Source organism: Xenopus tropicalis, chromosome 10 (assembly GCF_000004195.4).
Source record: "Xenopus tropicalis strain Nigerian chromosome 10, UCB_Xtro_10.0, whole genome shotgun sequence".
NCBI lineage: Eukaryota > Metazoa > Chordata > Amphibia > Anura > Pipidae > Xenopus > Xenopus tropicalis.
In genome coordinates this window covers 1,758,079-1,830,167 of record NC_030686.2, presented here as the reverse complement: position 1 = coordinate 1,830,167, position 72,089 = coordinate 1,758,079, and the positions used below count along the sequence as shown (strand labels likewise).

Sequence of the window (72,089 nt, the reverse complement as noted above, 5' to 3'; positions counted from 1 at the left end):
ACAGTACTGTTTCTATTTTTGCTGATGACACTAAATTGTGCAAAACTATAAGTTCCATGCAGGATGTGCCGCTTTGCAGAGAGATTTGGCTGGGAAACTGGGCAGCAAACTGGGAAATGAGGTTCAATAAGGACAAGTGCAAAGTTAGGGTATAAATGGTTAAGCGAAAAAAGAGTAGGAAAAAACAAATAAAAAACTGGCCAGGGGGGACTCATGGGATTTGTATGCAGCTCCTCTATATGGTGGGCGGATCACAATCATATGGGTTTAGGGCACTACTCCCTCCTCCTTTCCCCATTGGTTTATGCTCAATGTGCACCTATGCTCTTTGGCTCAGCTGTTTCTCATCTTAATCACCATTTAATGCATGGGATGTGCCAGTATTAGATGATGTTTTCAGATCACAGTTTTATTTCTCCTGATGAAGCGTCGGACACGTGAAACGCGTAGAGCTGTTTGTGATACGTTTTGTTCTTATCCAGATCCTGTAAGTAGCCGGTACTGCTGCAGGACTATTTGTAATAAAGGGGTTGTTTTCCCAAATTGAATGGAGATCTTGAACCTACCTCTATCAACAGTGGATTTCATTTACCTCTGCATATCTTAACTACCATCTGGTGAGTGTGCAACTACACCACTCTGCAATTTGTGGATTTTATGTGCACTTTGTTATTATTTGGAGTTATAGGCACAACTCTTTCACTTTAGTTTCATTAACTTTTGAAACATATAGCACTATTTTGTATTTCTATTTTTATTTTTCATGCACTTCCAACACATTGGTTCTGCAAGTGCAAAGTTATGCCCTTTGGTGGAAATAATATAAACAACTTATACACCAAATGGGAGTGAGTTGAGGGGGGTCCTTAATGGAGAATGATCTGGGGGGTTTTGTAGATAACAATAGATAGGTCAGTATGGGTCTGTATGTGAGTGGATAGGTCAGTGTGGGTCTGTATGTGAGTGGATAGGTCAGTGTGGGTCTGTATGTGAGTGGATAGGTCAGTGTGGGTCTGTATGTGAGTGGATAGGTCAGTGTGGGTCTGTATGTGAGTGGATAGGTCAGTGTGGGTCTGTATGTGAGTGGATAGGTCAGTGTGGGTCTGTATGTGAGTGGATAGGTCAGTGTAGGTCTGTATGTGAGTGGATAGATAGGTCAGTATGGGTCTGTATGTGAGTGGATAGGTCAGTGTGGGTCTGTATGTGAGTGGATAGGTCAGTATGGGTCTGTATGTGAGTGGATAGGTCAGTGTGGGTCTGTATGTGAGTGGATAGGTCAGTGTGGGTCTGTATGTGAGTGGATAGGTCAGTGTGGGTCTGTATGTGAGTGTATAGGTCAGTGTGGGTCTGTATGTGAGTGGATAGGTCAGTGTGGGTCTGTATGTGAGTGGATAGGTCAGTGTGGGTCTGTATGTGAGTGTATAGGTCAGTGTGGGTCTGTATGTGAGTGGATAGGTCAGTGTGGGTCTGTATGTGAGTGGATAGGTCAGTGTGGGTCTGTATGTGAGTGGATAGATAGGTCAGTGTGGGTCTGTATGTGAGTGGATAGATAGGTCAGTGTGGGTCTGTATGTGAGTGGATAGGTCAGTGTGGGTCTGTATGTGAGTGGATAGATAGGTCAGTGTGGGTCTGTATGTGAGTGGATAGATAGGTCAGTGTGGGTCTGTATGTGAGTGGATAGGTCAGTGTGGGTCTGTATGTGAGTGGATAGATAGGTCAGTGTGGGTCTGTATGTGAGTGGATAGATAGGTCAGTGTGGGTCTGTATGTGAGTGGATAGATGGGTCAGTGTGGGTCTGTATGTGAGTGGATAGGTCAGTGTGGGTCTGTATGTGAGTGTATAGATAGGTCAGTATGGGTCTGTATGTGAGTGGATAGGTCAGTGTGGGTCTGTATGTGAGTGGATAGGTCAGTGTGGGTCTGTATGTGAGTGGATAGGTCAGTGTGGGTCTGTATGTGAGTGGATAGGTCAGTGTGGGTCTGTATGTGAGTGGATAGGTCAGTATGGGTCTGTATGTGAGTGGATAGATAGGTCAGTGTGGGTCTGTATGTGAGTGGATAGGTCAGTGTGGGTCTGTATGTGAGTGGATAGATAGGTCAGTGTGGGTCTGTATGTGAGTGGAAAGATAGGTCAGTGTGGGTCTGTATGTGAGTGGAAAGATAGGTCAGTATGGGTCTGTATGTGAGTGGATAGATAGGTCAGTATGGGTCTGTATGTGAGTGGATAGATAGGTCAGTGTGGGTCTGTATGTGAGTGGATAGATAGGTCAGTGTGGGTCTGTATGTGAGTGGATAGATGGGTCAGTGTGGGTCTGTATGTGAGTGGATAGATAGGTCAGTGTGGGTCTGTATGTGAGTGGAAAGATAGGTCAGTGTGGGTCTGTATGTGAGTGGATAGATAGGTCAGTGTGGGTCTGTATGTGAGTGGAAAGATAGGTCAGTGTGGGTCTGTATGTGAGTGGATAGATAGGTCAGTGTGGGTCTGTATGTGAGTGGATAGATAGGTCAGTGTGGGTCTGTATGTGAGTGGATAGATAGGTCAGTGTGGGTCTGTATGTGAGTGGATAGATAGGTCAGTATGGGTCTGTATGTGAGTGGATAGGTCAGTGTGGGTCTGTATGTGAGTGGATAGGTCAGTATGGGTCTGTATGTGAGTGGATAGGTCAGTATGGGTCTGTATGTGAGTGGAAAGATAGGTCAGTGTGGGTCTGTATGTGAGCGGATAGATAGGTCAGTGTGGGTCTGTATGTGAGTGGATAGGTCAGTGTGGGTCTGTATGTGAGTGGATAGATAGGTCAGTGTGGGTCTGTATGTGAGTGGATAGATAGGTCAGTATGGGTCTGTATGTGAGTGGATAGGTCAGTGTGGGTCTGTATGTGAGTGGATAGGTCAGTGTGGGTCTGTATGTGAGTGGATAGATGGGTCAGTGTGGGTCTGTATGTGAGTGGATAGATAGGTCAGTATGGGTCTGTATGTGAGTGGATAGGTCAGTGTGGGTCTGTATGTGAGTGGATAGGTCAGTATGGGTCTGTATGTGAGTGGATAGGTCAGTATGGGTCTGTATGTGAGTGGAAAGATAGGTCAGTGTGGGTCTGTATGTGAGTGGATAGGTCAGTATGGGTCTGTATGTGAGTGGATAGGTCCAGTGTGGGTCTGTATGTGAGTGGATAGATAGGTCAGTGTGGGTCTGTATGTGAGTGGATAGATAGGTCAGTGTGGGTCTGTATGTGAGTGGATAGGTCAGTGTGGGTCTGTATGTGAGTGGATAGATAGGTCAGTGTGGGTCTGTATGTGAGTGGATAGGTCAGTATGGGTCTGTATGTGAGTGGATAGGTCAGTGTGGGTCTGTATGTGAGTGGATAGGTCAGTGTGGGTCTGTATGTGAGTGGATAGGTCAGTGTGGGTCTGTATGTGAGTGGATAGATAGGTCAGTGTGGGTCTGTATGTGAGTGGAAAGATAGGTCAGTGTGGGTCTGTATGTGAGTGGAAAGATAGGTCAGTGTGGGTCTGTATGTGAGTGGATAGATAGGTCAGTGTGGAAATCCAAAAAATAGGAAAAAAGCTTCATTTATTATGGGTAGAGGTGACACCACATGTTTCGGGTCAATTCCCTTTATCAAGTGTACAAGGACCATAAACATGTGTCTCATTTAAAGTCAAATTGACCTATGACCCACCAAGCACACAGCATTTCGGGAAACTCCTAAAAGTGATAGTACAATAGTTAAACATAAGTGATGGGTCATTATATAATATACATTATGTCAATTAAGCAAGGTAATTTTTCCTTATACATTAAAGTGATAGTGCAGCAATTAAGCATAGATAATACCACATTGTACATAGATTTGTTAAACCAATAATATATAAGATGATCAAAAACAAGTGCAAAGTGAATAAAGCATACAGTCCAAATAGTAAATCCATAAGCGTTGATCCAATGTCCATTAAAAACAGTTCTGTAAAAGAGAAGGGAGGTCCAGTTGAACCGAATCCGCTCTTGGGAGCCACTGCATGCTTACACGTGTCTAACCGCCCCAGTGATAGGAAACTGCCCATACAGGGCCTTTATATATTGGAATTGCCTATACATGTTTAAATGCAATATTTTTAAGTCATTTCCATATAATTGAAATTACTGTTACAAAATGGATAAAATAAACTGCAAGATGTGCAACAGTTACTAATAAAATATTACCTTTACCAGCCGGCCTTATTATCTATCTCTATCTCCTGTAATAGGGGGCTCACCCATTGTTACGGCAGGAGATCCGTGTTTCCCAACGACTGGCTGGCTAACTATATTCACCTGAAGAATAGAGCAGACAATATATAATTGAACCTACAGGAAACAGAGTAACTGTATTGTTCATGTTATGTCCCTTAATAATGGAACTGCAACAGCTGCATGTGGATGTGATGTGTTTATTTGCACTAATTATAGCATTATTATTATTATTATTATTATGCCAGGACGGAATGGGTTTTCCCCAGGGTGAATGTAGTGTTAAACTGCCCCTATGGCTTTAAATCCCTACCTCTTCCTGATTGTACTGTTACTGGGCAAAGACCCATGTATCTAGTTTATAGTTATACCTTATTGGTTTAATTGGTTGACCACACCCCTTGCAGTCTGATATAGTCTCTAGCAAGGAGGTGGGTCTTCCTCTTTGGCTGCCTCTGAGTCTCAAGGAACAGCTCCACTGAGCCTGGGGTCAGAATAGGCCCCAGTAAAGCCTTATTGCCCTAGAGATTAATATCCCCTCTGGTAAAGTCAGGGACAGGGACACTGTGAATGAGGACTAGATAGAATAGCAGAATACTGTAATAGCACTCTCTAGGGGGGTGAGGTAGATAAATCTAGTTAGTAAGAGCAGTTCTGGCTCCAACCAGGAAGTTAGCTGGAAGTACCTTCCATACAGGCAATGTTGCCTCAGCCTAGGGCCACAGTTAAGATGTAGGATACAGGTCAGTGTAAATCCCTGGTCCATAGTCGGCTGTAGGACCCATACCAGCTAAAGGTATTGAACCTGAGGATTGGGGTAACTATCCAGACTGCCCCATAGTGGTGTCATGCTGACAGGTGCTTTACCCTGCCCAGTCTCCCAAAGAGGTGGGATAAACCGGTGGCACCCTCTCTTACTATCTCAAACTGTATCTGCATTTATGAGTGTTGATTTATCCCTGCATATTACATCTTGTCTTGGACAATAAAGAGTTACAGTTTAATTGCAAGAGCTCCTGGCGTCCATCTTATCTTTAATATAAACAATTACACTACACAGTGGCAGTCGGAATTGTAGTTTAACAACATCTTCCAGAGTTCTCTTCCATATAGCGAAGGCCCATTCCAGACAAAGAGAGTCGCAATGTCCCCCATGCTCTACCAATAGCTAGTGTTTACCTGGTTTACAGCCAAATAGGGGTTACAAACATAACAAGGGGGCGGGGCTGCGGGTATAACTGGGAGTGTAACTCAGGTACATAACAAGGGGGCGGGGCTGTGGGTATAACTGGGAGTATAACTCAGGTACATAACAAGGGGGCGGGGCTGTGGGTATAACTGGGAGTGTAACTCAGGTACATAACAAGGGGGCGGGGCTGCGGGTATAACTGGGAGTGTAACTCAGGTACATAACAAGGGGGCGGGGCTGTGGGTATAACTGGGAGTGTAACTCAGGTACATAACAAGGGGGCGGGGCTGCGGGTATAACTGGGAGTGTAACTCAGGTACATAACAAGGGGGCGGGGCTGCGGGTATAACTGGGAGTGTAACTCAGGTACATAACAAGGGGGCGGGGCTGCGGGTATAACTGGGAGTATAACTCAGGTACATAACAAGGGGGCGGGGCTGTGGGTATAACTGGGAGTATAACTCAGGTACATAACAAGGGGGCGGGGCTGTGGGTATAACTGGGAGTATAACTCAGGTACATAACAAGGGGGCGGGGCTGTGGGTATAACTGGGAGTGTAACTCAGGTACATAACAAGGGGGCGGGGCTGTGGGTATAACTGGGAGTGTAACTCAGGTACATAACAAGGGGGCGGGGCTGCGGGTATAACTGGGAGTGTAACTCAGGTACATAACAAGGGGGCGGGGCTGCGGGTATAACTGGGAGTATAACTCAGGTACATAACAAGGGGGCGGGGCTGCGGGTATAACTGGGAGTGTAACTCAGGTACATAACAAGGGGGCGGGGCTGCGGGTATAACTGGGAGTATAACTCAGGTACATAACAAGGGGGCGGGGCTGCGGGTATAACTGGGAGTGTAACTCAGGTACATAACAAGGGGGCGGGGCTGTGGGTATAACTGGGAGTATAACTCAGGTACATAACAAGGGGGCGGGGCTGTGGGTATAACTGGGAGTATAACTCAGGTACATAACAAGGGGGCGGGGCTGTTGGTATAACTGGGAGTATAACTCAGGTACATAACAAGGGGGCGGGGCTGCGGGTATAACTGGGAGTATAACTCAGGTACATAACAAGGGGGCGGGGCTGTGGGTATAACTGGGAGTATAACTCAGGTACATAACAAGGGGGCGGGGCTGTTGGTATAACTGGGAGTGTAACTCAGGTACATAACAAGGGGGCGGGGCTGCGGGTATAACTGGGAGTGTAACTCAGGTACATAACAAGGGGGCGGGGCTGTAGGTATAACTGGGAGTATAACTCAGGTACATAACAAGGGGGCGGGGCTGCGGGTATAACTGGGAGTGTAACTCAGGTACATAACAAGGGGGCGGGGCTGCGGGTATAACTGGGAGTATAACTCAGGTACATAACAAGGGGGCGGGGCTGCGGGTATAACTGGGAGTGTAACTCAGGTACATTACAAGGGGGCGGGGCTGTGGGTATAACTGGGAGTGTAACTCAGGTACATAACAAGGGGGCGGGGCTGGGGAAATGCAATACAAGAGGAGGGGAGGCCGCAGCTTATCCCACTCACCAGTCCCCCCTGCAGCCTTTCCAGCAGCTTCTGTGTCAGCAGCCACTTCCTCTCCCCTCTGACCTCTCTGAGCCAACTGCTTCCTGTCCCTGGGCCTCCCGGCCCCTCCCTCCTGAGCCAGCAGCTTCCTGTCCCTGGACCTCCCGGCCCCTCCCTCCTGAGCCAGCAGCTTCCTGTCCCTGGGACCTCCCGGCCTCTCCCCCCTGAGCCAACTGCTTCCTGTCCCTGGGCCCTCCCGGCCCCTCCCTCCTGAGCCAACAGCTTCCTGTCCCTGGGCCTCCCGGCCCCTCCCTCCTGAGCCAGCAGCTTCCTGTCCCTGGGCCTCCCGGCCCCTCCCTCCTGAGCCAGCAGCTTCCTGTCCCTGGGCCTCCCGGCCCCTCCCTCCTGAGCCAGCAGCTTCCTGTCCCTGGGACCTCCCGGCCCCTCCCTCCTGAGCCAGCAGCTTCCTGTCCCTGGGACCTCCCGGCCTCTCCCCCCTGAGCCAACTGCTTCCTGTCCCTGGGCCTCCCGGCCCCTCCCTCCTGAGCCAGCAGCTTCCTGTCCCTGGGCCTCCCGGCCCCTCCCCCCTGAGCCAGCAGCTTCCTGTCCCTGGGCCTCCCGGCCCCTCCCCCCTGAGCCAGCAGCTTCCTGTCCCTGGGCCTCCTGGCCCCTCCCCCCTGAGCCAGCAGCTTCCTGTCCCTGGGCCTCCCGGCCCCTCCCCCCTGAGCCAGCAGCTTCCTGTCCCTGGGACCTCCCGGCCCCTCCCTCCTGAGCCAACTGCTTCCTGTCCCTGGGCCTCACGGCCCCTCCCTCCTGAGCCAACTGCTTCCTGTCCCTGGGCCTCCCGGCCCCTCCCCCCTGAGCCAGCAGCTTCCTGTCCCTGGGACCTCCCGGCCCCTCCCCCCTGAGCCAGCCGCTTCCTGTCCCTGGGCCTCCCGGCCCCTCCCCCCTGAGCCAGCAGCTTCCTGTCCCTGGGACCTCCCGGCTCCTCCCCCCTGAGCCAGCCGCTTCCTGTCCCTGGGCCTCCCGGCCCCTCCCCCCTGAGCCAGCCGCTTCCTGTCCCTGGGCCTCCCGGCCCCTCCCCCCTGAGCCAGCAGCTTCCTGTCCCTGGGCCTCCCGGCCTCTCCCCCCTGAGCCAGCAGCTTCCTGTCCCTGGGCCTCCCGGCCCCTCCCCCCTGAGCCAGCCGCTTCCTGTCCCTGGGCCCTCCCGGCCCCTCCCCCTGAGCCAGCAGCTTCCTGTCCCTGGGCCCTCCCGGCCCCTCCCCCCTGAGCCAGCAGCTTCCTGTCCCTGGGCCCTCCCGGCCCCTCCCCCCTGAGCCAGCAGCTTCCTGTCCCTGGGCCTCCCGGCCCCTCCCCCCTGAGCAAGCAGCTTCCTGTCCCTGGGCCTCCCGGCCCCTCCCCCCTGAGCCAGCAGCTTCCTGTCCCTGGGCCCTCCCGGCCCCTCCCCCCTGAGCCAGCAGCTTCCTGTCCCTGGGCCTCCCGGCCCCTCCCTCCTGAGCCAGCAGCTTCCTGTCCCTGGGCCCTCCCGGCCCCTCCCCCCTGAGCCAGCAGCTTCCTGTCCCTGGGCCTCCCGGCCCCTCCCCCCTGAGCCAGCAGCTTCCTGTCCCTGGGCCCTCCCGGCCCCTCCCCCCTGAGCCAGCCGCTTCCAGAGCTATTAGGAGTCCTTTCCATCCCTCTTTTTTCTGTCAAGAAACTCAACTTACACAAATATATCCCTAGTAAGTGTTTTTGCCATGGGATGAAATTTTATAAACTCTGTGAAAGCATCACAGGGTAACAATAGTTATTTTATGCTTTATGAGGGAAAGGTCTGTAATTTGGACCCTCCTTGTTGTCCTCCTGCTTTAACTAATTGTTTGGGAGCTCATTACTTCACACACTACAAACATCCCTTTATTTCGAGCCCTATGTACTTTGCAAACCCCAGCCTGCGGCACAGTCGCCTATAAACCCTGCCCAGGGAATTACTAAGTAGGAGCTGACGCATGTTGGAGTACAGGCTGTAAGAAGTGTTGGGCTCCTGACCCTAAAATGTTTTTATGCTTAGTACAACCCACAGTGAGAGTGTAAGTGCCCAACACAGAAGTGACGGTAGGACCTCAAAAATAAAGCCCCTGTGTAGCAAAGAATATAGTAAGCATATGGGTGGCATATATAACCAAAAATAAAATTATTACAACACTACAGGTATGGGACCCCTTATCCGGAAACCCGTTATCCAGAAAGTTCCGAATTATGGAAAGCCCATCGCCCATAGACTCCATTTTAATTAAATAATTCAGAATTTTAAAACTCATTTCCTTTTTCTCTGTAATAATAAAACAGTACCTGTACTTGATCCCAACTAAGATATAATTACCCCTTATTGGGGCAGAACAGCCCTATTGGGTTTATTTAATGGTTAAATGATTCCCTTTTCTCTGTAATAATAAAACAGTACCTGTACTTGATCCCAACTAAGATATAATTACCCCTTATTGGGGCAGAACAGCCCTATTGGGTTTATTTGATGGTTAAATGATTCCCTTTTCTCTGTAATAATAAAACAGTACCTGTACTTGATCCCAACTAAGATATAATTACCCCTTATTGGGGCAGAACAGCCCTATTGGGTTTATTTAATGGTTAAATGATTCCCTTTTCTCTGTAATAATAAAACAGTACCTTGTAATTGATCCCAACTAAGATATAATTAATCCTTATTGGATGCAAAACAATCGTATTGGGGTAAATTAATGTTTTATTGATTTTTTAGCAGACTTAAGGTATGGAGATCCAAATTACGGAAAGACCCCTTATCCGGAATACCCTTGTTCCCGAGCATTCTGGATAACAGGTCCCATACCTGTACTAGAAAAACCAGGGCCTGGTACAAAAAAGCAGCAAATTATATGATTCAAATGGCCCTTTATAATTCTTATATGGTTTACAAGGTGGCAGTACCAGGCCCCACATTTTCTTCCTATAATTATCTTCTGCAGCTGCTTTATTTGGTGATGTAGAGGAGGTTTTAGACATGGCGGGTAATGACGGTGTTGCCCAAATTGTGAGTAAGCATTTCATTGCACAAATCCCACCAACACCTAATAAAAGATTTGCCCAGAGAGCTTGTATAGTTTGCTGTTTCAAGGGTGTTAGGTGAGATGTTTGGTATAAAGTGTCCAAGCAAATCTGCTTTGTGTTTCCAATCACGTTTTGTGTACTAGAGAGGAGTGCAATTCTGCCTTGTGTTGGTAGGTTAGGCTCTCAGTGTTTGTTAGTGGTATAAGGATTTAGTATATCTGTAAAGTGGACTTGGCCTGCTCTAGGTTAAGTGTTCTGGAAATGTGAGTTTGAGATTGGGCGATGGTTTTCAGATTCAAGCCCCCACTGAGATCTAATTTTCTGGCAGGTCCCCACTTTGCTTATAACTAGGTTATAGATATATGTGCTACAAAGGTGTGTTGTATAATTGGCAGAAGGTTTTTTGGGTTTTTTTTTGTAAAGTAGGGATTTCTGGTGTATGGTGTAGGTACCCTAAAGTTTATAGCATGGGGTGCCACAAAAAATAATCGTGAGCTGGTAGACTGTGGCTGTTTAGATTTGGTTAAATCTAAGTCTAGGGCAGTGACCCCCAAACAGTGGCTCCAGGGTAACATGTTGCTCCCCAACCCCTTGGATGTTGCTCTCAGTGCCCCCAAACCAGGGAGTTATTTTTGAATTCCTGACTTGGGGGCAAGTTTTGGTTGAATAAAAATTATTTCCTACCAAATAAAGCCCCCTGTAAGCTGATAGGCTGCATAGAGGCCCCTAATAGCCAATCACAGCCCTTATTTGGCTCCTCCATGAACTTTTATGGTGCTTGTGTTGCTCCCCAAGTCTTTTTTACATTTGACTGTGGCTCCCGAGTAAGAAAGGTTGGGGACCCCTGGTCTAGGTGTTCAGCTTTTTGTCTCGGAGCTATGGTGCGTTAGGCCTGTTGCAGTGGATAGTGCTTCTATTGTGCTGGTAGTATAGTGAACTGAGGTGCTGGTTGACCTACAGGGCACATGATAGAACTTGTGACGTGTGGAGAATCCAAGAGATGATAATGTATCTAATGGTGACGCCACAAGTTTTTTTACTGGCAAATCAAAAGCTTGTCTTACAGTTATCTGTTTTCCATAGTTTTTATCTGTATTTCAGGGCAATGTTTACCTTAGTTGTATTTGAAGATTTCAGTATCTCTGGATTAGTGTAGAGTTAGGTTGGGCCACAGATGAGTAGGTGGCAGGTAGGCAACTATGTGTTTGTGTAATGCTGGTAATACACAAACAGGGCTTGATGAAACAAAGAGAGAAAGGGATGGGAGTGCACATAAGTAACTCCACTCACCGGACTTCTATTCCAATCCCGATACCCAAAAGACCAAAGTGTCATTAAAATTCCTTATAATTAATGTACCCACGGTGTGTGAAATCAATGAATTTCCCCATATGGGTGGTAACTCACAAGATCCCTCCAAAAAGTATTTGTATCAACAATCCACTGGATTCTTCTTGCTTGTAAATACAATAAAACAAAGGGTTTGATGAAAGGCAGAAGGCATGTAGAATGGAGAAGATTATTTATTATTAATGACAAATTAGAAGGCACCGAAATTCTGAGCAAACATAAGAAATGCACCAGTCCTTTTGTGGCCAGTTTTAGTTTTGTGCTGTAGAAACAAAACAGCAACAGAAAAAGGGCATGACTTCACAACCACAAGTGGTGGATATAGACCTGGCATCCAGGATATATCCCCTCTGACTTGTACAACCATTAAAATCATTAAATCTTTATCCAGTGCAGTTTGGAATAATACAGTGGCACCTCAATTTCACATAACCTGATTTTAAGTTTTCCTGCATTTTACACTATTTTTTTGAGGTCCCACCAGTATATAATAAATAATGCATTTCCCTGATTTTACATGTTTGGATTAAAGTCATCTTATGGCGAATGTTTGGATATTGATTGTACATTTTAATGCAATGATCTTAACAGTTAACATTCAGATTTAAATTTCAGGATTAAAGCCATTAATAATTACCTTGATTACATCAGTGATTCATTAATAAGCAAAATATAAACTGATTGGGGTACTAACTCATTTACAGCTTACCCTAGGCTGGTGCTTCCTTTCTTTAGCAAGGACACAGGCCCAGTCTGTTCAGAGCCGGCTACTGGCATTTATCCCCAGGCTCCCCGGTACCTCTTGCACAAGTTCTGACTACACACATGCTTGTACATAAATCTTCTGTGCTGCACATCCCAGGTCTGAATTCAAGCAGTAGATACCTGGGAACCTGGGGCAAAATAGAAGCAATGTGCTTTGGATGAACATAGTCTGCACTCTTTAAAGAAAAGAAGCACCTTCCTGGGGTAGGACACAAGCACTTATGTTAACATAGTAAAAAAGCCGTACTTCCATCAAGTTCAACCATAATGCCTATATATAACCTGCCTAACTGCTAGTTGATCAAGAGGAAGGCAAAAAAAACTTAATTAAAAAATTATTTTATATTAATGGAACATCAAAAGAGAAACTATCTGGCAGACCCCACAAAGTTTATCAGAGTTTGGCTTGGTCCCCAATAGAGAGCTCAGTAGTGACGTGCCATTGATAAGAGCCCCCTTCACAAAGACAGATATTTTAAGGCAAATAAAAGAATTCAATTAATAATTTCTAAGAGCCATTTTCCCATTCATATGAGATTTTAACCTGTCAGTCTTATTAGTCATAAAGTTATGTCTAAAAGTATATTTCATAATAGTTAACCTGCTGGTGCCATTTCTTAATCATACCTGCCCATTTTTTGGGGGAATAAACTAAATATATTCCCCTCATGTGGGGCAGAGCAGGGTATTTGGCCCGGGGAATTGGGGAAGGTTTTACCAGAACAGGACAAGGGCAAAATTCAGTTTTGTCTTCACACATAGTTCTCGTCTGTTATTATTCTCACCCAAGTATGAGCCATGTGCACCCAGAATGCAGCATGAAGGGGCTCAGTGAAGGAGGCAGTGAAGGTGTGTAAGTGCCTGATTGGCTCACTCAGCTCATAGAAGGACAGGCGTCCGGCCTCATAGTCCAATGAGATCCTGATTCTCCTGCAGGAAGGGACGTGGGGTAACGGGGTTACGTTTGTGCCATGCATTACTGAATATTTATTATTCCTCCGTCTGAACAAACACCAGGAATTGTTATTGTTCTGAATAAAGGAATAAAACCCTCTGCTCCGTATCCTGGGATAGGCCGCCCCGACCCCCCAGTCCCCTGACTCACTGCCCTCCACTTCCCAGTAATGTCGCCCTGAGGGGAAACTCCTGGTGCTTAAAATCCGAGAAACCCTAAATCTTATTGGGTGTAGTAGACGCTGGTTTTTCATTGAGGCAGATTTCCTGTACCCTGATACAGATACATTATACCCAGCCATGTTTGTATCCAGTACCAGCTCTGTAGCCTCCTGCCCATACACAGGGTCAGATCTACTGTCTGGGGCAGAACCAGTTGGGGAAATGTTTCGCTCACCTGCCGGCTGTGAGATACTGGGGGCAACTTTCCCAAATGTATTATTGCCAGCTGGGTCACAAGACATTAACTTCTCCGGGGTTAGACATGCCAAGACAGATATATATTCTGGATAAACAGTGAATATTCTTTCTTTATGAGCCAACGTTTGCAGGGCAAATGGGGCAAGTGTTTTTGGCCAGAGAATCTGAGGACATTCTTTAATTGGGGAATTTTTTTCAAAATGGTCACTGATAAAATGTTTTTTTTCAGCATCTGATTTGGGTAGTTCTGTTTTAGTCAAGACTGGGCCTTTTACTGCAGTCAGAACATTGTTCCTTCTCTGTGCTGTGTGTGATGCCTTTACTATTGTTGTTTTACCTGGTATTTTTGAAGTATTCCCAGTCATGTTTGTATCCAGTTCCAGCTCTGTAGCCTCCTGCCCATAGATCCTTCCCTTTACCCCAGTGACAATCCCAGCTAAGCCTGTGAGTAATGTCTCTGAGATCCGACCCACATCCAGATCCCCTACAGCCAGGTCCTTTATATCCTCTCTCTCTCCGCCCTCAGTATCTGCCCCCTCAGTACCCTCTCTCTCTCCGCCCTCAGTATCTGCCCCCTCAGTATCCTCTCTCTCTCTGCCCTCAGTATCTGCCCCCTCAGTATCTGCCCCCTCAGTATTCTCTCTCTCTCTGCCCTCAGTATCTGCCCCCTCAGTACCCTCTCTCTCTCCGCCCTCAGTATCTGCCCCCTCAGTATCCTCTCTCTCTCTGCCCTCAGTATCTGCCCCCTCAGTATCTGCCCCCTCAGTACCCTCTCTCTCTCTGCCCTCAGTATCTGCCCCCTCAGCCCCACAAAAGGCAGCTCCATGGGATTCCCATTGTTCCTGTAGGACAGTGAGTGGATCTGCCATGTTGCACAGCTCCTCAATGTGACGGATCTTCCTGGACAGCTCGTCCTTCTTTATTTCCAGCTGTTGGATCAGCTCAGTGAGCTTTTCATTCTCGCCTCTAATCTTGTTACTGAATCGCTCTATCTGAGCGGCTATTTTGTCTCGGACTTCTGCCCTGCGCTCCTGCAGCCTCTCCATTTGCCTCTCGGTCTCCTCTCTCTCTTGACTCAGTTTCTCCAGAACTTCCCTCAGTTTCTCTTTCTTCTTCTCAGAGGCCTCACTCAGCAGCTCCACCCTGTGGCCCCGGTGCCCCCCGGCCAGGCAGCAGGACACACAGATAGGGGCCCCATCCTCACAGCAGTGATACTTTAGGGGCTCATTGTGGGCAGAACATTTTCTGTTCCCACGAAGGAATTGCTCTGCTATGTTACTCAGCCTCAGGTTCCTTTTCAGTTCAGGTTTTGTGTTATATCTCCGTTTGCATTTAGGACAAAAAGGTTCTAACTTTTTGCTCTTCTGCCCGTCCCATGTTCTCCCAATGCAGCCCCGGCAGAAGTTATGGCCACAGGGCAGGGTTATGGGATCGGTATAAATGCCCCAGCAAATGAAGCAGGTCAGGTCCTTGCCCAGAATACTATCTGCCATTACAGAAATTACAAACAAAGAATTGAATAGATTGATGTTCTTTCTTGCTGAAGTCAGAAGAAACTGATTTTGATCTGACTCATTTCAGTCAGTGTACTTTAATTTTATTACTTGGACTTTAGCTCTCATTGCCTGATATAATGCCATAGCTAAACATTTACCCTATGCATCCCAGAAGCACTAAATACAACTGTTACAAGCTTGTTTCCCATCATATTGTTGTAAGTAACCTATTGTTAATATACATGCCCCCAATAAGGGGTAATTATATCTTAGTTGGGATCAAGTACAGGTACTGTTTTATTATTACAGAGAAAAGGGAATCATTTAACCATTAAATAAACCCAATAGGGCTGTTCTGCCCCAATAAGGGGTAATTATATCTTAGTTGGGATCAAGTACAGGTACTGTTTTATTATTACAGAGAAAAGGGAATCATTTAACCATGAAATAAACCCAATAGGGCTGTTCTGCCCCAATAAGGGGTAATTATATCTTAGTTGGGATCAAGTACAGGTACTGTTTTATTATTACAGAGAAAAGGGAATCATTTAACCATTAAATAAACCCAATAGGGCTGTTCTGCCCCAATAAGGGGTAATTATATCTTAGTTGGGATCAAGTACAGGTACTGTTTTATTATTACAGAGAAAAGGGAATCATTTAACCATGAAATAAACCCAATAGGGCTGTTCTGCCCCCAATAAGGGGTAATTATATCTTAGTTGGGATCAAGTACAGGTACTGTTTTATTATTACAGAGAAAAGGGAATCATTTAACCATGAAATAAACCCAATAGGGCTGTTCTGCCCCAATAAGGGGTAATTATATCTTAGTTGGGATCAAGTACAGGTACTGTTTTATTATTACAGAGAAAAGGGAATCATTTAACCATTAAATAAACCCAATAGGGCTGTTCTGCCCCCAATGAGGGGTAATTATATCTTAGTTGGGATCAAGTACAGGTACTGTTTTATTATTACAGAGAAAAGGGAATCATTTAACCATTAAATAAACCCAATAGGGCTGTTCTGCCCCCAATAAGGGGTAATTATATCTTAGTTGGGATCAAGTACAGGTACTGTTTTATTATTACAGAGAAAAGGGAATCATTTAACCATTAAATAAACCCAATAGGGCTGTTCTGCCCCCAATGAGGGGTAATTATATCTTAGTTGGGATCAAGTACAGGTACTGTTTTATTATTACAGAGAAAAGGGAATCATTTAACCATGAAATAAACCCAATAGGGCTGTTCTGCCCCCAATAAGGGGTAATTATATCTTAGTTGGGATCAAGTACAGGTACTGTTTTATTATTACAGAGAAAAGGGAATCATTTAACCATTAAATAAACCCAATAGGGCTGTTCTGCCCCAATAAGGGGTAATTATATCTTAGTTGGGATCAAGTACAGGTACTGTTTTATTATTACAGAGAAAAGGGAATCATTTAACCATGAAATAAACCCAATAGGGCTGTTCTGCCCCAATAAGGGGTAATTATATCTTAGTTGGGATCAAGTACAGGTACTGTTTTATTATTACAGAGAAAAGGGAATCATTTAACCATGAAATAAACCCAATAGGGCTGTTCTGCCCCAATAAGGGGTAATTATATCTTAGTTGGGATCAAGTACAGGTACTGTTTTATTATTACAGAGAAAAGGGAATCATTTAACCATTAAATAAACCCAATAGGGCTGTTCTGCCCCAATAAGGGGTAATTATATTGTAACAGGCAGGCAAATGAGGACTGTGCAAACGCCACCTCCAGCCTGCAGGGGGCAGCCTTAGACAATCTGGAAACAGTAAGGCTGATACCATGTGACTTTGCAAGGGGAGATGGGAAAGAGGAAGGCAAGGCAATAAGGCAAGGAGAGAGCATGCACAGAGCTGGCAGTGGGGAGAGAGAGAGACCCCCCGGGATGCATGGTTGGAAGAAGTGCAGGAAAGGTTGCACCAACTGCAGGTTCCCCTTAGTGTGCCATTAAGTGTCAGTCAGTGCCATTAAGTGTCAGTCAGGAAAGGATTTTACTCTCCTTGCACCTTAGGACCATTAGGTTCCAGTTCCAATAGGCCCTCACTGTAACCAGTGCAGACTTAGGGCCCAGTTAGGGATTTAGGGAATTGTTTTATAAGAACCAGAAGGTTCAGTAGTCAGGTCCCTTCTCTGATCAGAGTAGGTTAGAGCCCCAGGTTCCGGTGCCCGTTAGAGTCAGTCACCCCTGCTTAGTTAGTGGCCCAGTTCTACCCAAGAGGAGAACCAGGACTAAATATTGGGAACACTGAATAGATTTCCATCACCGGATTATAAATCTAATGTACTGGATCTTCTGGATGTCACACCTTGGATCACAGATAAGTGCGCACCAACATAAAGTGTCCCCAACAAGCAGGCCTGAACTCTCAGTTATATGTGGTGCCCCCCAGGGGTTAACAAATTGTATTACTGTATTGGTTTGTTCTTACTGATATTATTTGTACTTATTCTCTTATGGTTTTCATTTACCTGTTCCAGTAAAATAGAGAGTCTGCATTCACTCTCACCATAAATTCAGCAAGTGTGTCATTTCTACTTTGTACCAGGCTATTAAAGGAACCCATACCTTGCCCGGCTACCCAGAAGGTAACAGAATTTGGTACAAATTGGTGGCAGCATTGGTTACAATATACAGAATTATTTTCTGCATTACTTGTGCAATCTTCTGTTTTTCATTTTGCATTGTCTTATAACATGGAGGGAGAAAATCACCAAGCCAGTGTATTCCCTGACCCCCCAGTGTTAATACCAGAAAACCAATCCACTGAGGTCAGCTCTGCAGGGACTGGGAATCAGATTCATAAACCAATTTTTAGGCCTCACCCATTTGATGGTGTCACTAGGGAGTGGACAGAGTGGCTTGAACAGTTTGAACTCACTGCTACTATTAACAGCTGGGATGAAGCTGCCCGGCTTCAGGTACTTAACCTTATGCTACAAGGGAAAGCCAGACAAGTGTTCCAAGGCTTTAATACAGACATAAAAGGGAACTCTGCTAAAGGCTGCTTTAAAGCAAGTTTTTGATCCAGACTTGGGGATAGAATGGCATCGCCAAAATTTTCTTAATAAAAAGCGAGAACCAGGTGAAATTGTTGCAGCATTTGGATATGAACTCCAGAAACTGGCAGTTAAAGCTTTTCCTCATGCTACACCAGAGATGCACGACTCCCTGGCCCTTGACCAGTTCCTCCAGCATGGAGTGAATAAAGAGTTACGCATGCAGCTGAGACTGTTCAAACCAAAAACATTATCAGGTGCCATACAGAATGCAATTGAGCTAGAAATTCTGCATAAAATTGAGTCAGGAACCTCAGCAGTAAGTAGCAACTGCTCCCCAAGTACTGCTCAGCCTGTCATGGGCCCCTCTAACTGTGATGTCATGGAAGCTATTGACCAATTACGTCGTGAAGTCTCAGAATTGAAAGGGCTATCAGGAAATAAAAGATTTAATAGGCCTATAGATGGGCCTGACAGAGGTTACAATAGAAGTAACACAAAATGCTGGAAATGTGAGAGATTTGGCCATACCAAATATGAATGTAAATCACAAAAGGCCACACAATCCCCAAGGTCAGTAGCTTATTATCAGCCTTCTGGGGCTTACAATGGCAATAAACCTGAAAGAGGTACTCTTCAAGCTGTAGGGTGCAGTTACTTTCTACCTATCCACATAGGAGACGTACCATGTGACCTTTTAATTGACTGTGGTGCGCAAGTTTCCATTATCCACAAGCGAGTTTGGGACCAGATTAACTCCAAAAACCCTCAAACAATGCAAACTTGCCATACCATGTTAAAGGTTGCTAATGGTGGAACCATGCATGTAATTGGTAAATGGAAAACAGTTGTAACAATTCAGAATTTACACCTCGCAGTGGAATTTGTTGTTGCAAAGGATGCACTTCAAGACGCCCTGGCTGGTACTGATTTTTTACAACAGTATGCTGGAACTATTAACATAGCTGACAGATCTTGTACACTGATGGGCCGAAAGTTTTCCCTGATAGCTTCAGATGATGGGGCTCAAATTCAACGTGTGGTGGTTGATAAAAACACAGTTATACCACCCAGAAGTGAAGTCATTATTCCTGGAAAAGTGGAAGGCCAGCAATACTCTGGGAAGGAGGTTTTCCTAGAACCTGTCTATAATGACAAATCAGAGCTCATTATTGGGCGGTCTCTTGGTTGTAGTCAACATGGTCAAGTCCCTGTCCGAGTGGCAAATGTAACTTCGGAGCCCCAAGTTATGTATTCTGGCACCTTGTTGGGCATTCTGCACCATGATATTTCTGTGGCCCCTTCAAACCTTATTACCAATTTAAAGAGTCCGAACGTACAGACTACCGGCTTTAACTCTAGCCACAACAATCACTGCACCTGGACATCAGACCAGCTAAAGAATGAACTTGGACTTGACAATAGAGGGCTAGACAATTTCCAAATACAAAATGCTATTAATCTCTTAATGCAATATGAATGTGTTTTCAGTTCTGGAGACAATGACTTGGGATGCACTACAGCTGCACGTCATCACATTGACACAAGGCAGGCCCCTCCCATCCGTATGGGCCCAAGAAGGATCCCTATTCATTTTCAAAAAAACTTTGATGATCAGCTTCATGATCTTTGTTCTCGTGGATTGGTATCACCATCCTCCAGTCCATGGGCAGCACCAGTTGTATTAGTCAAAAAGAAAGACGGTGGGGTAAGACTTTGTGTGGACTATAGGAAGCTTAATGATATCACTGTCAAAGATGCTTATCCACTACCACGAATCGATGATACCCTTGATCTTTTGTCAAATGCCAGGTGGTTTTCTACCCTAGACCTTACAAGTGGATACTGGCAAGTGGAGGTGCACCCTGCTGACAGACACAAAACAGCATTTGTTACTAGTCATGGACTGTTTCAGATTAATGTCATGCCATTTGGGCTCTGCAATGCCCCAAGTACATTTCAGAGATTGATGGACATTGTACTGGCTGATTTGCAAGGGACTGCTTGCCTTGTTTACCTGGATGACATTATTGTGATTGGCAGAACATGGGATGAACACCTGCAGAGATTGTCCTGCGTGTTGCAAAAATTAAAGGAAGCTAAACTGAAAGTGAAGCCATCCAAGTGTAAATTATTCTGTGAGAAGGTCCGCTATCTGGGACATGTTATTTCATCAGCAGGTGTGGAGCCAGACCCAGAAAAAGTCACCACTATTACCCAATGGCCTGTTCCACAAAATATCAAGGAATTACGCAGTTTCTTAGGGCTGGCCTCCTATTACAGGAAATTTATTGAGGGATTTGCACATATTGCTGACCCCCTGCACAAATTAGCTGAGAAAGGTGCAAAGTTCATATGGAGCAAGGCCTGTGGAGATGCATTTTTGGAATTAAAACGACGCTTATTGTCTGCTCCAATTATGGCCTACCCAGACCCACAGTTGCCTTTTATATTGGACACTGATGCTAGTGAAACAGGAATTGGTGCTGTGTTGTCTCAAATACAAGATGGTCATGAAAGAGTAATCTCTTATGCAAGCAGAGCGCTGACCAAACCTGAACGGAAGTATGCAACAACTCGTAAAGAATTGCTAGCTGTTGTTATATTTACCCGCTACTATAGACATTATCTACTAGGAAGACATTTCACTGTCAGGACTGATCATAACTCTCTGAAATGGCTACACACCTTTCATGAGCCGGAAGGTCAATTGGCTCGTTGGTTGGAACAACTTTCCATGTTTGATTATGTAGTTGAGCATCGAGCAGGCCGCCATCACCAGAATGCAGATGCGCTATCCCGCAGACCATACTCTGAGACCCAAAGCAGCACCTCAGAGCCTCCTTCATGTTCAGCAGAGAACTCAATAACACAACCAGTTCATGTTACCCCTGTGGATCTAAAATCAGCTCAAGACCTAGACAATGACATCTGCCAACTTAAAGAATGGATTATGGCAGGAGAAACTTCTCTCCCAACTGAGGCTCATAGCTCCCCACATCAAAATGTTTTTCGGAAACACTGGTCTAATTTATCAATCAGGAGTGGACTCCTGGTAAGAAAAACACATGGAGATGACCCCAGACAGGCTAAATTCCAAATTGTTGTCCCTCGCAGAGCTGTACCAGTGATTCTAGAGATGTTACACAATGACAAAACAGGTGGGCATCTAGGTGTGTATAAAGTCACTGGCAAGGTCATTGCTCGGTATTTCTGGCCATCCTGGCGTAAAGACGTCAAAGCATGGTGTAAAACCTGTACTATATGTGGGGCTCGTAAAAATGAAAAGAAAACTGCTAGGGCGCCAATGGTATCTTCACAAACAGATCGTCCTTTGCAAAGGGTCGCCCTTGATATATTGGTACCCCTACCAGAAACCCACAAGGGTAACAAATACATCCTAGTGATTGGTGATTATTTCTCAAAATGGGCTGAAGGGTTCCCTCTCCCAGGCCAGGAAGCTAAAACTGTTACAAAAACGTTAGTGGAGGACTTTATATGTCATTATGGAGTACCAAGGTCTCTCCATACAGATCAGGGTAGGAATTTTGAATCAAAAGTCTTTAAAGACATGTGTTCAATGTTAGGCATACACAAAACAAGAACTACCCCTTATCATCCACAGTCAGATGGATTTGTGGAGCGGTTCAACCGTACACTCCTTACTATGTTGTCTTCATTTGTGGAAGACCATCAGAGGGACTGGGATGACATTCTCCCATATGTTATGATGACATACCGTAGCACTGTGCAGTCCTCTACAGGATATTCCCCATTCATGGTAATGTTTGGGAGGGAGGTATGTTTGCCTGTAGACCTTGTTAATGGAGGGGATGTAGATGAAAAATTTACTAGCCCTACCAGTTATGTAAGTGAAGTTGCAAGAAGGTTGGCAGGTATAAGAAATATGGTTAAATATCACCAAGCTAAAGCTACTGGAAAGCAGAAAGAGTACTATGACTTAAAAATAACTGCCCAGGTATATGAACCAGGAGAAAATGTATGGGTAAGAGATTCAACCAGGAAAAAAGGTGTGTGCCCAAAACTTCGACCAAAGTATAAAGGTCCATATGTAATTGCTCAAAAATTGTCTGATGTATTGTATAGAGTATGTGATACAGAGGGAAAACACAGTTCTGTTCAGCATTATGCACGCTTGAAACCATTTTTTTGCCCTTGGACCCAACTGGCTGAACAGCCCCCTACTCAAGACCCTCTGTTACCTGACCAACTCCCAACAGGTGAATCTGCAATTCCACTCCCTGATGAGGATTCTGACCATTCTAACTCAAATGACCCACAGCTATGTGATGTGGAAGAGTCCAATGACTCCAGTTCGGAAACAGATGGTGAGGAACCATTGCTACATGCCACCCCAATGCCTGATCCAACTGTAAGTCCTGCACCTCAGAACTTTACAGATCCTCCTAACTTACAAGCCAGGCCCCAGAGACAGAGAAAGGCACCCAAGTGGCATTCAGACTATTGTGCTCAGATAACTAGATGCGAGGACGCATCTTTTCAAAGGAGGGGGCAGTGTAACAGGCAGGCAAATGGGGACTGTGCAAACGCCACCTCCAGCCTGCAGATGGCAGCCTTAGACAATCTGGAAACAGTAAGGCTGATACCATGTGACTTTGCAAGGGGAGATGGGAAAGAGGAAGGCAAGGCAATAAGGCAAGGAGAGAGCATGCACAGAGCTGGCAGTGGGGGGAGAGAGAGACCCCCCGGGATGCATGGTTGGAAGAAGTGCAGGAAAGGTTGCACCAACTGCAGGTTCCCCTTAGTGTGCCATTAAGTGTCAGTCAGTGCCAGTAAGTGTCAGTCAGGGAAGGATTTTACTCTCCTTGCACCTTAGGGCCATTAGGTTCCAGTTCCAATAGGCCCTCACTGTAACCAGTGCAGACTTAGGGCCCAGTTAGGGATTTAGGGAATTGTTTTATAAGAACCAGAAGGTTCAGTAGTCAGGTCCCTTCTCTGATCAGAGTAGGTTAGAGCCCCAGGTTCCGGTGCCTGTTAGAGTCAGTCACCCCTGCTTAGTTAGTGGCTCAGTTCTACCCAAGAGGAGAACCAGGACTAAATATTGGGAACACTGAATAGATTTCCATCACCGGATTATAAATCTAATGTACTGGATCTTCTGGATGTCACACCTTGGATCACAGATAAGTGCGCACCAACATAAAGTGTCCCCAACAAGCAGGCCTGAACTCTCAGTTATATGTGCTGCACCACAGGGTTTAACAAATTGTATTACTGTATTGGTTTGTTCTTACTGATATTATTTGTACTTGTTCTCTTATGGTTTTCATTTACCTGTTCCAGTAAAATAGAGAGTCTGCATTCACTCTCACCATAAATTCAGCAAGTGTGTCATTTCTACTTTGTACCAGGCTATTAAAGGAACCCATACCTTGCCCGGCTACCCAGAAGGTAACAGAATTTGGTACAATATCTTAGTTGGGATCAAGTACAGGTACTGTTTTATTATTACAGAGAAAAGGGAATCATTTAACCATGAAATAAACCCAATAGGGCTGTTCTGCCCCAATAAGGGGTAATTATATCTTAGTTGGGATCAAGTACAGGTACTGTTTTATTATTACAGAGAAAAGGGAATCATTTAACCATGAAATAAACCCAATAGGGCTGTTCTGCCCCAATAAGGGGTAATTATATCTTAGTTGGGATCAAGTACAGGTACTGTTTTATTATTACAGAGAAAAGGGAATCATTTAACCATTAAATAAACCCAATAGGGCTGTTCTGCCCCAATAAGGGGTAATTATATCTTAGTTGGGATCAAGTACAGGTACTGTTTTATTATTACAGAGAAAAGGGAATCATTTAACCATGAAATAAACCCAATAGGGCTGTTCTGCCCCAATAAGGGGTAATTATATCTTAGTTGGGATCAAGTACAGGTACTGTTTTATTATTACAGAGAAAAGGGAATCATTTAACCATGAAATAAACCCAATAGGGCTGTTCTGCCCCAATAAGGGGTAATTATATCTTAGTTGGGATCAAGTACAGGTACTGTTTTATTATTACAGAGAAAAGGGAATCATTTAACCATGAAATAAACCCAATAGGGCTGTTCTGCCCCAATAAGGGGTAATTATATCTTAGTTGGGATCAAGTACAGGTACTGTTTTATTATTACAGAGAAAAGGGAATCATTTAACCATGAAATAAACCCAATAGGGCTGTTCTGCCCCAATAAGGGGTAATTATATCTTAGTTGGGATCAAGTACAGGTACTGTTTTATTATTACAGAGAAAAGGGAATCATTTAACCATGAAATAAACCCAATAGGGCTGTTCTGCCCCAATAAGGGGTAATTATATCTTAGTTGGGATCAAGTACAGGTACTGTTTTATTATTACAGAGAAAAGGGAATCATTTAACCATTAAATAAACCCAATAGGGCTGTTCTGCCCCAATAAGGGGTAATTATATCTTAGTTGGGATCAAGTACAGGTACTGTTTTATTATTACAGAGAAAAAGGAAATCATTTATAAAAATTAGAATCATTTGTTTAAAATGGAGTCTATGGGAGATGGCCTTTCTGTAATTCCTGGATAACGAATCCTATACCTGTAATAATAACACCATTAAATATTATTATTATTATTATTAAGGGTATTAGAGTTAGAACAAAAAAAGAACAAAAAGACAGATATTCACAAGTAGAACTCAAGCTTTATTTCCAAGTGGCCAGATTGGCTTAGTATTTCCCTGAGGCCAAAATCACAGTATCTGAAAGATTTAGCACAGGACAAGCACAAGTCCACATCAGCCTTCAATGCAACCCTTTATTTTTTGTATTTTTATTTTTTTTTTATTTTAAATATTAACAGGATTTCTTCACGTAAACAATCACGGAACAGACTCACAAACATGACAAAATAAATATACAACGAGTCCACAAGTCCATTGTACTTAAATAATTCATAAATAAATACAGCATTTACTTATACTGTTGTCAGTGCCTGGAACATAGCGCCCCCCGCTGGTAGCGGAGAGAACTGCAGCGACGCGAGCAAGGAATCACTGCACTTCCCTCCGGCATGGACGGGGTTACACAACTCAATAAAAGAAACAAAACCATAAAAAAAAAAAAAAAAATTGCAATTTCCGCCTTTTAACAATAAAATGAAATGGAAAAAAAATATCAAAACTCCTCCTTTATAAAATATCTCTAAAAAAATTCCCAGTGTTTAAAAGAATAAATAACAAAATATATAAAAAATAACTAGGTTTCATCAAAACTATTAGCTGTAGATAGTGTTTTTTTTTTTTCTCCCCGTGGAATATAATTTATTGTCAAAGGTTTTTATTTTTTTATTTTTTATTTTTTTATTTTTTTAAATATTTTCGCTCTCTCCCCTTTATTACTGCGTGGTGCGCCCCAACCCCCCACCCCGGTTTACAATAATCATCATCATCATCGTCGACAAAAGAAAGAAATAAATTAACATAACCTTTTAAATAAATAGCACGTTTACATATGGGTTTTTTTTTATGAATAAATTACAACAGAATTTCGACGAAATTAAATAATTAATTAATTTGTGATTAATTAAGTATATTAATCTGAGCAAGTTGAAGTGCAGCAGTTTCTACCGGTGACATTGTCGCGTTCACCACTGCTTTGGACCTAACGTACATTAGCACAGCTGCGTCCTCGGCCAAGACTCCTCTTTATGGGAGAATTTACACTGCCACCGAGATTCATGGGAAATCCTGCCCATTCTATCATAGAATCTCTTCCCTAACTAGATTTGATTACAACCGTGCCCCTTGGGTGCATTGGGTGCCTCTTGGGTGCCCCTTGGGTTCCCCTTGGATGCATTGGGTTCCTCTTGGGTGGATTGGGTGCATTAGGTGCCAATGTGACCCCCATAGAGTATCCCTCAGGCACACTCAAGAGTTCATCTTCCTATTAAGGACTGCACCGGGTGTAACCAAATGGGATCAGACCAGGATCCCCCCCAGAAAGTCAAGTCTTCAAGTCTTGCTATGGATGATTCTAGATGTTCCACAAGCAGCAGACTTTCTGGAGGTCCTCAAGATCTATCATTGAAAATCTTCCCTAACTAGATTTGATTACAACCGTGCCACTTGGGTGCCAGTGTGGAACTCCCATAGAGTATCCCTCAGGCACACACAAGAGTTCATCTTCCTATTAAGGACTGCACTGGGTGTAACCAAATGGGATCAGACCAGGATCCCCCCCAGAAAGTCAAGTCTTCAAGTCTTGCTACGGATGATTCTAGATGTTCCACAAGCAGCAGACCTTCTGGAGGTCCTCAAGATGTTAAAGTGCAGAGTCTCAGAGATGTTGTCTAACCCCTTCAGATCTACTTTTAGCTAATATTTCTATAAATGGATGGAATATTAACTCTCGTAGCCAACAATGGTTCAACGTTGAAGTAGCAAGGTCAAGGCCCAGGAGGAACAGAATTAAGTCCACCATTATTCTAGAGTAATTGTTAAAGTGTCTAAAAAAAATCCCTACTTAGAAAACATTTGATTTTCCATTTTTTTATATCTCAGGGCACAGGCAAGCTCTTGTCTACTACTTATAACATGTCCTGAGAGTTTCATAAAGAGCAGGTTTCGATGACGAAAGTTGATTATAATCTACGCAAAGGTTGGAAGCCTACCCCCCTGGAACCCACGGTGGGATCCTTTAATGCCAGGACATGAATAATCTAAAAGGGAATTAAACCCAACAAGGCACGGCTCAATTCCTATAGGGCAAGGGGTGCTTGGTAATGTGAGTATATTTTATAATATACCTGCATGAATGCACATAGAGAAGGGGAAAAAAACCAAAGGAGATGGGCAATGGGACAATGAAAGGTATAATAAAATAGCACGTAGATCTGGCTCTCCCCCCAACACGCAACCCCCCCCCACCCCCGCTATCAGAAATGACTATTTTGTTCTGGCAGCAAATGCACCTGACAGTGTTAAAACCCTTTGGGTTACCAAGGGGGCTGTTACGTCGCCGGCGCCCTTAGCAACCAACAAAGGGTCTTATCGACAGAAAAAAAATGAACATTGCAGTTGGGAATTCCTAAAGCTTTCCCTGAGAACCTTAAATCCTTTGCGCTTCAGTTGGAATTGCAAAACTGCTTGTCAAATGTTTTTGTTTTTTTTTCCCTGTGAAACTTAAAAAATAAAGAATCTTCTCGCGTATAATACTTGTCTTTCCACCTTCCTCTGTCAGATCCGTCCCAGAAACAACGCACTGAACATGATGAGCCAGACAATGTGAGCAGAGATGAAGCTTCCATACTGGCGTCCTGTTGGGTTGGGTCCATGGTCAAACCTCAGGATTTCTCTTTACACTCCATCACAATCCTTTTTACCCAGAAGACCAAGAAGGGGACGGAGGTGACCAATGGGGTGCCACCACTGGTTACAAGTTGAATCCTTCCTTTTGGTCCAGGCGTCCTCTATGTGAAAGGTGCGACCTCCCTTAGTTTCAAAGTTGAGACAAACACATTTCATATGCAAAAAGTTAACATGAGCGTTTCCCAGTTGCCAAAGTCTCTTTATTTTTTCATGTTTTGGTCCTTTCAGTTTTTTTCCCACATCTGGTGGCTTCCAGACCTGAATTCTACCCCGAGAGTCCTTCGGTTCACACCTTGATGCCCTTGACTGCTTGTTTGATACTCTCCAGCAAGGCTTTGTTTTCCGGGTTCTGATAACACTCCTGGTTTGTATACATGTCAGTCAGGGTATTTACATAGGCATCAAAATTCTGTTCACTGATTGGCTCCTGTGAAGAAACAAACGGGCATTTTCAGCAATGAACAATCCAGTGTTAACCAAAACCACGTCATTTATTCCATTCCATTCCTACTTTTGTCAACATTCCTACTCTCAAAATGTATTCACTATTTCCATTCTTGGTTATACTCCCTAACACCACCCATAGGTGTCGCCCTCAGGACGCTGGATTCCAGAGGGTGCCCTCAGTATACAGAACCAATAGGACTTTGCCTGTCTACATGATCCTACATGAACTACACTTTTTAGCCAAATTCTACACAAAGATGATTGGGTAGGAAGGGAAGGGATATTCCTACTTCTGATGGTAATGTTGATGACAGTAATACTGACCAACAACTTGTACATAGACAACCAACCACATGCATAAGGCTTCTGCATCTTAAAACCCAACAAGGGTTGGGTTTATCATCTTCTGGAGATAACAAAATCTACCAATTTGGTGCCATTTCCAACTTACCATTTGTGGAAGGCGGATGTTGGTAAGACTTCGGATCAAGGCCTGGCTGAGCCCAGAGAGTTCCACAAACAAGGCGTCATTCTGCTCCTCTATAACCTTATTCTCGTCTTCGATGTTCTTTAGATTCTTTTCCATCGATGTTATCTACAATTATTTAGAGAGAACTTGGGTCACTTCCATGATTATTTCAGCTCTGGTTAGACATATTCTCATAATGAAGAAAACCAGGGATGACACAATCTTGTATCTCTGAGAGTTTGATAGAACTTTAAAAGACTATTTCTGGAAAGAATAAGGCACAATCGTTGCTTGGGGGTTTAATAGGTTTGGTATATTTGCATGAGGAGCCCAAAGATCTAAACAAGTTTCTTCCTCAGCTGGTATATCTTCTCTTGATGGGCCCACTGACTATAGTTAAACATAGTCAGTGGGCCCATCAAGAGAAGACATGCAAGCTGAGGAAGAAACTTGTTTAGATCTTTGGGCTCCTCATGCAAATACTGTATACCGAACCTATTAAATTCCCAAGAAACAATTTTGCCTTGTTCTTTCCAGAAATAGTCTTTAGAAGTTCTATCAAACTCTAAAGACTAATTCTGGAAAGAATAAGGCACAATTGTTTCTTGGGGATTTAATAGGTTCGGTATATTTGCATGAGGAGCCCAAAGATCTAAACAAGTAAAGTTTCTTCCTCAGCTTGTATATCTTCTCTTGATGGGCCCACTGACTATCCTCTGGAATTGATAGGCACTGGGAGAAAATCCGGTGGGCCCCAGCCCAGACTCGGTCCCCGCTGGGTGATCCCCTGGGCCACCAGTCTCCCTCCCCCGATGAGCTAAAGGTAAGTTTAATTTACGCACTTGGAGGAGGGGGTCAGGTGGATGGCACCTGTGGGAGGTGTGGAGGCCACAGTAGTGACCCCTTGGGGAGTGCAGAGGCCCCTGGGCCAGTAGCCCTGGTTGGACCTGCACCCCCCCCAGTTCGACCCTGGTTGGTGAATTTACTTTTGTGGTCAGCTGATCACCTCTGATTGATTGTTTAGGAATCACAGCCCTTGGGAGTTATGCATAAACCATGGATGCAATGGCTGTGGAGACTACAGACCAGCAATAAGATAACTGTCTCATAATAATAACTGTCATCTGAATAGGTCTCTGTATTTGTTATCCAATCCCTTTAGCTGTTTTATGCATGAGGAATGCTCAGGAAGCTTGACAATGTTCAGCCAGAAGCTTTCCATACATAGGAACAAGTGTTAGAGTTCCATTAATAATTGTGGCCCCACAAGAAAAGTTCATCAGTTGACCAACAACATCTACAGATGGCACAACCATAGCACAAACCTGAGACTGCAGGTTCACCATATCAGCTTCCATCTCCGAGTTGGATTCATTGAGCTCATTTATCTCCTTGTTCAGCTGTTTGATTTCTTCATCATTTTCCAAGACTGTGGGGACAGAGACCGACCTCAGAAACCCATTGCTTTTATGCAGATACAGAATTTTTTAGCTATTTCACTAACAAAGGCACAGGATTGGAATTCTTCAGAGCTTTGCAGCCTTGCAGAGAGTGGCTGTACAATTGGGACTTGGTAATGTCTCGTAATCAAACTAGTATTTAGTATTATCATTAAATCCAAACCATGGGTAGGAATATAGTTATCCATTACAGAAATAAACAAAGTGTTGGAGTAAATAGGATGCTCTAGTCCTAAACAATTCCTTGTAGAATTACCATCACTGGTCTTGAACTTTGTGCCAAGAAATTCATCTCCTGAGATCTTCCCCTTCTTACCAGCGAAAGAAGCTCGAGGGCAGCCGGACAAACTGAGGAGAAAACGTAGAAGCCCCATGTTAGTCAATGTCAACTGAGAAAATATTGCCAACAAAGGCTTTTTTGGTCTTATAAACAAAGTGTTGGCTCCTGGATGTAGGAGAAAAAGAGAAACAAGAAGACCCCCAAGAAGAACTTTATCATTACAGTCTTTGGTGCTTTGGTTTAACAGACTATTTAGACTAATACACAATGTTCTTCATGTTTTGGAAGATGTCTACACAGACGGGATCTATAGTAATCTATACTTAGGTTTGGGGTTACTCTTACCTTCTGTGGGTAAGGAAGCTTCCATTGGCATGACCAGATCCATCACAGCCTGGGGTAGGGCAGGTGGGACCTTCTGTCTTTAGGGATTTCCATGAGAAAGCAGATCCATTGAGAGCTCCTTCTTTCTGCCTACGGGCAGCGAGTGGACATCCAGATGCACTGCGGTGGGAAGCATATTTACCGCTAATGTGACCAAGACCATCACAGCCTGGCACCGGGCACCTAATCACAAAATAGCAAAACCATTACGTCAGAAATGGTCCTTCTTGCAAAATGATAATGTGAAGCATCTGGGGGGCACAACATCATCATCCGTTTCTATTCAACATAGGTTCTCACTTCGAGAAATGAGAAACGGCAAAAAGTTGCATGCAACTGCTGGAATGAGTCCCTCAGTAAAAGGTTTGGGAGTCAGAGTCCTATTCTGTCCTGCACCATGGGCAGTTATATACACAATGCAGGTTAGCCAATCAGAGCAAGGGTTGGGTTGTTGGCCGTACATGTGTTATTTGGTATTATCTTGGTATCATCCGTGTTATAGACACGTATCAAGCCTTCTTTAGGCCTGGCTAAGTATTGGGCTTAGTATTGGGCCTGGTACTCACTTCATGAGCTCTGGATCATCCTTGTCGTCTTTTGTAGGTGTGATTTTCAGTCCGCTTTTCTTGGCACGTGGGCAACCTGACAAGCTGTGAAGAAGAAGAAGGTGAAATTCCTGTTATAGTCATGGCTCCACATGTTACTGAACCCTCCCAGTGCTACTTATGGGGAACACCAAGTGCCCTATTTATCTCAGTTTATCTCCAGGGAAATGGTTTCTCTAGTTCTGATGAGTATAAATCCAACAGGACCCTCAATAAACTCTTGCATGGCATCAAGAACAATGCAGGCCATGTTCTTTGTGAATTACACATCCAATGGCAACTCCTCTCCGCCTACCAGGAGGAACATGATGAAAGAGAGAGAAAGATCCTGCCCGGTGGGAATTGGTTCAGTAACGCCATGCAAGAGCTCGGGGCGAGTCATGGGGAGCAGATGTTCGGAACAAGTAACCCTCAAGAGATGATTTACCTTCGATGAGATGCATAATTCCCTGTGATGTGTCCTGAGCCATCGCAGCCTGGAGTTGGGCACCTGTGGAAAACAGGCAAAAACAATTTAGAGAAATGCAAAAAATGCTAAAATAAACAGTGGTATCTAAGGTGTATGTATAGCACTGTGTGTTTATTACCCATACTTGTTTGGACATTGCTATGCCTATCAAGGGGCACTCTTAGTAGATCTACAATGTAGATGTTTCCTTGGCGGCTCAACCAAGGCAACCAAAAAGGCATCTCAAGTGCACCCAGTTCTCCTTATGTGCAGATGGGGCAACGTACTTGGTGGGATAATGGGTTTCAAACTCTAGGCCTCCTTGAGAATGATTGTATCATGGGCTTTAGGGTTGGAGGCCATACTTCTTAGGTGCTAGGCTTTCATTTATAAGGCATCCCTGGAGGTCAAATTTTTCGGAGAGACTCGTGTGTTTGACACAAGTGCTGCACCAAGAGTGGAGATGATCGGTGTTTGTTTTAGGGATCATTTTGAGCAGCCTTCGATACTTATGGAAGCTCCTCGTTGACTCACCAGGGTCCCCAGAACAAGAAAATACCTCTATAACTTGAATTGAGCTTGAAGGCAAACTTAAGAAAGCAAAACGTGCATAGAGCGATGGAAGAACATTCACAAAATTCTGCTCAGGCCTCTAACAGGAGCATGCAAGTCCAACTCATGGCCAAATGCTGGTTTGGGGGGGTTAAATTAACGAGTTGGCCTCAGAAGTCTCAGCAGATTTTTTGGTAAACAGAGAGGGAGGATATAGGGAAGGCAGCAGACGAGGGAAGGAGGAGCAGAGATCAGCGCAAACATACTTGAGATCAGCAGAATGGGCAGCCATGAGATTTCTGAGACTCTTGTCAGCAAGAGGGCAACCAGAAAGGCTGAAAGAGAACAGATAGAGATCTGGATAAGCCAAAAAAGAGGAGTGCGGGAGAGTTCCAACCAATAAAATAAAAGCTTGCAAGCCAGAGCAGGAAGGTGCCATTGGGGTTGGGGGAGTCTAACCTGCGGTGAGAGGCATAGTTTCCAGTGATGTGTCCGCTTCCATCACATCCCGGGGTTGGGCAGCTGTATAGAGAGAATGGCACGTGTTACAGGCGTCACGTATGTTCTACAAAGGGTGTCACGTATGTCCTACAAAGGGTGTCTTTAATGGTCAAATCCACAGTGACCCAAAGGGTGCAGTAGGGTGCCGTGCAAGAACGCCCCTCCATAGTTGCATGGCACCCACTTAACTGCCCTCGTTGAAAAGGAATATTCCAGATTTACGTGTAGAGTTTTTCAGTTTAGTGCATTGTGAGGACAAGACTAACTGTACTGTATGCACAAACCCGTTCCCTTGCGCCCATTTACATTTATGCAAGACTGGGAGCTGCCGTGTTGCTTGCCTTGGCAGAGTTCGTAGAGTAACTGACCTGCCCATTGTGTTTCTATGGTGTTACAGGACACACTGATTATTTGTATAAGTGTAAATATGCAGAGAAGGGGCAGTTATGTGCACACAATAGACATGGGGTCCTCGTGCTTTGTGGGTTTAAAGGGGAACTCCACCCAAAAATCTACATGCATAATGAAAGAAAGTGTCATTCCGTTCTCTGGGTCTGTCTCTTGAAACAGTGTTGCAGAAGCCAGCTGATCAACATACCTGTAAGTAGTCAGCAAGGAATTGTGGGAACTGTAGTCCTGGCTGGAGGAGAGCTGGCTTCTGCTGCATAGTATCAAGAGTCAGAAAAAAAGTGCTTTTAATGAATATACAAGAGGAAAGTTGCATTCTCTTTCATTGCGCCAAATGCATTCATGGGGGGGCGGTTCCTCGTTACAGACTCATTCATACTCATAATTAGTTTCAAGCAGTTAAATAAGATCTTTGCCAAAGCTCCGACCCTCCATTTCCCTCCCCATTACCCACGAGCCTTGGGGCGGTTACTTACGTCAGAAGTTCCTTCTTGCTGTCCTTGGAGAGGAATTTCAATTTGAAATTTGTTAACGTCACATCTCCGGGGTATTTGCGCTCTTCGTAGCTCTCCTCCTGCATCTCCTGATCATCGGCTTCCGAGGAGGCAAAAGAGGCAGCCGCCGGCTCCATCTGCAATGGGAAATGGGGGGAATTGGGTCATTTCCTGGTATAAATATGATCTCCTGATCTACACTGGTTGTAGGGTATGATACCCTACGAAACACATTGCCAGGAGCTTCTTTCAGCCCTATGAGTGGAACATTGTTGCCCGGAGATCACAACAAGCTGCACGTATGTAGAAACCACATATGTTCCACTAGGGATTGAAAATGAACTGCTATTATATGTACAACTACAGTTGGGATGAAAAAGATCCCCAACGAGCGGCTCAGGGTCCAACCCCTTGGCTGATGCTCCTAGTAGCCCCAAAAAGGGTCAATTTCTGGCTTGGAGGCAAGTTTTGGTTGCATTAAAACCTGGTGGACTTCCAAACATCTCCTGTAGGCTTCCAGTCCACCTTCTGCCTACCAAATATCCAATCATAGCCCGTATCTGGCACCCAGAGGAACTTTTTTCATTCTTGTGTTGCCCCCTGAGTCTTTTTACAATTGAACGTGGGTAAAAAAGTTTAACCCAACCACCTACCTCTTCTGGCTCCTCTTCCCGTTGCCGATTTGGCTTTGTGTAGTCTATGGGACCGTCCCAATCGTCTTGCCGAGAGGTCTGACTAGACTGGGGAGAGGTCATGTTGCTGCTGGTAGCACTGGTACAGTTCTGCCCTCGTGATTGGTCGGGGGATTTCATGCTGGGGCTACTGCTGCAACTGCTGCTGCTGGGGAAGGTGCTCTCCCGTTTCCGATGCTTGTTCATGCTCAGGTCCAAAGTGCCATTTTCATCCACTTTCATTTCACTGGACTGCGGCCAAAAACACAGATGTTTAGGACATTGCATAGGAAATACCGATATATTGTTGCTACGGAACCACAGGTTCTCATACAGGCAGAATGGCTTCCTAGATGGGGGAAAGGGGTGCAGGGCTAATAGGTAGTGATGAGCGAATCTGTCCCGTTTCACTTTGCCGAAAAATTTGCAAATCTTTCAAAAGATTAGCGAAACTGTAAAAATGTTGCGCGGAAAAAGAATTGAGACCTGCGACTATTCTTGCGACAATTTTGGACGCGCGACTATTCTTTTGACAACCAAGACTATTCTTGCAACAATTTTTAATGCACAACTATTCTTTTGACGCTCGCGACTATTCTTGCAACAATTTTTGGATGCGCAACTATTCTTTTGACGCCTACGACTATTCTTGCAACAATTCTTGGATGCGCGACTATTCTTTTGACGCCTGCAACTATTCTTGCAACAATTCTTGGATGCGTTACTATTCTTTTGTCGCCTGCGACTATACTTGCGAGTTGCGACAATTTTAGACGCGCAACTAATCTTTTGTCGCCCATCACTACTAATAGGATAGTGGTACATGAGGCAAGGATCCCACACAAAAAGTGATCAACAAAAGCGTTTTGTTGGGTCCCTACCAAATGGGTTTATCTGAATTCATATTAACAACCAATTATTTTTGACGTTGATGTTTTTGGAACTCACTTTGCCGGGAGTATCCTGCTGCTTGGTACTGAGATTCTCTGGCATCTCCCAGCACCGAGTTGACAGATTCAAGATGGCGGTGGCAGCCATGTGTGCCGCCTCAGCATCGTGGGTATAGTCGAAGCCAGAGGAGGAGGAAGAGGAAGTGCTTTTAATGTAACTGCTGGACGGGCTGTGACTGGGGGAAGAGGCCTTTGGAAAAGGTTTGGCTGCAGATACAGAGACAAAGAGAAAATCACTACACAGGCAGAATATTCCATACAAGTGGAAATTAGAAGGATAAAAGCTTCCAAACGACTCGATATCCGCCCTGGCAACTCCAGCAGCTCTTAATGAATTGCAGCGCAAGCTCCTTCATCAGCAAATTGTTTAGAGGCCTGAACCGTGCCAAGCATCTCCTTCAATTTGTCACCTTCTTGCCAAAGTTGTGCATCTAATAACCCTATCCCCGCTCAGATGAGTTTCTAATCAGTGAATTAGACGAGAGGCCCGAGTGTTGGGAAGTGGTTTATGAGCAATGCTTTGTGTCAGAACAATCGTGTGGGGAAATTCTAATGGCCAATGAGTCCATTCAGCCTTCCTCTCTTGGCCATGAAACACCATTTTTGCATCATCTCTTGCCCTGTCTGCTCAATCGGAATGGCTTACGGCTCACTGTTTGGGCACAGGATTCATTGGCTAACAATTGCTCTTTGTTCTATATATAGCAGGAGTGCTATTCAGAAAGAACTGGGTCAGGATCTGAAGGAGCTTGAAGCTAACCAACCCCTGGTCATTCTCCACATTGGCTTCTACATTTCTCTAGAAGAACATAGGAAACTTGGAAAGGGCAAGGAACATATTTTGGTATAATATAAACTCAAATCACTACAACTGACCACTCGTTATCATTGTGTCCATCGAAAGGCACATCAAGTCTATTACTACAAGGATCTGATTGACTATTATCCTCTCTATATCCTCATATCTACAGGTAGCACTTGCTGTCTCAGAAGACTTTCTGCCCTTTGGTTCCGTGTAACTCGCCCCGATGTATTAATAGAAGAGAATAATAATTCTGTGCAGCGTTGGCTGCTTCTCTTCTATGTATTATTTTCTTCAAATCATGGGCTGAAATCTCTCGATGGAGAATGGTTTGTGAGCCCTTGGGGAATGCTTATCGCAATATGAAGAGATGGAGAATGCGTCACACACTGCTGACAAGTCAGCGCTTTTCTAGTAATTACCCATCTGTCTGAGTTACCATCTTGCTCATATCTACACCGCTGAATTACATTCATGAAGCAAGGTCCTGCACGTTATTCTATATCTACATTATCTTCTGAGAATGAGGGAAGCTGCCTACTTACATTTAAAGGCTTTGGGTGAGGTTTCGCTTGACGGAATCTTTGGGGCAATCAAACGTTTGCCGAAAACCTGAGCATCGAAACTTGCATAATCGAAGGTGACCTTGGAGTACTTCTCCAGTTCCTTGGCCAGATTGGCCCTGGGGGTTGCAGGAGCCATGTTGGGTCTATAGCTGCCATATTGGGGGATTTCCAGTTGCTTCACAAAGCACATGGGCCTGCAAAGACACAAGAAGCAACCAAAGCTGAAGATGACCCTTGGACAAGATGTTATATTCCCATATTGGTCATCGGTCATAGCCCAGCATGGACTTACGGGCAATGCATCAACTTCTCCCAACGAATATGGAATGGAATGGGCCAACCTGTAGTATCTTACACTTACCTGAGTATTCTGTCTGAATTTGAGCTGCCTTTGGAGAGGTCTCCAGGCTGTTGCTGTTTCTCGTGTGATCTGGCCAACTTTTCTGCTGCCGCAATGGGGCACCCGGATAAACTGCAGAATACCGAAACAATTACATATTAACCAAACTGATTGTGGGAAGTTCTTGAATTATCAAATCAACTGTTCGACAATATGCATTCAATTGCACCCCCTCCTGTATATATTCAGGTATTGCGTGTACCTCCTATGTGTGTTCCGGTTGCTGTTCACATGGCCTTGCCCTGTACACCCAGGGGTTGGACACTTCAGCACATTCTCGTGCATGGCCAAGACTTTGGGAAGGAGCAAAAGAGAGAGAATAATTATTAGAACGTCAAGTTAATGACTTTCTTCCAAATTTCCATTCATCTTGGAAGACTATACGTCCTTACCACCCTAGTGCAAAGATACAGAAGACCTAGACCCTCAATATTTTGTTTCTAAGTCATCTTATAATGATCATATTCCAAGTAGAACTCTTGCCACCCCCTTGTCTCAAGAAGAATTTTCAAAACTAGCTTGACAACAAGATTGGTCTTGACTACTACAGTATTGGTGGAAGCTCTTTCTCGGTGAGCTTAAGAGCAGCTTCTTCTTGGCAAACCCAAAGCACTTACTCTCTGGGGGAATCCTGTCCTTGTGGGGGCATCCGGAAAGACTCCTGTGATGTGGGTATAATCCTGTGACGTGTCCTGTTCCATCACAACCAGGCGTGGGGCATTTTATCTCTCTCTTCTCTGGCCTTGCTGCATCTGAGAGAGGCAAATGATGAACCAAATGATACTTGTTGTGAGCCTCATAATCAATGCAAGCTTGGGGGGGTCTTCTATTTTTTCCACTATCTAAGGCAGTGATCCCCAACCAGAGGTTCATGAGCATCATGTTGCTCCCCAACCCCTTGGATGTGGCTCCCAGTGGCCTAAAAGCTGGTGCTCATTTTTGAATTTCTGGCTTGGAGGCAACTTTTGGTTGCATAAAACCAAGTTTAATTGCCAAACAAAGCCTTCTATAGGCTGCCAGTCCACATAGGGGCTACCAAATAACCAATTAAAGCTCTTATTGGCACCCCCAGGAACCAATAAGCTCACAAGTATAAAAGGTTGGTGATCCCTGAGCTAAGGCATTCAAGCCTTCAACCTGTCTAATGTATCTTACCAGCACAACTACTTCTGGAACAAAATCCATCATATAAGAAACCTTCATTTTGCAGAAGGCTTCACTCATTCTACCCATTATCTTCACTGGAACTAATACCTTATTCTGATTGAATGCAGATGCCTGTTTTGCTAACGAGCTCTAAACTATAGAACTTCTGATGTCAGATTCTAAAAGAAAATGTCTCATTTGTGGAAAGATTAACAAGTGCCAGGGATTTAAATGCCAAAGGTTGGCCACTCCCTACCGACACGGAGCCAGATTGATGTAGAATTTCATATCTAAGCTAAAAATGACACCATCAGTCAATGAGAATTAAGGTTTCCAGTTTCACGGGAGATAATCTGTTTCCTGCCAGCGAGCCAACGAGCTGAGATTATATTACGCGCCGCAATGAAATGCTGCTGAGAAAGGGATACTATGGTCGTGTAAAATGGGGGTCAGAGAGAGAGAAGGAGACCTTATAACTATGGAAGACATTCAAAATCATTTACCATAAAAGTTTTTCCTCATGGTGTCTATTGGTCTGTTCTGTTTTTCGTCAGCGGAAAAGTTCTTCATGTTGTCCAAGGAGGACCTGCTGGGCTCACGGATGACTTTGACTTGTTCGGCTTTCAGGGCAATGGCTTGCTCTAACAGTCCCAAGTTGCCTCGAGTCATCATGTCGTACATCTCAGACTCGTCTGTTACAGCGGATTTCTGTGAATGACTGTCGTCGTCTTTGTCGTCGTCTGACCTGACCTCCACAATCACGGAATATTCAGGCTTAGGACTGAACTGTCCTTCACAGTGAAGTTTAGGGGAATCCTGAGAAGCATGGGGTAGATCCTGGTTGGCCATCTCTATAGAGTGTTCCTCTTCTTCTTCATCGTCTTCATCCAAGTCATCGTCATCTATTTCATCAACATCATCATCGTCGTCTTCTTCTTCTTCTTCCTCTTCATCCTCCATATCCTTTTGCAGTTTTCCCGTGTCCTCGCAGTTGACTTCATCCCTGGGTTCAGTGCCAGATTCACTGCTTGGTTCACTGGTGACTTCAATAACTTCTTCTGCATCCTCAGTCTGGATGATGATCTCTTTCTCACATGCCTCTTCCACCATAAGTTGCTCGACCTCCTCTTCATTTGATTTTACTGAACTTGGCTTCTCCTCATTCAGCTCGCTTTCTTGTAGGTGTCCTTCTGACACCAGGGCTTCCTTGGCCACCTGGCCCAGGTTTAGAAGGGAATTGGCTATGATTTCTTGATAACTGCTGTAATTGACTTTAGCTGGAGGGCTGCTTTCAGTTTTAGTCTCTGTCTCCTCAGTATCTACTTTGGCTGTGCTTTCAGCTGCAACACAAAAAGGGGACAACGAAAAGAACAAGTTTTACCCCAGGCACCACAGTAAGGGCAGGATAAGCAGATAATAACACTGAGACAATCACCTTCCACAGTCGGGGAGCTGGGTTCTTCCTTGGGTTCTGTGGGTTCAGTATCTTCTTCAATATCTTCTATTATTGCCTCTGATTCCTCTGTCCCAGAATCCTCCTCTTTCACTTCTGCCTCCTCGCTGCCGTCGCTGTCCACGTTGAATCCTTCGTCCAGCGCCAGTTTCAGGGGGTGGGATTTCCTTTTGGAGGGGGGATGTTCCTGCTCGGATTCTTGCAGTTTGCGCTTCCGTGACAAGGGGCAACTTTGTAAACTGTAAGAGAGCAAGTTTAGGGTTTTACTTGTTGTGTAAAGTTCCTACTCTTGGTCAAATCAGTCACACTGACACCCGAGTACCATGGAATACTCATACTCATACTCATACTCAACCCAGCAAGCATAAAAATAAACTAGAACCCCCCCAGAAGCTGCAAGGTCCTTTTAAATGGATTATTCTAGGGATACACAGAATCTTGGCCTTGGATCTTGGATTCCAAACCAAATCCTCAATCCTGGGGCTTCAACTCCCAGCATCCCTGGTAGAGCACGGCATGCTGGGTGTTAGAGCAGAGCCACAGGCTGGAAATCCCTGCAATAAGGAACGGAAAAGCTCTTCTGTGTTCCAGAGAATAAAGCCAAGTGAATCCGTATAGAGAATAAGCACAATGGGCCGAGCGCATCCGAGGACAAGGATAAACCTCCAACTGCCGACTCACCGCTCCCCTAGCGCCCAGCCGGCACCCACATAAACACACACAGCGATTAAGGTGACGGCGCCCCCCCTGACTCATTTCTATTTACGGCTCCGCACTGGGAAGCTGCGCCGATCAAGGTTGAGTTGTAAAGTGGGTTTGAAAAGGATAAATGATTCGGTTATTTCTGTTTCGGTGCTGAGCTTCATAAACCGGCAGTCGGCCTTCTCCCTGGTTGCTAGGGTTTTTCACCATGGAACTGACGTTGAATATTTGGAAATACTGACCTATCACTAGGTAGTTATTAAAATGGGCGGAGTAATTGCAAATATATCAAACAAGAGATGGGACACTGCAACAGAGAGAGATTTCCATCTTACCTCACTTCCTGCTCGATCAGGTCTAATGGGATAACTGCGGAGAGAATGGAAAAGAACCCGGATCAGAACAATGAATGAAGGACAAGCAGTAATAGAACAACCTCCCTGTATGTACGTGAGTGGCCGAAGGCTATGGGAAAACATGTTTCTGGGTGGCTCTGGGGAGTGGACACCAGTTGGACAGTTCATCCCAGAACTTGGCACCATTGGACTTGGCGCCTTTGGACTTGGCACCGTTGGACTTGGCGCCTTTGGACATGGCACCGTTGGATATGGCACCATGGACTTGGCGCCTTTGGACTTGGCACCCTTGGACATGGCACTGTTGGCCTTGGTACCGTTGGACTTGGTGCCTTTGGACTTGGCACCATTGGACATGGCACTGTTGGACATGGCACCGTTGGACATGGCACCATTGGACGCTGGACTTGGCACTGACATGTCTATTATAATAGAACCTTGTTTGGGATTGAGGGGCACCAAACCAAGCTGTCCAGCAGCAGGGACAGCACAGAGTTATACAGAGAGACAGCCATGGGTGGGCACTGCCCAATCAGCACCAGGGACAGCACAGAGTTATACAGAGAGACAGCCATGGGTGGGCACTGCCCAATCAGCACCAGGGGTAGCACAGAGTTATACAGAGAGACAGCCTATGGTGGGCACTGCCCATACAGCACCAGGGTACAGCACATGAGTATACAGAGAGACAGCCATGGTGGCGTTCAACTGCCCATCAGTCACCGAGGGGTAGCACAGAGTTATACAGAGAGACAGCCATGGGTGGGCACTGCCCAATCAGCACCAGGGGTTAAGCCACAGAGTTATACAGAGAGACAGCCATGGGTGGGCACTGCCCAATCAGCACCAGGGGTAGCACAGAGTTATACAGAGAGACAGCCATGGGTGGGCACTGCCCAATCAGCACCAGGGGTAGCACAGAGTTATACAGAGAGACAGCCATGGGTGGGCACTGCCCAATCAGCACCAGGGACAGCACAGAGTTATACAGAGAGACAGCCATGGGTGGGCACTGCCCAATCAGCACCAGGGGTAGCACAGAGTTATACAGAGAGACAGCCATGGGTGGGCACTGCCCAATCAGCACCAGGGGTAGCACAGAGTTATACAGAGAGACAGCCATGGGTGGGCACTGCCCAATCAGCACCAGGGGTAGCACAGAGTTATACAGAGAGACAGCCATGGGTGGGCACTGCCCAATCAGCACCAGAGACAGCACAGAGTTATACAGAGAGACAGCCATGGGTGGGCACTGCCCAATCAGCACCAGGACAGCACAGAGTTATACAGAGAGACAGCCATGGGTGGGCACTGCCCAATCAGCACCAGGGGTAGCACAGAGTTATACAGAGAGACAGCCATGGGTGGGCACTGCCCAATCAGCACCAGAGACAGCACAGAGTTATACAGAGAGACAGCCATGGGTGGGCACTGCCCAATCAGCACCAGGGGTAGCACAGAGTTATACAGAGAGACAGCCATGGGTGGGCACTGCCCAATCAGCACCAGGGGTAGCACAGAGTTATACAGAGAGACAGCCATGGGTGGGCACTGCCCAATCAGCACCAGGGGTAGCACAGAGTTATACAGAGAGACAGCCATGGGTGGGCACTGCCCAATCAGAGACAGCTGCGTATGAGCCTCCCAACCGGCGCTGTTCTGGCCCAGATCCCCAGAGAGCCGATTGCCATTTGCTCTGCCGTTAGAGCTTGTAAGTAATTAAGCGCTTCCCAAAGTTCATAATTAATTAATCATTCATCTCCGCTCTCTATTACAACATATGTTTTTGTGAATGGAGCCAATCACACGCGGCGACACCAGATCGGGGCGAGAGCGCCAGGGTGACGTCCTTACGAGACTTACCTCGAATTGCTTTGGATCTGGTGCGAGTTCCTTTGTTAACATTGTCTACATTCATCTGGGAAAGCAGAGATTCAGGGAGAGATCATTAGGGAACTGCTCGTATTAATTACACATCTCGTTAATGTACTAATCTGTGTGCAAAGTGCGTGATCCCTATAGCGAATATTCCTCCACTCATGTTTAGTGATAAAGGGGAGCCTCAAATGAGCACATCAGAGGTTAATGGGTGCACCAGTAGGGAGGCAGTAGGGCAAAATGGAGACAGTAGGGCAAGATGGAGACAGTAGGGCAAGATGGGGACAGTAGGGCAAGATGGGGACAGTAGGGCAAGATGGAGACAGTGGGGCAAGATGGAGACAGTGGGGCAAGATGGAGACAGTGGGGCAAGATGGGGACAGTAGGGCAAGATGGAGACAGTAGGGCAAGATGGGGACAGTAGGGCAAGATGGAGACAGTAGGGCAAGATGGGGACAGTAGGGCAAGATGGAGACAGTAGGGCAAGATGGAGACAGTAGGGCAAGATGGAGACAGTAGGGCAAGATGGGGACAGTAGGGCAAGATGGAGACAGTAGGGCAAGATGGGGACAGTAGGGCAAGATGGAGACAGTAGGGCAAGATGGGGACAGTAGGGCAAGATGGAGACAGTAGGGCAAGATGGGGAATGGTAGGGCAAGATGGAGACGGTAGGGCAAGATGGAGACAGTAGGGCAAGATGGAGACAGTAGGGCAAGATGGGGACAGTAGGGCAAGATGGAGACAGTAGGGCAAGATGGGGACAGTAGGGCAAGATGGAGACAGTAGGGCAAGATGGAGACAGTAGGGCAAGATGGAGACAGTAGGGCAAGATGGAGACAGTAGGGCAAGATGGAGACAGTAGGGCAAGATGGAGACAGTAGGGCAAGATGGAGACAGTAGGGCAAGATGGGACAGTAGGGCAAGATGGGGACAGTAGGGCAAGATGGGGACAGTAGGGCAAGGTGGGGACAGTAGGGCAAGATGGAGACAGTAGGGCAAGATGGAGACAGTAGGGCAAGATGGGGACAGTAGGGCAAGATGGAGACAGTAGGGCAAGATGGGGACAGTAGGGCAAGATGGAGACAGTAGGGCAAGATGGGGACAGTAGGGCAAGATGGGGACAGTAGGGCAAGATGGAGACAGTAGGGCAAGATGGAGACAGTAGGGCAAGATGGAGACAGTAGGGCAAGATGGGGACAGTAGGGCAAGATGGGGACAGTAGGGCAAGATGGAGACAGTAGGGCAAGATGGAGACAGTAGGGCAAGATGGGGACAGTAGGGCAAGATGGAGACAGTAGGGCAAGATGGAGACAGTAGGGCAAGATGGAGACAGTAGGGCAAGATGGAGACAGTAAGGCAAGATGGGGACAGTAGGGCAAGATGGAGACAGTAGGACAAGATGGAGACAGTAGGGCAAGATGGAGACAGTAGGGCAAGATGGAGACAGTAGGGCAAGATGGGGACAGTAGGGCAAGATGGAGACAGTAGGGCAAGATGGAGACAGTAGGACAAGATGGAGACAGTAGGGCAAGATGGGGACAGTAGGGCAAGATGGAGACAGTAGGGCAAGATGGAGACAGTAGGGCAAGATGGAGACAGTAAGGCAAGATGGAGACAGTAAGGCAAGATGGGGACAGTAGGGCAAGATGGAGACAGTAGGACAAGATGGAGACAGTAGGGCAAGATGGAGACAGTAGGACAAGATGGAGACAGTAGGACAAGATGGGGACAGTAGGGCAAGATGGAGACAGTAGGACAAGATGGAGACAGTAGGGCAAGATGGAGACAGTAGGGCAAGATGGAGACAGTAAGGCAAGATGGGGACAGTAGGGCAAGATGGAGACAGTAGGACAAGATGGAGACAGTAGGGCAAGATGGAGACAGTAGGACAAGATGGAGACAGTAGGACAAGATGGAGACAGTAGGGCAAGATGGGGACAGTAGGGCAAGATGGGGACAGTAGGGCAAGATGGTGAGCATAGAGTAAAATTTGCATTTGCTGCCAGCGCAGAATTCTGGCAGTTTTATACCCTAATGGCAGCAGTTTGTACATTAGTAACTTGCCCCACCCCCTCGCAGCAGCAAATCCAACAGGAGAAACCTTTAAAGGACAAGTCAACCCCAAAAATAATGGTTTTGCCTAATAAAAGAAAACATAATTCTTTCCAACTTTATTGGGAATAATATTTATATTTACCCAGTTCACTTACATACATTTATCCTACATTTGCCCCAAGGTGAGACCCCCCCAGGACGTACCTTGGACCCCCGGCTGTTTATTCTTTGTGTCTCACAGCTGCTGATCTTCTCCCCGTGAGTCCACCTTTGGCTTAGCAGCTCCCCTCGGAACTCATTTTCTGGGGGCAGAAAGAGACAAATCCAAGAGTGAGATATTGGGGGGAATAAGGGTAGGTAGGGGGTTAGATAAGGGGGGTAGCTGCCCCCTCAGGGGGATATGATGCTCTTTATGGAGAAGCTGGATAAAAAACACATGGGGTAATTCATTTGCCCCAGACTTGCCCCACTTTGTAGTAGCAGTGGGGGTCATTCACTATTAAAGCCACTCCCCCTTCCCAAGCCCTTGTGCTTCTGGGTAAGGAATCCGCTCGCAGCCCAATTACCATTTACCTTTCAGGAGCCCCCCCCCCATGAACCTCCCCCATCTGTTTCCTTGATGGGGAATCACAACAAGTCACTAACCAGATCCACAACATGGGGGTCTTTATAGTACAAAATGGCAGGAAGAGGGGGGGCGCGGCAATGAGATAAGGGGGAACCTTCCTTACAGTTAATTTATTGGGGGGCCTTGGTTTAATTAATAAATCCAGCTCAAGGTTTGGCTTAGGGTCGGCCATGACCATTAGGGGCTCATCCCCACATAAGCCCCCCCAATGCCACAGATGACCCTTGGGCTGAGGGTGGGAAGAGATGAAGCAGCCATATTGTATGTAAATCCTGCCCCGGGGGGGGGGGCTTGGGTTCCATGGGAGCCCCGGGACATCTGTCGCCCCAATTTAACAGGTTGAGGCCTAGAAGCAATGAGGGTCTGCCCGGTATGAATGGAACTTACTGGGCCACATAGAAATATTATTATATTATATTTTAGGACCCCCCCTAAAGGGCAACATCCCCCCAATGTCTGTGCGTCACTCTGTGCGTTATACCGAGCGGAACCTCTAGGGCTGATAATATTAATCATGAGAGCGCAGTAATAGATTCCCCCCCCCCGTATCCCCCCCGTACCCCCCCCCCCCCCATATAATGATCCCATTGGCTGCGACTTCCTGCTCACTCGCTTGTATTATTAGGGGGAAAATCATCCTGGAAGGCGTAAAAAAGCCAAAGGGGGGGGTCATTGTTCCAATAAATCCCTGTTCCATTGGCAGCTGCACCGGCTCCTTAATAACCGCGGCCGGAACATTAATGGCTCAGAAATGACATTTGTTAGAAGTGACGATAAAGGGGCCCCGGGGCCCGGGAATTTCCTTATCAGTAACAATTGGGGAATACGGATGGGTGGGGGCCATAAAGGCAGCGCCCCCCCAACCAGAAGGGAATTAGGATCATATAGAGCCAGGACTGCTTACTGATATGGGGGGGGGCAGGGCCTGTACTTACTGATATGGGGGGGCAGGCCCTGTACTTACTGATATGGGGGGGCAGGGCCTGTACTTACTGATATGGGGGGGCAGGGCCTGTACTTACTGATATGGGGGGGCAGGCCCTGTACTTACTGATATGGGGGGGGGCAGGGCCCGTACTTACTGATATGGGGGGGCAGGCCCTGTACTTACTGATATGGGGGGGGCAGGCCCCGTACTTACTGATATGGGGGGGCAGGGCCTGTACTTACTGATATGGGGGGGCAGGGCCTGTACTTACTGATATGGGGGGGCAGGCCCCGTACTTACTGATATGGGGGGGCAGGCCCCGTACTTACTGATATGGGGGGGCAGGCCCCGTACTTACTGATATGGGGGGGCAGGCCCTGTACTTACTGATATGGGGGGGCAGGCCCTGTACTTACTGATATGGGGGGGCAGGCCCTGTACTTACTGATATGGAGGGGCAGGGCCTGTACTTACTGATATGGGGGGGGCAGGCCCTGTACTTACTGATATGGGGGGGCAGGCCCCGTACTTACTGATATGGGGGGGCAGGCCCCGTACTTACTGATATGGGGGGGCAGGCCCCGTACTTACTGATATGGGGGGGCAGGCCCCGTACTTACTGATATGGGGGGGCAGGGCCTGTACTTACTGATATGGGGGGGCAGGCCCCGTACTTACTGATATGGGGGGGCAGGGCCTGTACTTACTGATATGGGGGGGCAGGCCCTGTACTTACTGATATGGGGGGGCAGGGCCTGTACTTACTGATATGGGGGGGCAGGCCCTGTACTTACTGATATGGGGGGGCAGGCCCCGTACTTACTGATATGGGGGGGCAGGGCCTGTACTTACTGATATGGGGGGGCAGGCCCTGTACTTACTGATATGGGGGGGGGCAGGCCCCGTACTTACTGATATGGGGGGGCAGGGCCTGTACATATGAATGAGGGGGGGGAGTGAGTTCTTGTAGGTTCACAGTATAACCCTTTCCCTGCTGGGAGTTGTAGTTACACCTACCTGCCTCCCCGCCACTCCCTGCCCATCTGTCGGCCTGACACAAAGGCAGAGAAACCAGTTTGGAGAGAGAGGGACAGATGGGAGTTTGGGTAAATATTGAACATGTCGGGGCCGATCGCCTTTCAGGTGTCTGTAAACTGAACTAATTGCCTCTTGTACCTGGGGGCCGGGGGGGCCGGGGGGGCGGGGGCTAAACCTGCTACAACTGCAAACTGGTATTCTTTTCCAGAACAGGTGGCACCCCCTAACTGGGGGGGGGGGGGGTATTAGACCCCTTTGCAATATGTTTTAGGGGGGTCATTGTATAAATGCAGTACAGTTATGGGACCCATTATCCAGAATGCTTGGGACCAAGGGTATTCCGGATAAGGGGTCTTTCCCTAATTTGGATCTCCATACCTTAAGTCTACTAAAAAATTAATAAAACATTAAATAAACCCGATAGGGCTGTTCTGCCCCCAATAAGGGGTAATTATATCTTAGTTGGGATCAAGTACAGGTACTGTTTTATTATTACAGAGAAAAGGGAATCATTTAACCATGAAATAAACCCAATAGGGCTGTTCTGCCCCAATAAGGGGTAATTATATCTTAGTTGGGATCAAGTACAGGTACTGTTTTATTATTACAGAGAAAAGGGAATCATTTAACCATTAAATAAACCCAATAGGGCTGTTCTGCCCCAATAAGGGGTAATTATATCTTAGTTGGGATCAAGTACAGGTACTGTTTTATTATTACAGAGAAAAGGGAATCATTTAACCATTAAATAAACCCAATAGGGCTGTTCTGCCCCAATAAGGGGTAATTATATCTTAGTTGGGATCAAGTACAGGTACTGTTTTATTATTACAGAGAAAAGGGAATCATTTAACCATTAAATAAACCCAATAGGGCTGTTCTGCCCCCAATAAGGGGTAATTATATCTTAGTTGGGATCAAGTACAGGTACTGTTTTATTATTACAGAGAAAAACGAAATCAGTTTTAAAATTCTGAATTATTTGATTAAATGGAGTCTATGGGAGACGGGCTTTCCGTAATTTGGAGCTTTCTGGATAATGGGTTTCCGGATAAGGGATCCCATACCTGTACTGATATAGCACAAATCGCTCTCTATTGTGATGTTGTTTCTGCCCCCGTTGCCCCAGGTACCAGGGCTTTATTGTGATCTCACTGCTCTGGGCTCAGTATAACAACCCCCCCCCCCTATTGTGGAATCACCTCCCCCCCAAATGCCATTGAGCGGCTCTGGCGTGTGCGAGCTCTTTGGGTAATAAGCAGATGCCGAGCCGAGTACTTTAATCTCCGCTACTCGGGCGACCGCTGCGCAAATCAGACACGAGAAACGAGCTCTTTCCTTTTCCATTTATATGCAAATGGCGACCTCTCACCCCGGCCGCCAGCAACGAGAATTTTCCTAAAAATGCAAATAAAACGATGCAGTCGTTCCATTCGCCTCCGTGCGTCGGGGGGGGGGCAGTAATTACCTGCAGCAATCTGAGGGGGGCTCCGCAGGGAGCATTGGGGGGCGCTCTAACGGGGAAATTACTGCAGCTCTGTAGGGTGCTTCACCCATGGGTGCTCTGGGTTTTGTTGGGGGGCAGGGCCTGTACTTGATCCCAACTAAGATATAATTACCCCTTATTGGGGCAGAACAGCCCTATTGGGTTTATTTCATGGTTAAATGATTCCCTTTTCTCTGTAATAATAAAACAGTACCTGTACTTGATCCCAACTAAGATATAATTACCCCTTATTGGGGCAGAACAGCCCTATTGGGTTTATTTAATGGTTAAATGATTCCCTTTTCTCTGTAATAATAAAACAGTACCTGTACTTGATCCCAACTAAGATATAATTACCCCTTATTGGGGGCAGAACAGCCCTATTGGGTTTATTTAATGGTTAAATGATTCCCTTTTCTCTGTAATAATAAAACAGTACCTGTACTTGATCCCAACTAAGATATAATTACCCCTTATTGGGGGCAGAACAGCCCTATTGGGTTTAATTAATGTTTTATTGATTGTTTTGTAGACTTAAGGTATGGAGATCCAAATTATGGAAAGACCCCTTATCTGGAATACCCTTGGTCCCGAGCATTCTGGATAACGGGTCCCATACCTGTACATGGTTTGTAGCACTGCTGCCTGGGAAGGCCCTGACAGACTTACATAGTGTTCGAGTTCAGCAGAAACAAAAACAGACCATTGGTGGGAGTTGTAGTTGCACAACAGCGGAGGCACAGAGTCAGGGAGACTGACTGTTGTTTTCTAGGGATTTCTGAGCCCCCAGAAGCCCAAGGTGCTGCCTGGGAGTCACAATAATATGAGTTGGTGTAAAATCATTCTCCAGACCCCCCCGGGGGGCAAAGCAGCAGTGAGGGAACGAGGCCGCGGCCCATGGAAGGAGCAACATCTTGGCTACGGCAGATAATCCCACATGACAGATGTACGAGACAGCTCCGCTCCCGGGAGATTATCCCCCCCCCCTTCCCATCTCCCCCCAAATGTGTATTATGGAATTATTGGCCCCAGTCCCAGTCCCAGGCCCCAATCCAAACTCTTCCTAGGACCCCCCTGCCGAAACCATAGGGATAATGAACTGTTCTACATTTGTTTATCCCTTTCTGTTGTTTGCTGTTCTTTTGAGGAAAGGAGATCTCACCATCAGCATAGGAAGGGGTTCCTTACTGTAAGGGCAGTCAGGTTATGGGGTTCCCTACCCAGAGAGGGGGAATGAGTGATACATTGGGGGTGGGGGGAAAGGGGATCTTACCATCAGCATAGGAAGGGGTTCCTTACTGTAAGGGCAGTCAGGTTATGGGATTCCCTACCCAGAGAGGGGGAATGAGTGATACATTGGGGGTGGGGGGGAAAGGGGATCTTACCATCAGCATAGGAAGGGGTTCCTTACTGTAAGGGCAGTCAGGTTATGGGATTTGTGCACACTCAGTTACCCCTCACCCCGTGTTACCAGAAATAACTCACAGGCCGTTCCTGCCCGACCCCCCCAGACGGTTTCCCTTACGCTCGCGCTTCTCCCCTCAGAGTTAATAAAAGGTTTGGCCTTGAAATGACAGAATAAGGAAATTCATTCCCCCCCCCCCCCCCCCCCGACACTTATTATGGAAAAATAATCTGCAGAGAAGGAGAAATTGCTTGTACGGCGCTGGCACCGGAATCTGCTGCAAAATCAACTTCTCCCCACCTTATTGGGTCAGCACATAACCCGCCCCCCCGGGGAAGGACCAATTGCTGAGGAACAGAGAGCAGGGAGGCACCATTTGTAGTTTTGTGGGGAGGGGCAGTTGATAGAAGTCAGGGTTGGAGAAACGACCCAGTTGGCCAATCGTTAGACACTGGGACCTCAGTGAGTGGGGAATTTGTAACCTGCCCCAGTAAAGGCTTCTAGCCCAGCCCAGGGCCTGCCAGTTCTGTACCAAGCTATGAAACAGTAAAGGATTCTAGCCCAGCCCAGGGCCTGCCAGTTCTGTACCAAGCTATGAAACAGTAAAGGATTCTAGCCCAGCCCAGGGCCTGCCAGTTCTGTACCAAGCTATGAAAGAGTAAAGGCTTCTAGCCCAGCCCAGGGCCTGCCAGTTCTGTACCAAGCTATGAAAGAGTAAAGGCTTCTAGCCCAGCCCAGGGCCTGCCAGTTCTGTACCAAGCTATGAAAGAGTAAAGGCTTCTAGCCCAGCCCAGGGCCTGCCAGTTCTGTACCAAGCTATGAAACAGTAAAGGATTCTAGCCCAGCCCAGGGCCTGCCAGTTCTGTACCAAGCTATGAAAGAGTAAAGGCTTCTAGCCCAGCCCAGGGCCTGCCAGTTCTGTACCAAGCTATGAAACAGTAAAGGATTCTAGCCCAGCCCAGGGCCTGCCAGTTCTGTACCAAGCTATGAAACAGTAAAGGCTTCTAGCCCAGCCCAGGGCCTGCCAGTTCTGTACCAAGCTATGAAAGAGTAAAGGCTTCTAGCCCAGCCCAGGGCCTGCCAGTTCTGTACCAAGCTATGAAAGAGTAAAGGCTTCTAGCCCAGCCCAGGGCCTGCCAGTTCTGTACCAAGCTATGAAACAGTAAAGGCTTCTAGCCCAGCCCAGGGCCTGCCAGTTCTGTACCAAGCTATGAAAGAGTAAAGGATTCAAGCCCAGCCCAGGGCCTGCCAATTCTGTACCAAGCTATGAAAGGGTAAAGGCTTCTAGCCAAGCCCAGGGCCTGCCAGTTCTGTACCAAGCTATGAAACAGTAAAGGCTTCTAGCCCAGCCCAGGGCCTGCCAGTTCTGTACCAAGCTATGAAACAGTAAAGGCTTCTAGCCCAGCCCAGGGCCTGCCAGTTCTTTACCAAGCTATGAAAGAGTAAAGGCTTCTAGCCAAGCCAAGGGCCTGCCAGTTCTATACCAAGCTATGAAAGAGTAAAGGCTTCTAGCCCAGCCCAGGGCCTGCCAGTTCTTTACCAAGCTATGAAAGAGTAAAGGCTTCTAGCCCAGCCCAGGGCCTGCCAGTTCTTTACCAAGCTATGAAAGAGTAAAGGCTTCTAGCCCAGCCCAGGGCCTGCCAGTTCTTTACCAAGCTATGAAAGAGTAAAGGCTTCTAGCCCAGCCCAGGGCCTGCCAGTTCTTTACCAAGCTATGAAAGAGTAAAGGCTTCTAGCCCAGCCCAGGGCCTGCCAGTTCTTTACCAAGCTATGAAAGAGTAAAGGCTTCTAGCCCAGCCCAGGGCCTGCTGGTTCTTGCAGTGAAAGAGTTAAGCCCTCACTATACGAGGGTCTCTAATTCTAAGCCCTCCTCTGGCTCTGGCTTGTTTAGCTGCCTCCTTGGCTGAGGACTCAGCTGTGTAATTCGCAGTAATTAAGACGGGTTGGAGGGGCCTGACCGGCGGTCACCTGGTCCTGCCTGAACCTCTCAGCCCCCAGTTGCTTCCAAGAGAAGCCATGAAAATGAGCTCTTGGTGGGTTCAAACAATACAGAGTGGGGCCCTGCTCAGCCATAAATTGGCTCATGAATATGTCAGGGAACAAAGGGCAAGTGCGGCTCTTGGGCCCCTGTATTTACACGGCGACAATACACACAGGGGGAAGGTCGCAGGAAGCTTTTAGCCAGGACTGAAAGCCAGAAAAGCTCCATTAATGTCCTTGTATAGAACTGAGCAATAAATGTAACAAGTTACAGCTGATCCCTTGGAACCCATGGACTTTCCTTCTCACTATCCCTGTGGAACCCATGGACTTTCCTTCTCACTATCCCTGTGGAACCCATGGACTTTCCTTCTCACTATCTCTGTGGAACCCATGGACTTTCCTTCTCACTATCTCTGTGGAACCCATGGCCATTTACGCTCACTATCTCTGTGGAACCCATGGACTTTCTTTCTCACTATCTCTGTGGAACCCATGGACTTTCCTTCTCACTATCTCTGTGGAACTCATGGACTTTCCTTCTCACTATCTCTGTGGAACCCATGGACTTTCCTTCTCACTATCTCTGTGGAACCCATGGCCATTTACGCTCACTATCTCTGTGGAACCCATGGACTTTCCTTCTCACTATCCCTGTGGAACCCATGGACTTTCCTTCTCACTATCCCTGTGGAACCCATGGACTTTCCTTCTCACTATCTCTGTGGAACCCATGGACTTTCCTTCTCACTATCACTGTGGAACCCATGGACTTTCCTTCTCACTATCCCTGTGGAACCCATGGACTTTCCTTCTCACTATCCCTGTGGAACCCATGGACTTTCCTTCTCACTATCTCTGTGGAACCCATGGACTTTCCTTCTCACTATCACTGTGGAACCCATGGACTTTCCTTCTCACTATCTCTGTGGAACCCATGCACTTTCCTTCTCACTATCTCTGTGGAACCCATGGACTTTCCTTCTCACTATCTCTGTGGAACCCATGGCCTTTCCTTCTCACTATCTCTGTGGAACCCATGGACTTTCCTTCTCACTATCTCTGTGGAACCCATGGCCTTTCCTTCTCACTATCTCTGTGGAACCCATGGCCTTTCCTTCTCACTATCTCTGTGGAACCCATGGACTTTCCTTCTCACTATCCCTGTGGAACCCATGGACTTTCCTTCTCACTATCCCTGTGGAACCCATGGACTTTCCTTCTCACTATCTCTGTGGAACCCATGGACTTTCCTTCTCACTATCACTGTGGAACCCATGGACTTTCCTTCTCACTATCTCTGTGGAACCCATGGACTTTCCTTCTCACTATCTCTGTGGAACCCATGCACTTTCCTTCTCACTATCTCTGTGGAACCCATGGACTTTCCTTCTCACTATCTCTGTGGAACCCATGGACTTTCCTTCTCACTATCTCTGTGGAACCCATGGCCTTTCCTTCTCACTATCTCTATGGAACCCATGGCCTTTCCTTCTCACTATCTCTGTGGAACCCATGGACTTTCCTTCTCACTATCTCTGTGGAACCCATGGACGTTCATTCTCAGTAACCCTGTGGAACCCATGGACTTTCTTTCTCACTATCTCCGTGGAACCCATGGACGTTCCTTCTCAGGAACACTGTGGAACCCATGGACTTTCCTTCTCACTATCTCTGTGGAACCCATGGACTTTCCTTTTCACTATCTCTGTGGAACCCATGGACTTTCCTTCTCACTATCTCTGTGGAACCCATGGACGTTCCTTCTCAGTAACCCTGTGGAACCCATGGACTTTCTTTCTCACTAACTCTGTGGAACCCATGGGTGTTCCCTCTCAGTTCCTCTGAAACTAAATATTCTTCTTTCTACAATGTAGGAACTAAAACGACTAGGGAAGCGTTCCCTCAGGACAGATCAGGTTAAGTTCTACCAAACATCTGAGACCCTCATTAGAAAGGAGCAGTTCAGCCTCACGTTCCTGTAGCCAACAATGACTGACAGTCCCCCACAGATGGTCCTTCTGCAAGGTCTGGAAAATGAGTGACAGCAGCCAATTTGTGCTTGTAGGAGAGTCGGGGGGGGTGTTAGCAGCTATTAGGGGGGCTCTGAGGGGGACGAAAGGAATCTCTTGCTGATTCCAGCCTGGGAAGGAGAAGAGAGGCTGAAGGCATTAATCAGTTCTAGGCCTCGGTGGGATTGATGTTTGGCTCTGGGGAATGTGGTTCTTTGAGGGCATTTAGTGAGTGGCAAATGGAATTTCCAATAGTTCTTCCACGTGGAGTGAAGTTCTCAGCCTGACTGGTTCATATGGTATAGCGACTGCAGCCATTGTTCAGCAGATTCCAACCCCCAACCCCCCCAAAACAACAGTCAGGATCCACACACTCATGTGCAGAACAGAAAGCCCCCCCCGGCTCTTTGCACTAAGCTATTATTTATTATATTATATTCTTTGCTACATTCAATAGGCCACTTCTGTGCCAAAGCAAAATGCCGCCCCTTCAATCACTCACTGAAAACTGTCGACGTATTTGATAAAAACCATGAATATGGCAGTGCCCCCTACTGGGATCATAAGCACCCACGTGGTGAAACTTACAGTCCTGACTGCTCATTGGATAGGACAAGGTACAGCATGTTGTCTCTGGGGGCAAAAGTAATTGCCCCCCCCCCCGGGCCCCTAAGCCTGGGAGTTTTCACCCACAGTTTGTGTAGATACCAAATGTATTATATCAGCTATGAGATCCAGGCTCAGGCCTCTGCCTCTTTATACAGAACATTGGGAGGAATCTGCTGCCGCGACCCCCCAGTCCATATACACAGGATTATGACGTTGCTCACCCAATGCATTTGTAAAGCAAAATCTGCCTTTTATCAACCAAACCCCCTTATGTACCGATTCATTCATTAACCCCCCCAGACTAGTTTGCCAGCGACACCCCCCCCCCCCACGTGCCAGCGGGGTATATTCATATTTATGCAGTTACTATTCTGTAGTAAAGGGCTGTAATCGGATAATGTGTAATGAAATCAGTTTGTATATAATATAGAGATATTGTATGTAATAAATACATATAGTATTGTCTGTAAATGGGTAGATGATATATATATATATATGATATAAAGTTTTATTGATGTATAATGTACTCAGATGCTCTATATACAGTGAGTGGAATTATTATATTCATGTAAATGATTCTGTTTGAAGGTTTCATTGTGTTTATTTATTCATGTGCAAATGGCATCTGTGTGAGTGTGAGTATGTGTGAGCGTGAGTGAGTAGGTGTGTGTCAGTGAGTGTGTGTCTGAGTTATTTAATCCAACTAATTTTGCTTATTAATAAATTAGTGACCAATCGATTCATTTTAACCCCAACTCCCAAACTGATAAATGAGCCCATCAATGTACATTGTGTGTTTGTGTATCAGCCCCCTGTGTGTGTCTGTGTGTGTGTGTGTTGCTCTATTCTGTGTGTGTGTTGCTCTATTCTGTGTGTGTGTTGCTCTATTCTGTGTGTGTGTTGCTCTATTCTGTGTGTGTGTGGCTTTATTCTGTGTGTGTGGCTCTATTCTGTGTGTGTGTTGCTCTATTCTGTGTGTGTGTTGCTCTATTCTGTGTGTGTTGCTCTATTCTGTGTGTGTGTTGCTCTATTCTGTGTGTGTGTGGCTCTATTCTGTGTGTGTGTTGCTCTATTCTGTGTGTGTGTGGCTCTATTCTGTGTGTGTGTGGCTCTATTCTGTGTGTGTGGCTCTATTCTGTGTGTGTGTTGCTCTATTCTGTGTGTGTGTTGCTCTATTCTGTGTGTGTGTGGCTCTATTCTGTGTGTGTGTTGCTCTATTCTGTGTGTGTGTTGCTCTATTCTGTGTGTGTGGCTCTTTGTGTGTGTGTGGCTCTATTCTGTGTGTGTGTTGCTCTATTCTGTGTGTGTGTTGCTCTATTCTGTGTGTGTGTTGCTCTATTCTGTGTGTGTGTTGCTCTATTCTGTGTGTGTGTTGCTCTATTCTGTGTGTGTGTTGCTCTATTCTGTGTGTGTGTTGCTCTATTCTGTGTGTGTGGCTCTTTGTGTGTTGGCTGAGAGGAAGACAAACCCCCAACCCCCAGCGTGCAGGATATACAGGAGGAGTGTGCCCGGCGTGTGTGTATATACAAATCATTCGTCAGGCCGAGTTCCCAGCGAGACAATAAGGGCTCAGCCGAGGCAGCGGGGCTGCACCCACCCCCAGTTTCTATGACAGCGTCGCAGCCCCCCGATCCCCACGTCCCTCATCTTTGTTTGCCATTAATTACACTGACCATATGGAAGGGGCTGATAATGGCGGCAGATGAGCCGGACAAAAAGAAAAATGAATTCATCTCCTGCAAACTCTTCTCAAAGGGGAGATGTGGAGGCCCTGACAATGGCTGTCAGATTAAGGAGCACGCAGGCGCACTCAGGGAGGCCCGGCCGGGTAAAGACTACTACGGCGCCTGTGCAACCCCCCTTCCCCAAAGATCAGGGGAAATAAATGATCATTCGTCATACAAAGCTGTTTGCAGAGGACGATTCCCCGGGTGGGAGAGCAGATTGCGCTTCATCCCCACCCAACGCAAGAATGGAACGTCCCACCTCCTCCGAAGGCCGGCGGGATTTCCAGGAATTCTACCTCGAAAGCAATTTTTCCGTATCCGTCGCTCGTCGCTCAGTTCTATTATTATTAATATTTATTTATAAAGCGCCAACATACCCCCCAGCGCTGTACAATAAGGGGGTTCCATACAGAGTAACATATACAGCAACCAGTAACCCATACAAGAGCCCTGCCCCAAAGAGCTTACACTCTACAAGGAGTAACATATAAAGCAACCAATAACCCATACAAGAGCCCTGCCCAAAAGAGCTTACAATCTACAAGGAGTAACATATAAAGCAACCAATAACCCATACAAGAGCCCTGCCCAAAAGAGCTTACAATCTACAAGGAGTAACATATAAAGCAATCAGTAACCGATACAGGAGGGGAAGGGAGCCCTGCCCAAAAGAGCTTACACTCTACAAGGAGTAACATATAAAGCAATCAGTAACCGATACAGGAGGGGAAGGGAGCCCTGCCCAAAAGAGCTTACACTCTACAAGGAGTAACATATACAGCAATCAGTAACCGATACAGGAGGGGAAGGGAGCCCTGCCCCAAAGAGCTTACAATCAATAACCGATACAGGAGGGGAAGGAACCCTGCCCCAAAGAGCTTACAATCTACAAGGAGTAACATATAAAGCAATAACCGATACAAGAGCCCTGCCCAAAAAGCTTACAATCTACAAGCTGCACAAAGCTTCGTAATGACCCCCCCACCGGCCGCCCCACAATCCCCTGCACTTTATCCATTTCTAGCCAACGCAATCACCTTGGGGGGGCCCCTCGCTCCGTTACGTACAAGTCCAACGTGGGGGGAGACCGAGGGGATGAGGTTCATTTTGACTTCAACAACACGGGGGAAACTTTTTTCCCTGACAAAATGCCACTTTTTACGCCGCACAAATTCCCCCCCCCCCCCCCCCGAAAGTGTTCCAGGGAGTTGAATGCGAGGGGAGGGGGGTCCCTCGACGCAAGAGAAACCCATTCAGCTGACTCACATCCAACACATGTTCTAAGGCTGCTGTCCTGGGTGCTGAACTGCCTCCCCCAAGCCAAGCCTTTGCCCTTGGGCCACTCTACCGGCCAACGCCGACTTACCTTCCCCTCGCTATTGTGTCCCCTCTCACAATGACATCACCAGGGCCCAAGAGCAGTCATGGACAGACGGGGGCCCCCATTCTAGCAGCCGTCGTTCCACTCCAACGTAGTCCTCCCAGTGAGCAGTCCCAGTAGCTGCAGGCGAAGGGGGGGCCCTCATTCACTTAATAAAAAAGGGCTCAATAAGAGAAAGGAAGAGGGGAAGGGGGCGGTCTCCGGCTCAGCCAATACCCCTGAACTCCAGCCTTGCAGGGTATCTGTTTACTCTCCGAGGTGAAAGAAATGTACAGTGGAGCATCAAAAAGATGGAGCGGCTCACTTCCTCCGAACGGGGGGGGGGGGGGGGGAGTGGGCAGGACCTTCCTGCAAGGCCGACCTATTATTGACTCAACAGAAGGTTCCTCTCAAGCCGATTAATAATTAATATGCAGGATCGTTGAAGCTTCTGCCATTGGGGAGGGCATAAGGGGCGGGATACGTTGCAACTGTCACCTCAGCCCCCTTCCCCCCCCCCCCCTGCATTGTCAGCTTGTGGTACAGTCCAATAAATTCTAATAGCAACACCCAGGCAATGACAGATGCCGTGTAGGAAAGTTCCACCGAGGGGCCACCAATGGGCGCAACGGTCACTTCCTGCCCTGAAGGACGGAGCTCGGCCCCTGAGTGGCCCTTTCCCGTGGCCCCCAACTCATGGCATTGTCTCCCAGTAAACAACAACAACACATGTCAACCATGGAGGAAAAAAAAATGGAGCATTTAACCCCCGAGTCACCACAGCCCTGCTTCCCTACTACATGTGACTACAGGGGACATTACTATTCGCCAAAGATTCCTTCCAATGATACAAAGGGAACATTAGTTGGAAAGTGGAAAATGTCCCATTGTTTGTGAGTCCTCCCCATAGGGCTCCATACACAAATACACAAATACACAAATATACTAATACACAAATACACAAATACACAAATACACAAATACACAAATACACAAATACATAAATACATAAATACACAAATACACAAATACACAAATACACAAGATAAATACAAAGTGAAGCAACTCAAATATCCCAAAACCCAATCAGGGACAGAGTAGGAAATATCACAGGGATACGACAGTAGAACCCACAACATGACTGTACCCCAAAGCCCCCCAGTTACTCGCACACCCACTTTATTAGTTGTTGGGGTACTATACAGAGATAGGGGGGTAGGAGAGTATTATACACAGTGAGTAGGAAAAGTCCATCAGTTCAATCGGAGGAGTAAAGGGAAAGCGACAGCGAGGGAGAGAGTTCAGCACCGGCCAAGGGGACAGCTCCCTGTTATACAGACTCAGCGCTCACGCTTAAAGGAACAGTAACCCCAAAAAACGAAAGTGATTGCAAGTAATTCATATATAATGGGCTATTGCCCCGCACTGGGGTGTTTGCTTCAGGAACCCCTCTATAGTTTATATAAATACCCCAGAGAAAAGGCACAGGTAACATAACAGATAAACTGTGTAAGATTCCCATTGTATTCTACGGAGCTTATCTGTTATATTCTATGTAACCTGGGTCTTTTCTCATTAGATTGACAGCCCCCGGGGCTACACAACAGCCAACAATCACTTTCATTTTTGGGGGGTTACTGTTCCCTTGATTACACATTAATCAACTCTGAGCACAGGAATACCCACAAACACAAATGCAATGCTGCTAATTGTCACAATAGACTTAACGAAGAAATAAATCTTATACACAAGTCCGACACCTTCCCATCACCAACGACTGCGAGTGCCCTTAGTGCCCTTAGTGCCAGGCCGGAGAGTCACAACTGCCACTTGTCTGTATTGTGTGCGGGTACAGGGGGCAATAGGGTAATAAGGCATTACATTCTGGGCTATTGTGACGGGGGGGGGGGGGGGCAGACAAAGTGATGTAGATACAATAAATGTTTATAGAGAGTTCCATATAAACACAGTAACCGTGGGTCGCGCTGCCAAGAAACAAAATATATGCAAATACACAAGTGTAGTAAAACTACACATATACTCTGTGTGTAACTGTGTGTGTAACTGTGTGTAACTGTGTGTGTAACTGTGTGTGTAACTGTGTGTGTAACTGTGTGTGTAACTGTGTGTGTAACTGTGTGTGTAACAGTGTGTGTAACTGTGTGTACGTGTGTGTAACTGTGTGTGTAACAGTGTGTGTAACTGTGTGTGTAACTGTGTGTAACTGTGTGTGTAACTGTGTGTGTAACTGTGTGTAACTGTGTGTGTAACTGTGTGTGTAACTGTGTGTAACTGTGTGTGTAACTGTGTGTAACTGTGTGTGTAACTGTGTGTGTAACTGTGTGTGTAACTGTGTGTGTAACTGTGTGTAACTGTGTGTGTAACTGTGTGTGTAACAGTGTGTGTAACTGTGTGTGTAACTGTGTGTAACTGTGTGTGTAACTGTGTGTGTAACTGTGTGTGTAACAGTGTGTGTAACTGTGTGTGTAACAGTGTGTGTAACTGTGTGTGTAACAGTGTGTGTAACAGTGTGTGTAACTGTGTGTAACTGTGTGTGTAACTGTGTGTGTAACTGTGTGTAACTGTGTGTGTAACTGTGTGTGTAACAGTGTGTGTAACTGTGTGTGTAACTGTGTGTGTAACTGTGTGTGTAACTGTGTGTGTAACAGTGTGTGTAACTGTGTGTGTAACTGTGTGTAACTGTGTGTGTAACTGTGTGTGTAACAGTGTGTGTAACTGTGTGTGTAACTGTGTGTGTAACTGTGTGTGTAACAGTGTGTGTAACTGTGTGTGTAACTGTGTGTAACTGTGTGTGTAACTGTGTGTGTAACAGTGTGTGTAACTGTGTGTGTAACAGTGTGTGTAACTGTGTGTGTAACAGTGTGTGTAACTGTGTGTGTAACTGTGTGTGTAACAGTGTGTGTAACTGTGTGTGTAACTGTGTGTAACTGTGTGTGTAACTGTGTGTGTAACTGTGTGTGTAACAGTGTGTGTAACTGTGTGTGTAACTGTGTGTGTAACAGTGTGTGTAACTGTGTGTAACTGTGTGTGTAACAGTGTGTGTAACAGTGTGTGTAACTGTGTGTGTAACTGTGTGTGTAACTGTGTGTGTAACTGTGTGTGATATTGTATTGTGAGTTTTATTGCACAGGGATAACCCACTGTGTGTGGGAATAATGTGTAACTGTGTAAATACTTTTATTATATAAAATAGACTCTCCTTGTATCTATATCTGTCTGTATCTATCTATGTGTATATATATATTTATTTATATCTATGTATCTATATATTTAGGTTTATATAGCTATGTATATCTATCTATGTGTAGCTATCTATGTATATATATATTTTATTATATCTGTGTATCTATATGTATATATATTTATATATCTATATATCTACTGTATGTATATCTATCAATGTATATTTATTTATATCTATCTATTTATATTTATGTCTATCTCTATTTATCTATGTATATTTATCTCTATATATATATCTATGTGTATCTACAGTATCTATGTATATCTATCTCTATATATCTATCTATCTGTAGATATGAATGTATATCTATCTCTATATATCTATGTATATCTATCTCTAAATATATATCTATGTGTATCTACAGTATCTATGTATATCTATGTGTAGCTATCTATGTATATATATATTTTATTATATCTGCGTATCTATATGTATATATATTTATATATTTATGTTTATATATCTATATATCTATGTATATCTATCAATGTATATTTATTTATATCTATCTATTTATATTTATGTCTATCTCTATATATCTATGTATATTTATCTCTATATATATATATCTATGTGTATCTACATTATCTATGTATATCTATGTGTGTATATATATATATATGTATATATGAATGTATATCTATCTATGCATCTTTATATGTATCTATGTGTATATCTTTATTTATCTATGTATATTTATCTCTATATATCTATGTGTATCTACAGTATCTATGTATATCTATGTGTATATATATCTATCTATCTGTAGATATGAATGTATATCTATCTCTATCTATGTACATATGTAACAAAGACAAAGAAATCACAGAGTCCCCCCCCCCCCAGTAACTTTCCTCACTTTGAAGCAAATACCCCCCCCCCCCCGTCCCTATTATTAAAGTAAACTTGTGCCTGTTCTGTCTCAGGCCTAATTGGTGGGGCCCGACTGGCAGCTGGGGGCAGATTTGCCGGTTCCTTTCTTGCCCCTATGCAGATGGGCTTGTTTAACACTACAATTAGTGCAGCTGAATGGGAAGGGACTGGCATTAATATTGTATCTGGAACAGCTGAGGAGCTTGGGTACCGGCCGAGGGACCAGGCGGCAGATGGGAAAACAAAAAAAAAAGTTTTAATAAGCCCCGAGGCCAAGATTGTCATAATGCCCCCCTCCCCCAGCAACACCCCCTCGGCTTTGTCTGCCCTCAAAGTGGAACTTTCTTCAATGAGATGTTGGATTTGCATTCAACTTTGTGTTTTTTTGTACGTTAAGCAAATTCAGGGCTTGTGTTTCTGTGGGGCAGGGGGGGGGGGGCCGGGGGGGGGGGTCTTGGCAGCTTTTCAATGGGGCTGCTCTTTGTCAAACTTGCTGAAGCTGTTTGTCCGGACTTACAATCCCCTCAACCTGCTAAAAAAGTTACAGAAGGGCTCGAAATGTAGCGAGAGATTCCCATGAACTGTCTCAGCGCAACGACGTTACAAACAGACGCAATGGAATTATAAAAGGGAAGTTCAGCCATGAGAGAAATATAGATATAAAGTCACAGTATTGGGGGATAGAAAGTGTCACACAGTGATACAATTAGACACACAGTGATACAAAGAGATACACAGTGATACAATGAGACACACTGTGATACAAAGAGACACACAGTGATACAATGAGACACACAGTGATACAAAGAGACACACAGTGATACAATGAGACACACAGTGATACAATGAGACACACAGTGATACAATGAGACACACTGTGATACAAAGAGACACACAGTGATACAAAGAGACACACAGTGATACAAAGAGACACACTGCGATACAATGAGACACACTGTGATACAAAGAGACACACAGTGATACAATGAGACACGCAGTGATACAATGAGACACACAGTGATACAAAGAGACACACAGTTACACACAAACATAGAGGGGATAGGGAAGAGATAGAAAGTGAGACACACAGTGATGCAATGAGACACACTGTGATACAAAGAGACACACCGTGATACAATGAGACACACTGTGATACAAAGAGACACACAGTGATACAAAGAGACACACTGTGATACAAAGAGATACACAGTGATACAATGAGACACACAGTGATACAATGAGACACACAGTGATACAAAGAGACACACAGTGATACAATGAGACACACTGTGATACAATGAGACACACTGTGATACAAAGAGACACACTGTGATACAAAGAGACACACAGTGATACAAAGAGACACACTGTGATACAAAGAGATACACAGTGATACAATGAGACACACAGTGATACAATGAGACACACAGTGATACAAAGAGATACACAGTGATACAATGAGACACACAGTGATACAATGAGACACACAGTGATACAAAGAGACACACTGTGATACAAAGAGACACACAGTTACACAGAGACAGACTGGGAGATATAAAGTGACAGTATTTGGAGTTACACACTGACACAATAATAAAAAAGAATCAGTTACACACTGGTTACACACATCCCGTTAGTACACGGGGGGCAATGATTTTCTCAGGACGAGGGGCCGATATGCCCCCCATTGCTGCCCCCAGTCTCATTGCCAGGAAGTCTAGGGGTCCCTTTCGCCGGCGCATTTTGTACCAAATAACCAACAAGACTCTACACAAACCCAGATAAATAACACAATAACTTTGCTGAACACACAACTGAGATCTCAGTGAATATTCACAAACCATATTACAGCACTAATGCACCGTAGTGCAGTCATATTGTAACATTGCCCACCCATGGGGGCACGAAACCCACCTGTGGGGCAGGTATCATTTCACAATTGGCACCCATGGGGCACCCCTAATATCACCTTTACCCGGGGCACCCCTACTTATTGCCCTATTGATTGCATTGCTGTGCTACTAAGTGCCCCTGCCATCTGCCCCCCAATGCCCCTGACAGGACCCGTTGGACCCCCCATCTTGGCACCGACCCCCCAAGAAAGGAAAGATTTACTGACCGAGGAAAGTTTCGCACAACTTCATCTTTGCGTCGGTCGGAGGCTCCTTTGGTGCAAAATCTTCTCCTTCACAAGTTACTTCATTCCTAAAACTTTCTGCAACTTGCTCAGAGCTTATGTGTCTGGGGGGGGGGCAGCATGGGGCTGGGGCCGGCCAATCACAGCCCAGCCTGGGGCAATTGGGCCAATGGTGTGCGGCTCAGGGTACACAAACAATTGCTATAGAGTAAGGAGACAATGGGACCCTCTGTGCCCTCCCCCCCCCCCTGCAACCTGCCGGCTGCTCTTAGGGCCCCCACCCCCTCCCCAAAACAATCAGATCACTTCTGTGCATTCCTCCCTCTTGTACTGACTCCATTCTCTGCTCCCAGGGCCGGAATGGGATGGGAGGGGCCAGCAGGTAAATGCCACCTGCCCGAGCTGGCACTCACTCACTTAAAGGGGCGGTTCATCTTTAACTTTTACCTTGTTATAGAACAGCCAATTCTAAGCAACTTTTCAACTGGTCTTCATTATTTATTGTTATCCTTTTTGAATTTTTTCCAACTCTTTGCAGCTTTCAAATGGGGGTCACTGACCCCGGCAGCCAAACCCTATTGCTCTGTGAGGCTCCAGTTTTATTGTTACTTTTTATTCCTTATCTTTCTATTCAGCCCCTCCCCTATTCATATACCAGCCTCTCATCCAAACCACTGCCTGGTTGCTAAGGTAACTTGGACCCTAGCAACCAAATAGCTGCTGAAACTCCAACCTGGAGAGCTGCTGAAATAACTAAAAAACTACAAACCAAAAGTCACGTGATTTTAAGGATTTGGATTCGGTTCAGCCAGGAGCGTGGATTTGCCCCAATCCCAATTCTGCTGAAAAAGCCCAAATCTTGGCGAATGCCGAACTGAATCCCGGATTGGGGGGCAGGACTCACTGCAGGTGTATTTGGGGGCAATTTGTGCTGTTTTGTTAGAGATGATCAGATTGTCCCATTGGCCATTGTCCTTATCTCAGCGATTCCCCTATCCCATTCCCATCAGTCCCTGCCCCAGTGAGCTTACACTCTAAGGTCCCTATCCCATTCCCATCAGTCCCTACCCCAGTGAGCTTACAATCTAAGGTCCCTATCCCATTCCCATCAGTCCCTGCCCCAGTGAGCTTACAATCTAAGGTCCCTATCCCATTCCCATCAGCCCCTGCCCCAGTGAGCTTACAATCTAAGGTCCCTATCCCATTCCCATCAGCTCCTACCCCAGTGAGCTTACAATCTAAGGTCCCAATCCCATTCCCATCAGTCCCTGCCCCAGTGAGCTTACAATCTAAGGTCCCTATCCTATTCCCATCAGCCCCTGCCCCAGTGAGCTTACAATCTAAGGCCCCTATCCCATTCCCATCAGCCCCTGCCCCAGTGAGCTTACACTCTAAGGTCCCTATCCCATTCCCATCAGTCCCTGCCCCAGTGAGCTTACACTCTAAGGTCCCTATCCCATTCCCATCAGTCCCTGCCCCACTGAGCTTACAATCTAAGGTCCCTATCCCATTCCTATCAGCCCCTGCCCCAGTGAGCTTACAATCTAAGGTCCCTATCCCATTCCCATCAGCCCCTGCCCCAGTGAGCTTACAATCTAAGGTCCCTATCCCATTCCCATCAGTCCCTGCCCCAGTGAGCTTACAATCTAAGGTCCCTATCCCATTCCTATCAGCCCCTGTCCCAGTGAGCTTACACTCTAAGGTCCCTATCCCATTCCCATCAGCCCCTGCCCCAGTGGAGCTTACAATCTAAGGTCCCTATCACATTCCCATCAGTCCCTGTCCCAGTGGAGCTTACAATCTAAGGTCCCTATCACATTCCCATCAGCCCCTGCCCCAGTGAGCTTACACTCTAAGGTCCCTATCCCATTCCCATCAGCCCCTACCCCAGTGAGCTTACAATCTAAGGTCCCTATCCCATTCCCATCAGCCCCTGCCCCAGTGAGCTTACAATCTAAGGTCCCTATCCTATTCCCTATCCTGATGGTGCCGTTGGAGGAGGAGCTGTATATTTATTTATTGCATATGGAGGCCAATGGCCCAGGCAGCAGATCTGTTATATACATAGAAATGTGATGCAGAAATAAAATGCCCAGTTCTTCAATGGGAGAAACATGGAGACGTTATCATTATGGGTCCCTCCATCTCCGGCCCGTGATTGGCTGCCTACCAGCACAGAACTCCAATGGCCCATTTGTGTGAATAGGTACCAGCAGGGCGGCTCAGCCCACATCTGCTTCCCTACATTCCCCATTGTCATTCATGCAGCCGCATTGTGTATAGAGGGGTCACGACTTCAAAAGCAGAAAGGTTATCGGGAGTTGGGCCCCCCCACGGCCCACGGGGGGATTTGCCTGATACTTTTCACAAACACTGAAGCTTCTTTTTCAGCTTTCGCTACTGATATTGTCACTTTGGTACTGACCGGGGCAATTGATTGAGCTGTGCCCCCCCCCCCCGCTGGATAAGGAAACTGTTGGCTTAATGGTGGTCAGGGTGCTCAGTGGCCTATGGGAACCCCCCCCCCATACATGTAACAGTCACTTGGGATAAATATAAATATATAAGGACACAATCTTTACATTGGGGGGAGATGAGAGATGGGGGGCTACATCACCCCCGGCCCCCAGTACTATGGGAACCCCCCCATACATGTAACAGTCACTTGGGATATATATATAAATATATAAGGACACAATCTTTACATTGGGTGGAGATGAGAGATGGGGGGCCACATCACCCCCGGCCCCCAGTACTATGGGAAACCCCCCCATACATGTAACAGTCACGTGGGATATATATATAAATATATAAGGACACAATCTTTACATTGGGGGGAGATGAGAGATGGGGGGCTACATCACCCCCGGCCCCCAGTACTATGGGAACCCCCCCCATACATGTAACAGTCACTTGGGATATATATATATAAGGACACAATCTTTACATTGGGGGGAGATGAGAGATGGGGGGCTACATCACCCCTGGCCCCCAGTACTATGGGAACCCCCCCATACATGTAACAGTCACTTGGGATATATATATAAATATATAAGGACAAAATCTTTACATTGGGGGGAGATGAGAGATGGGGGGCTACATCACCCCCGGCCCCCAGTACTACAGGAAAGTCTCCCATCAGGTCAGAGCCTTAGTAAATCCAGGCCCGAAAGTATCAGAAAGTCTCGGAACTGATTGATTTACTTTACAGTTAAAGGGGAAATTGAATCGTCGTCCCTTCCAGATGAGGCCCCATCAATCTGCCAAATAACCCTTTTAGGAAATTGGGAGAATAAGGATTTTGGTGGGAGGGGGTTGGCCCTTGCCCCCGAGACTCTCTCTCTCCCAATACAATTTCTCACTTGAGTGTAAGGGACCTGTAAGGACATTGGGTGACAATAGGGTGACAATAGGGACCTTGCAGAGAAGGAAGTCAATAGAAAGTTTTTGTGGGAGCGGAGAGACACGGAGCGCAAGCTGCTCGGCCCCAGTATGAAAGGGCAGCTCTTCCCCGGCTGGGGCAGATGGCGGCACTGTCAGGCACTCACAGCTGGGGCGGCCTGGCTAAAATTCTGTGAGAAACTCTTTCCCCGGCTTCCCATATGGAAAGGGAAGGGGCAGGGGGGCTTGGGGGCATTCCAAGGAATTTGTGTAACAAAGGCTTCCACTCCGTACCATTCAGCAGAGTAAACTTGACCAACTCCATGAGTTTCCAGCATTCGTGTCATTTCAGCAGGTTCCAATATTCACCCTATAAATGGCCGAGGTGGGAGATGGTTCCAGGTGGGAGATGGTTCCAGGTGGGAGATGGCAAGGGTGGGATATGGTTCCAGGTGGGAGATGGTTCCAGGTGGGAGATGGGCCGAGGTGGGAGATGAGCCGAGGTGGGAGATGGGCTGAGGTGGGAGATGGGCTGAGGTGGGAGATGGGCCGAGGTGGGAGATGAGCCGAGGTGGGAGATGAGCCGAGGTGGGAGATGGGCTGAGGTGGGAGATGGGCTGAGGTGGGAGATGGGCCGAGGTGGGAGATGGGCCGAGGTGGGAGATGGGCTGAGGTGGGAGATGGGCTGAGGTGGGAGATGGGCTGAGGTGGGAGATGGGCTGAGGTGGGAGATGGTTCCAGGTGGGAGATGGTTCCAGGTGGGAGATGGGCAAGGGTGGGAGATGGGCCGAGGTGGGAGTGGCCCGAGGTGGCAGATAGGCCAGGGTTGGAGATGGGCCGAAGTGGGAGATGGGCCGAGGTGGGAGATGGGCCAGGGTGGGAGATGGGCCAGGGTGGGAGATGGGCCAGGGTGGGAGATGGGCCAGGGTGGGAGATGGGCCGAGGTGGGAGATGGCCGAGGTGGGAGATGGGCCGAGGTAGGAGATGGGTCGAGGTGGGAGATGGGCTGAGGTGGGAGATGGGCCGAGGTGGGAGATGGGTCGAGGTGGGAGATGGGTCGAGGTGGGAGATGGGTCGAGGTGGGAGATGGGTCGAGGTGGGAGATGGCTGAGGTGGACCGAGGTAGGAGATGGGTCGAGGTGGGAGATGGACTGAAGTGGGAGATGGGCCGAGGTGGGAGATGGGCCGAGGTGGGAGATGGACTGAGCTGGGAGATGGGCCGAGGTGGGAGATGGGCTGAGGTAGGAGATGGGCCGAGGTGGGAGATTGGCCGAGGTGGGAGATGGACTGAGGTGGGATATGGGCTGAGGTGGGAGATGGGCCGAGGTGGGAGATAGGCCTGGGTGGGAGATTGGCTGAACTGGGAGGTGGGCGGATGTGGGAGATGGGAGGAGGTGGGAGATGGGCAGAGGTGGGAGATGGGCCCAGGTGGGAGATGGGTCCAGGTGGGAGATGGGCCCAGGGGGGAGATGGGTCCAGGTGGGAGATGGGCCCAGGGGGGAGATGGGCCGAGGTGGGAGATGGGTCCAGGGGGGAGATGGGCCGAGGTGGGAGAGGTGGGGCCAATGTGATCCCCAATCCGATGGAAAAATCAAACTTGCCCAATTGAGATCTGACTGATTTCAGGCCAACTGTCAGTTGGGGAGGCCCGTGGTTGGTACGCTCCATTGGTGCCCATACAGGGGCAGATAAGATGCCATAATGGGCATCTTTAATTTGGGTTTTATAGTTATTTTGGATAAAGGAGATAAGGCTATGTATGGCAGTTATATTCAGATCTAGATACTGGTGCCAGTAGTAGGAACCTGCCCGACGTCTCACTAGATCCGAGGGGCAATTCCCCTGCCCAATTCTCCGTTCCCACAGAGAGAGTGCTGGGTAAGGGGAGGGGCTAATCACCTCTGGAAATTGCTGCTCTGAGAAACACACAGAGAAACTTTCCCCCATTCAGAGGGACAGGTGGCAGCGGAACAAAAGGCGGTTATTAATCCAAGAATGGGCTACAGAGTCATTTGGCTCAGCGGGGCCGGGAGGCTGAGAGATGGGGAGATAATGGGGCATTTGGCCGCTGCTGGATGGGAATCCCAGGCCTGAGTTTGGCGATAAGGACAATTTATTCCCCCAAATTGTTCTCCGCCACTTGGCAACCTGGGAGTCTCCTCCAGCAGCAGCGTCGGGGCGGCCGTGATCCAAGTTGCGACTCCCCAGCTGATGTAGCTGCTCAACTGCACCCACAATAGAGAATTCCACAACCTTTGTAATCATCTCCCATTGATCCCTCAAACACAATGGCCGGAGCCTGTACCGTCCCAGGGCCACACAGTGAAAAGCTTCCAACAATGCACTAAGCCTTCAGCCCTCCAGCTTTAATTAAACTACAATTCCCATCATCCACTAAGTCACCACAGGATAGAATTTGGGGGTCAGTCATGACCCCTGGGGGGCAATGTAAATAATCCTTAGAGTGTTTATCTGCCAATTGGTTTGGATACATTTCTCTTTTCCTTTCCTTTCTCATTTTTGTATTTCTCTCCTTCTTCTCTTCTTTTTTATTCTACTTAAGCATGTAATCTTCCTCTTCCTCATCCCCCCCTCTTCTGTATTTCCCTTCTCTGTCTCTCATCCCCTCTCCTTTCCTTTTCTATTCCCCCCCCCCAACTGTTTGGCCTTACTCCCCCCCATCCTCCCTCTTCTCCCCCTTCTATATTTCCCCTCTCCCCCCATTTGTCTCTCTACTCCCGAACCCCCTTTCCCTTCCCCTCTCTCCTTCTGTCTCTCATCCCCTCTCCTTTCCTTTTCTATTCCCCCCCCCCCAACTGTTTGGCCTTACTCCCCCCCATCCTCCCTCTTCTCCCCCTTCTATATTTCCCCTCTCCCCCCATTTGTCTCTCTACTCCCCGAACCCCCTTTCCCTTCCCCTCTCTCCTTCTGTCTCTCATCCCCTCTCCTTTCCTTTTCTATTCCCCCCCCCCCAACTGTTTGGCCTTACTCCCCCCCATCCTCCCTCTTCTCCCCCTTCTATATTTCCCCTCTCCCCCCATTTGTCTCTCTACTCCCCGAACCCCCTAGAACATTACATCACATCGGGTTCCAGCCCTACTCACAGGAGCCTAGACTGGTGATTGGGGCCAATGGGGGCCATTCACAACCAAGCACTTTGCTGATGGTGGGACAGGGGCACATCTCACCATTACTGGCCAGTAGATACGGCAGAAGCCCAGAGAAATGTTGGCCAAACACTCACTCGTACGACAATCAGTGTATTTGGTGGGAGATGAGGCAACCAATGGGATGGGGAGACAACCAATATCGGTAAAAGCCTTGGATATCATTCGCCTCATTGATGGGGCGGGACCGAAAGCTTTGATTGGGCCCCTTTGAAGGTGCGGAACATTGTCATGTTAATGCTGAATTGTCAGATAGGGGTAAAGAATTCCTTTGCCAGAGTTTGTAGGAAAGATTGTAATTGCCCCGCGTATGGTCACCTTAAGGGAGAAGAACCATGGTTCTACCTGTGGGTTTAGTCAATGGGCTGGGGCAACTGTGGGTCCCACTGTAGGCTGGTAGCCCCCTGGGCTTGTCTGTCGCTATAATATTTCCTTCTCAGTATCAATGAGACTTTACAGAGAATTATTGACTCGCGAACTGGTTTCTGGAAATAAAATCCTTATAAATAACAAACATTTCGGTTCAGATGGAAATCAAGTGGCACTAAGAGCTCCTCTTTATACTTTCCTTCCCCTGATTGGATGAAAGGCGGGTTCCCTGTTTGATCTCCCCGAGAGCAGATTAGTACATGAGGTGTAAGCGGGGCGCTTGCCCGGTGAGCTCCATCTCTAACCCCCCCATTGGAAAGTCAATACGTTCCCCGCGTCGCCATCAGCAGATAAGTGAGCGGCTCCATCTCACTCAGCAATTTGCTTTCATAATTATGTTTGCAGACAATTTCAAAGGGAAAAAAAGCCTTTTCTATGAGAGTCGCCGGGAGTCTCCTGTGACTTTAATGAGAGGCAGAGAGGGGGCTCCGCCAGCGGCGGCTTCATCAGAGACATCTCCAAAAAGTCTTCTGAGCAAATTACTCTGGCGGCTCATTAGTGGATGGAGCAGAGAGAGGCCGAGAGGAGCCGAGAGGAGCAGAGAGGAGCCGAGAGGAGCCGAGAGGAGCAGAGAGGAGCAGAGAGGAGCAGAGAGGAGCCGAGAGGAGCAGAGAGGAGCCGAGAGGAGCAGAGAGGAGCAGAGAGGAGCCGAGAGGAGCCGAGAGGAGCAGAGAGGAGCAGAGAGGAGCCGAGAGGAGCAGAGAGGAGCCGAGAGGAGCCGAGAGGAGCAGAGAGGAGCAGAGAGGAGCAGAGAGGAGCCGAGAGGAGCAGAGAGGAGCCGAGAGGAGCAGAGAGGAGCAGAGAGGAGCCGAGAGGAGCAGAGAGGAGCAGAGAGGAGCCGAGAGGAGCAGAGAGGAGCAGAGAGGAGCAGAGAGGAGCCGAGAGGAGCAGAGAGGAGCCGAGAGGAGCAGAGAGGAGCAGAGAGGAGCCGAGAGGAGCCGAGAGGAGCAGAGAGGAGCCGAGAGGAGCAGAGAGAAGCCGAGAGGAGCCGAGAGGAGCAGAGAGGAGCCGAGAGGAGCAGAGAGGAGCCGAGAGGAGCCGAGAGGAGCCGAGAGGAGCAGAGAGAAGCCGAGAGGAGCAGAGAGGAGCCGAGAGGAGCAGAGAGGAGCCGAGAGGAGCAGAGAGAAGCCGAGAGGAGCAGAGAGGAGCAGAGAGGAGCAGAGAGAAGCCGAGAGGAGCAGAGAGGAGCCGAGAGGAGCAGAGAGGAGCCGAGAGGAGCAGAGAGAAGCCGAGAGGAGCAGAGAGGAGCAGA

The 72,089-nt window shown here is 46.8% G+C and overlaps 1 protein-coding gene across 5 annotated transcripts; it reads right to left on the bottom strand.

The window, feature by feature from the left end:
• Nucleotides 1-24,701: 24,701 nt before the first annotated feature.
• Nucleotides 24,702-63,947, bottom strand: myt1 (myelin transcription factor 1). Of its 5 annotated transcripts, none has more exons than XM_031894308.1 (23): nucleotides 63,843-63,947; nucleotides 44,617-44,714; nucleotides 42,343-42,397; nucleotides 40,459-40,492; nucleotides 39,404-39,660; nucleotides 38,472-39,308; nucleotides 37,440-37,574; nucleotides 37,025-37,115; nucleotides 36,784-36,894; nucleotides 36,402-36,616; nucleotides 35,053-35,261; nucleotides 34,087-34,356; nucleotides 33,416-33,570; nucleotides 33,130-33,192; nucleotides 32,490-32,552; nucleotides 32,297-32,365; nucleotides 31,458-31,520; nucleotides 30,992-31,075; nucleotides 30,387-30,608; nucleotides 30,018-30,109; nucleotides 29,627-29,730; nucleotides 28,284-28,427; nucleotides 24,702-27,812 (listed from the first exon to the last, which is right to left on the bottom strand). In XM_031894308.1, the coding sequence occupies exons 1-23, from the start codon at nucleotides 63,865-63,867 to the stop codon at nucleotides 27,672-27,674; spliced, it is 3,537 nt and encodes a 1,178-aa protein (XP_031750168.1). In that variant the 5' UTR covers nucleotides 63,868-63,947; the 3' UTR covers nucleotides 24,702-27,671. The 5 variants fall into 5 exon arrangements, with proteins under 5 accessions (XP_031750168.1, XP_031750172.1, XP_031750170.1 ...); XM_031894312.1 differs by lacking the exon at nucleotides 63,843-63,947 and adding an exon at nucleotides 57,592-57,874; XM_031894310.1 differs by lacking the exon at nucleotides 32,297-32,365.
• Nucleotides 63,948-72,089: the final 8,142 nt, after the last annotated feature.

Bases quoted from the DNA above. Each gene is read 5' to 3' on its own strand.
- myt1 (XM_031894308.1), bottom strand. From the start codon at position 63,867: ATGAAGTTGTGCGAAACTTTCCTCG. The intron at 39,661-40,458 runs GTAAGATGGAAA...GCTCTCTTACAG, and splicing joins CTGATCGAGCAGGAAGTGAG to TTTACAAAGTTGCCCCTTGT. The intron at 35,262-36,401 runs GTAAGTAGGCAG...CTGTATCTGCAG, and splicing joins CTCACCCAAAGCCTTTAAAT to CCAAACCTTTTCCAAAGGCC.